This window comes from Peromyscus maniculatus, chromosome 19 (assembly GCF_049852395.1).
Source record: "Peromyscus maniculatus bairdii isolate BWxNUB_F1_BW_parent chromosome 19, HU_Pman_BW_mat_3.1, whole genome shotgun sequence".
NCBI classification, from domain to species: domain Eukaryota; kingdom Metazoa; phylum Chordata; class Mammalia; order Rodentia; family Cricetidae; genus Peromyscus; species Peromyscus maniculatus.
The window spans coordinates 48,449,247-48,521,335 of record NC_134870.1 but is presented as its reverse complement, the minus strand read 5'-3'; the positions used below and the strand labels follow the sequence as shown (position 1 = coordinate 48,521,335).

Genomic DNA, 72,089 nt, shown 5'->3' with positions numbered 1-72,089 from the left:
CAAAAGATTGGTTTTAAACCTCTAATTCTCCTGCCCCCTCCCACCCCCACATTCTTAGGGCCAGGGATACAGTTGTGTGCCACCCTGTCCATTTAGGGACTGCTCGGAGTTGAACTCAGGGCCTGGTACATGCCAGAGAAGCACTCTACCACCTGACAACATCCCCACCCCAATGTTTTCAATTTTGAGTTAGAAAATAAATTAAGAGTCAGCAATTAGAAAAAAATGCAAAATAAATAAGCAGTAATTAACTAGGGGTTTATATGGGTTTTTTCTTCCCAAAATGTAATGTCTGTGTTATAATGTTTTGTGTTCACTTGTATTTTTCATAAAATCAACAAACTACTTTGTAGCAGCTAAAGCTCAGCAATCATTTTGTAATTTTGTGTCTGTTGATACATTATTTAATGGAAAAGTTTTGAGTGCTGTTGTCTCCACAACATGAATGCATTTCCATCTTCACCAGGCATCATAGTATCAGAGCTGAGCATCTTGATCTAGGTCAAAACTTCACTGAGCGCTCTATTCATATTCCAGTGCAGTTGATAGCATTGGCTGTCTTTATCTTCTTCAGCCATTCATTCAAACTTCACTGATTCTTACTGTATGCCTGTGTCTTTGTGTATCTCTGTATTTCTGTTTCTGTACATCTCTCTCTCTCTCTCTCTCTCTCTCTCTCTCTCTCTCTCTCTCTCTCTCTCTCTCTGTGTGTGTGTGTGTGTGTGTGTGTGTGTGTGTGTGTGTGTGTGTGTGTGTGTGTACATACAATGCTTGCACAAGCATTTCTGAAGTCTTTCTGAGCATACCAAGAAAACAATGTCTGAAGATTCAGGGAGAATCGTGATATTATAAAGATGCTCACACCAGACCACTGAGCAGTGGGACGAGAGCTCAGCTTGAAGCTTGGAGTCTGAGAACAGCTGACAAGTCATATCTTTAATCCAGAGTTCATGCCCCCATCATCATCCTTAAAGTGGGTCAGGGGTTCTCAACCTTCCTAATGCTGTGATCTTTAATAGGGTTCCTCATGTTGTGGTGACCCCCAACCATAAAATTATTTTTGTTGCTATTCATAACAATAATTTTGCCATTGTTATGAATCTTAATGTAAATCTCTGTGTTTTCCAACGATCTTAGGCAATCCCTGTGGAAGGGTGGTTCAAGCCATGGGGTTGAGACCCACAGGTTGAGAACCCTTGGTCTATGTGCTACCATTTCAGGACTTAAAATGAATCTAAGGTAAGAAACGTAGAAAATATGACTGCCGGCATCTCTCACTGGAAAGAACATTTCAGCACTCAGAAAGTTTTATCCATGATGAGCCACAGCGAGTTTTCTGGCACATAATACAGAGAGCAATTTCTTTTAGAGCCTGCTCGTATCAGCCGTTATAGCCAATAAATGGGAACTACTGGAATAACTTTATTTTAAACAACTGCAAAATACTGAGAAATACTGTCTTGGTAGTTTTAATTGGGGGCTAAAATGAATTAGTGCCCCCCCATCTAACCAAAAGGAAGAGAATTTGATCTCAGGGAGGTTTAATGTGTGGCAGACTAGAAAGAAGAAAAAAGTATTTTTAAAATGGATTAACTCCAAGAGATGACGTTTGTTGGAGTCCTTAGTGTCCATTAGGCACATTCAACCTGCATCACACAGGGAAAATCTGCCCACAGCCTACTCAACTCATCGCAACCAGGGAGTCATTATTCATCCTTGCAAGCTGATGACCATTATTTTACCATTTTATAGTTCCATGATTACTATTGATCTTTATTTTATTACTCTATAAGGTTTGTGAGATGCTTACTGAATCCAAAAGCAACATAGGCGTGAAAATCTCTAGAAAATGGGAAGGTAGAGGCAGCCATCGACTTTTGATATATCACAATTGTCATTCGTCATCTACAGATGATTGCTTCGACCATCCCAACTCTCATTAGCAAAGCAAGTTACATGAATGGCAAATCCTAGTCCTGAATAGAAATTACACTTAAAGGAAAGACCATTATTCAGGCAAAGGAAAATCAAAAGTCATGATAATGTGTCCTAACAAATGTCACACATAATTAATCATCACAATGAGTTAAGCTGCCACTGAACTATTCTGGTTAACGACACACAATAACATTGGAACTAATTTTTAAATTTGGTGAGTTATGTTACATGTACCAAAAATACAGATTTTAAAGTATAAAGAATATTAGTTATAATGCCAGGGCTTATTCTGAAGCCTGTGGTCTATGTAATGGAAGTGCCATGTGTTAAATTACTCTGAATGGTGTGCAGTTTTCCCTTGAAAAGTACCCATCCTTCGAGGAACCGCCTTTCAGTGTGTGCTGCTCAAAACACATGATAAGTAAATACTTTGCAAAAAAAAAAAATACCTTCCTAGCAATAAGAAAAATATTGACAATAATAAAGACAGCTTCTCATTCTTTATGTATCAGCATCAGCTGTCCCCTTTAATCAAGAGAAAGTTCAATAAAAGGCTTTCTGAGGCTGTTCCAAGAACAAACACATCCTCATGTCAGAATGTTCCCAAAATAAGCCGTCTCATTTGGCTCCTCGCTGTGAGTGTATTGAATTTCCTCAATGATCCCGCTGTCATTCTGCACATGGCAGATGCATCAGCATGGCAACCAAACAGCCGGGCCAGTCTGTTTCTCGCTTCCACGATCAGAACTGTTTCCTTTTGACTCCTGATCCACCTAATGACATTAAAACCAACAGCAAACATCAATCTCGCATTGAGCAATCGCGGACAATGGATCCTTACAGTCCCGCCACTTGAAAAGGGGAATCAAACAAGCAGTCTCAATCAGTCCAATGTTGGCCGCACACAGATCAAAATCACAAATGTAATGGTGATGTGGGTTTTCCCAGATCATCCGCTTCCCCTTGAAGCAGTTACTTCTCCAAACAACTTACAGCTTCAGAAACTGAATGCTAACGTTTTCTAACAGTTAAACTTCATTGCCTTCAGACTGTTCATGTCTTTTGAAACTGATCTTTAAACACATGTGTAAAAGGTGGTGTGGTTTGTTTTTATTAGCACAAATATCAAATTTTGCCTGCAGGGAAACCTTTAGAGTCTATTATCCATTAGAAATTCTAAAATACACATTATTACACTCGGTTTACTTGAATACTCACTACCACATGAGACTAAACATCCAGTGGTAAACTTACTATCCTACTGGCTCATTTTAAGATGCAAATGTCTATTGACTTCCATTAGATTTTGATGGGAAATTAAGTAGTTTGTAGAAATGTCCAAAAGAGATGCTTAATGGGAAGCTGGAATTTGAAAGAGGTGTGTTCTGGGGGAAAAATCATTATGTTTGCTGGTTCTTGGGTGCAGAAAAGCATAAATTAATTTAGTCAGATGGTCTAATGTCAGATGTTATGGTCTAGCACCAATATTCATGGGACACCGGTGGCAGTTTATTCGCTGGATGTACAACTGTTAGAGACATCAGAGTTCATAAGTTTAGGTTAAAAATAATTGTAATAGAGAACACTGTGGCATCTGAATGTATTTCCAATTGCATTAAATATCAAATCCTGTATAGGCTGTGTCATTAAAATTCACCACATATAAACCCAAATATGTGTTGAAAGTAAAGTAAGGATTGGATTATTTTTCAATATTAAAATTTTCTTCATTTCATTAATTCAAAATATTTTAAGATTGATTCACTCTTTTAAAAATGAAGTTGGGAACATGTGAAGACTTGTGTATTTGGACAGAAGATAGATAAGATACTTTTCATTAGCTTGTTAAAAAAAACATGCTTCAAAACATTGAAACATTATTCTACTAGAAGGATTCTCATTTCTCTAGAGTAATGCCCACCACTCATCATCGACTAGGACTTGAGTTCCACAGACTGCTTCATTTGTCAGGAAATGTTTGACTTTTAAAGGAAAGGATTAGAAAAGTGACATCATGAAAGCAGTAGTACACACACGCAGGCGTGCACGTGCTCGCTCTCTCTCTCTCTCTCTCTCTCTCTCTCTCTCTCTCTCTCTCTCTCTCTCAATGAGCGTGAGGATAAATGGACTCTGAGCCTGGGGACCACTGTGAGGGACCTGGCTACATCCACTTCATCTATAACATAAGCTCATGGGAAACAGTGACACACACAGAGAGCTATGATCTTCTGAGCTCCAAGCAGTGCCGGCCTCGTATGCTGTTCACATTGTTTTGTTGAACGCTTATAATTCTGTTGACAACTGGTTTTGATCACTACCTCCTACAAATGGATCAGATAACTAAACCATTTCCACATGATCTTACAACTAGGAAGTAGTTGTCATCTGATATTCAGATACATGTCTTTTTGAAACTAAAATCCATACTTTTTACTGCTTTGCTATATCTGTTTCCCATCTCTTGTCATCACTCAAAACAGTACTTGACTATTTCAAGTCATAGTACTCAGGTTCACCCACTGGATCAATGGCCAGAATCTGTCCTTCTACAAAGTGTATCTTCCATCCCATGCCACATCCTCATGGCTTTCCAGAACAGGGATCAGCAGGAGCCACTCCAGCTTCATGGTTCCTCTTGTGGGTCACCTTGCATTGACCGTCAGAGGAGTGTGAAAGGGGTAGCCACTTACCCTGAAGGTAAGATTCAAGACTAGGTTTTTCTTAATGTTATTAAACTTATGTAGCAAGACTGGCCAGACATTTTGTTGTGGGTAAATGTGTATATATATATATATTAGTTGAATTTTTTCCCTTTTTACAGTTTAACTAATCTCAAGAACAAAAAGAAAACAGAAAACTTTATGCCCATTAAAAGTAACTTTCCAAGGACACAGCAGACATATAGACATACCTCGGATGTGCCCTAAAGGGATGGGATGAAGAAACATCTCTTAGCGGTACTTATCAGTCGTCAGAGCATCTGTGTTTGGACAACTATGTCATGCTGCCTCTCTCAAAATGTTCTGAAATATACACACACATATGGCAATAGAAAAAAATCACAAGTGGTAAATCATATTTTATATTTTTGATCTCAAACAGCCTCATGAGATTCTTGCAAGGCAAGGGAGGTTGAAACAGCTGTAACTGCTGCTCACACAGGTGGCAGTTCTGGGTGAAGTCCACGGGTTCAGATTACAAATTGTGTGTGTCCTCTCTCCACGATACACCTGGCCACTCCAAAATCCCAAAGAGAAAAGGCTGAGGTGAAACTCCCAAGCTGTCCCTTCTTAAGCTTTACCCACCACTCAGGGAACATCCGGGAGGTGATCTGACATTGAATTACCTTCTTCCTATCACCACTCTGTGTATGAGAAGTCGAGCTTCTCTAAGTAGGACAGCTGGCATCTTCATGGGATGCAGATTCTGTCAGTCTTCCCTGGAGATGGTGTTCCTCTTCATAGTCACAGAAGGGGATTCGTCTGCAGTAGACTGAGCCCCACAGAAGACATCTGATGCTTACTGTCGTTTGAATTGTCCAAGCTGGGAATTTATTGACCCTTAGTACTGACTTTGAGACTTCTCTTCATGAGAATGGGACAGTAAAAGTTTGTGACGGTAATGTAACAATGTTTTAAATTTCTTAAAGTTTTTCACTAACGTGCATTAAGTGCACATATTGAAGGTGTTCAGTGTGGCATGGCAATATATCGACCCAGGATGCACTGATCAAAATTCAACCTGACTTTATCTACACACGCCCTATTAGTCACTATTTTATACCAAGGTTTGCTGCTATCTGTGTGGCTTGGTCCTGGAAACCTCACTCAGGAGACCAGAGAATGAAGAAAGGGCAGACACAAGGACAGAAAGGCTGGGATCCAGGAGGTTGTCCTTATCTGATGGAGGGCACCAACATTGCAATGCAGAAACTGAGTGTGTTTATTTTATACATCTCAATCGAGGAGGAGGCCGGTTTCTGGTGCACGTCACATACATTGTACATGGGAGCAAGGAGGTGGGTTTAGCTAATCTCTCTCAGTAGTGGGTCTCTGCAGGGGAGCTGTCTCAGGCTGCAGTCATCCTGGAGGAGGAAGCTGTGGTTACTAGCTTATGTGCCTGTGCTGGTCAATTGTAAACGCCAACACTTAGACTAGATGAAGGCTTTGCCATCTCTCTGAACCTCATGGTGGGGGAGGGTTTACCCTAACATGGGTCTGAGGCATTGGGGTATTTGACATGGCCATGCTCATGTCAACAATATACATTCCCTCAGTACTTCATCCATTCCACACACAGGTGGACTTTTCTTTTCTTTTTTAATTTCCAAACATGAAGAAAACATGAATTACTTGCTTTTCTATGTCTGGCTTATTTCATTGAATATAATGCTCAACATTTCCATCCATCTTCCTACAAATGACAGGATTCTATTCTTCAATGTGGCTAACTAATATTCCATCATATATAGATACTACATTTCCTCTTGAGGTGATACTTAATCTGGGGAGGGGTGTGGGAGTCAAAGGGTTAAGATAGTAGGAGGATTGTGGGAAGGGAAGAAAGGGTTTTTTTTCTTCCCAAATTATAATTTTAGATCTTTGACCATATCATAAGCAGAGGGTCAAATCAGACATGCATTGACTTCCTTATGTCAGTAAGACTTAAATCTTTATTTACACAGAATGTTTAGAGACAAATGTTTTTATTTTAGAGTGGGCAGTGCCTCTCTAGGCAAGATAAGAAAATAATGCCTATAAGCCATTTTAATAAACTCATCTTCAAAGAGACTTTAAAATTCAGAGATGTAAAGATGCAAAATACTATATAAAAATAAATGCAAATAAGACAATGTACATTTCATGTATTTGGAAAATATCAAATATTTAAACAATTATACCTTGTCAATGGGTAAACACATGCTTTATAATCATGAGATTAGACATTTCTGAAGGCAGCCTGGCAATATCAAAATTTGTTACCCTTTGACATCCATAATACTGCTACACATTTATTTTAAGAAATTGTCACAATTTATAAAAGATGTTGTAAAAAGTTCTTTTTCATTTTTCCCTCCTTTTTCTTTCATTTTTTTTTGTCTCAAACTGTAGGATGAAGGAATGTCAGCTATTTGCCAATGAAGAAAGAAGGAGATTCATAGAAACAAAAAGCTTTAGGGCAGCATTCAAAGGCTGATATAGCAGGATGCTGACCAACATGATGTGTGTCCCGATAGAGTGACTGGGAATTATTTAGTAGTGATCTACCAGGAAAGACTGCTTAAATAAAATACATTGTGAACAACACAACAGAAGACATCTTGTAGCTCCTCAAATGATAACTCCTATTTATATTTATTGCTATGAAATACATGCCTGTGATATATTTTCAAATAAAGCAGGAAGCTACAGAACCATTTAGCATTGTTTATATAGAGCTGTATGTGTATGTGCTGGGGTGTCACTGGCTAAGTGTGCAGAAGACTGATACACAGACATCTTTCAAGTTATAGGATCATGGATTTTTTTGTTGTTGTTGTTTTCTTATGTAGGCTTCATTTTTTTAAAGCCTTGATCATTGTTATTGCTTTCTGCCAGCTCGATATAAACCTAGACATACCAAGGAAGAGGGAATCTCAACTGAGTACCTGCCTCTGTCAGATTGGCCTGTGGGGATGGCTATGGAGTATTTTGTTGGTTGCTGATTGACATGAGAGGGCTCAGTCCACTGTAGGTGGTGTCATTCCTACACAGGTGAGCTGTGTTGTGTAAGGGAGGTAGCTTGACCATCCATAGGAAACAAACCAGTAAGCAGTGTTCCTCCATGGTCTCGGCTTCAGGCTCCTACCTTGAGCTCCTGCCCTGGCTTCCCTGGATGATGGACTGTAAGCCAGAAGCCATATAAACTCTTTTCTCCAGGTTGCTTTTGGTCTGGGTGCTTATCACAGCAAGGTAAACAATCAAGACCAGGCAGATTCAAACTTCCTATTGGAAATTAATAGTGCTACTGGTGGAATAATTTTCACAACAGTCCCCTCCTCTTGCAGACACTGTTTTAAGCTCATCATAATCTGTTAATGGCAACAGCATACCACTGTATGATCTTTTCTGCTAAATGTATTAACTGCCTCTACTGATAAATGGCTATGTTCCAAGCCATCTTGGCAAATTATGCCCTAAAATTGTGCTTCTGGGTTCTATAAATACAGAGACATCATTACTCAAAAGAGAACTGGAAATTAACTGTTAGTTTTCTATCCTAACCTGCTTATTCTAGGAGAATGACTCAGAGAGACCAGCCCTGGGACTCTGATTACTGGAATGAGAAATAAGTCTTTGGCTGTTGTAGGTAACCAGTCACTCATTATTTGCTGCTCAGGCCTTCTCTTTTGAACATCCACAATGGGACAGGCATTGGGCTCAGCAGTAGAGATGCAACATAAGCCAGAATCTCTCTAAGTACCACTTATGTAGCATGGAAGAGTAAGTCAGGGCCAGTCACTACTGACAGTCTCAAGTCATAACCACAAATGCCTCAGCTCCCAGACCAGGGATCTAAGAGCCAGACTGTCACACTTTTGTCACTGCATTACAGTGGTGGCCAGAGCACTGCTCCAGTCTGTGTGACATGGTCTCACCACCCTTGCCAGGCATCACTTCCGTGATCATGTTGTATGACATTGTGTGTGTGTGTGTGTGTGTGTGTGTGTGTGTGTGTGTGTGTGTGTGTGAAAATGTGGTTAAGATTTCCAATCAGTTCATCTTTACAATAAGGGGATTTGGACAGGGAATATCATTGGTAGAGTGCTTGCCTAACAAGAGACTTGGTTTCAATCTCCAGTAATGACAAGATACAGGTATTTTGGGGATGGTCTTACCTAATCACGTGAGCTTTAAAACCAGAGATTTCTGTAGATGATAACATATGTGAAGGGGAGATTAGAAACATGAGGATTCAATGTGGAGGAAGTTCTCTGTGCTGTGATGGAGGCACCATGGGTAAGCATCTCTCTGTCCAAGAGCTGTCCCCCGATGACAGCCAGAGAGGATAGAATGGCTTTGGTCTTGCATTACATGAAACTGAACTCCACTTACAACAGGAGTGAGCTTGAGGAGGACTCTATGTTATAGAGGAGAATGCAGTGAGCTGGCATCCCAGCCTTCTTCAGAGAACTCACTTACATTGTCTCCAACCTCCAGTGCAGATATTGCAAGATGATAAATTGTGATATTTCACCTACCACTTTTTTAGTCTTCTGTTACACAGCCACAAAAAAATAATGCATATTCTTTGTCATTTGTATATCACTCCCAAGGACTGTTATCACATTACATTCTAACTGAGGCCCTTCTTACTCAGATTGGGAAATCCAAGTCCAAGTTTCTAGTCATATTAGCCCTTTTATCTGTTTTGTTTTAAGATATAATTTCTTTATATACTTGGGCATATGTGCAAGGTTATGTGTTCTTGGGTGGAGAAGCCTGCACACACATAAAAGTCAGAAGACAGCCTCAGACCCCTCCAAATTAGAGTCAGAGGCATTTGCTGGATACAGGCTTGTTAAGTGGGTGTTGGGATCTGATCCTCAGCCTGCAAGATTGTACAGCAGCCACTCTCAACTGATGAGTCATCTCTCTAGCTCCACTCCTTGTTTTTAAACTATTGAATTCATTGTTCATTTTGAAAGAATATTGAGCTCGTTTTAGAAAATGTTTGGAAATATAGTACAAGGAACATTTTTCCCTGAATCACTTGGGTGCACATGTTATAAATACAACCACCATTATCCTCAAATACTGGAGACGGTTTGCTTTAAATCAGAGCATCCCCTAACATGTATACACTACAGGCATCACATGAAGGAATTTTGCATCAATTCATCTCTCAGATTCCATTCAAGTTTTACAAAACATATCCAAATAATGTTCTTTACAGCCAAAGAGCCAGATGGAGCCCTGTCTTCAGTTACCATGTCTACTTAGTCTCCTTTGGCCTAGAACAAGTTTTTATTTCTCCACTGACTTTCATGATTCTAGACTTTTATGATCACAGGCCAGTTATTGTGGAACATGTGCTTCAGTGTCTATGGTCCTGAGTTCTCATCATGACATCTGTGCACTTTGTTAGGCCGGGTAAGGAAATGGTGTTCTGTTCTCATTGATTGCCCTACAACAATACATGATTTCAGTGTGTACTAAATACACTAGCCACATAATATTGATCACTTATGGTAGTGTCTGCCTGGGCTCTATGAACAATTATGCCCTTTGTCTTCTTAATAGCTATTTTGTAGGGAGATAATTTAAAACTACATGAATCTCTCATCTGTCAATAAGTTTCCTATTGTTTTATAAGCTGTCATTATCTCCTCTTTTCATTCTGAAACTGTCAAAATTTTGGCTAAAAGTAACTCCTTCGAGCTGGATTGGCTTCAATCTTGACACATCTCAAGCCTCTTCTTAGCCTTTTCTGCAAGCCAGGATCTGGACACGGGTTTATTCACTCAAAGCTTTCACAGGGGTGCTGCTCTTACCCACACTGACCTTGTTTTCTAACGTCTCCAAACATTGTGCTGTCTGCAGCCTCGTGACTTCTGTGCATGCTTTGCCTTTCACCCAGAATGCTTTGCCCTCCGCCTCACAGAGTAAACATTTTCTACTCATCTTGTAGACTTCAGCCTCCATTTGTTTCATCCAGGAAACTACTCTAGAGCTCTAGACTAGCCTTACCCTGATCCTACAGCTTTGCACATCTTTGGAGTGTGTCTTCCACCTCATTAGCCATGCAAACAAGTCTGCTTTGGGTCAACCCTTGCTCTGCAGTGCCTCACACAGTCCTAGAACACAGTTTGTAGAACATTTGTGGAAAGACTGAGTACGTGAGTGAGCGAAGGGATGAAAGATGAAGACCAGAATTGGAAGCCAGCATTTTCTGAGCTCTTAAGTAGACACTTGAAACTTGTAAATACTGAAATATTAAATACTGAAATAGTGTTTGCTGTATTAGTAAATGTCGGCATTATTTGATCCTTCCTGAAAAACTCAATTTTGTTCTGAATCAATTTCTACTTTTTTTTTTTAAAGAAATCTCAAACTGTCCTAGAATTCAATATGTAGCCGAGGCTGAACTTCTGAAAATCTTCCTGCCTCAGCCTCTCAAGGGTGGGAATTATCGGTTTGCACCACCCAGGCTAATCTAGAACTCAGAGAGATCCTCCTGCCTCTGCCTCCTGAATGCCACCTCTCATTTAGTCCCCTCTGTGTTAATTTTGAAGTTAGTTGTACCTGAAATGGATTCAGGAAAAAAAAAAGAGAAAGAAAAGAAGACAGAAAAGCAGGTGCCCTCTGCCAAGGTCACAGACTCTGCTGCCCTTGATTTAAGCACTTGGGTTTATTCTCCATTAGATTTGTTCCCAAGTAACTTGGGTAATTTGTTAAGAAAACAAAACACTGCAGAAGAATATTTCATTTGATTGCATAACGCTAAATCTTCACCACCTCCTGGGTCCTTAATTAAATCTTGTTGTTACACAGTGCCTTGTCCTTGAGTGCCAGCTTCTCTAAAAGTTTCAGGAAGGGAATTTATGACAGGCGAAGGAAAAAGTAGCTGGAAACGACGTAGATGTCTACAAGCCCCACCAGAGTCTCAGCAAACTAGACATAGTAATTGTCTTCTTAGCTTGTGTTTTCCCCTGGTGTTAAGCTAGACCTATGCTCAACAAAGACCCACTTACGGAGTTGGCCTCTGCTTAGTTGTAACTATGGCCTGGGAATGTTGTAGGATCTATTAGCATCATTTGAAACAACTGGTTATTGAATTCTGATGACTCACCACAAAGGAGCTGAAACAGTTTTAGGTATGAGGACAATGTTCTCAAAGCTTTGCCTCATTTGTGATTTCTGATAAACTGATAATTCTCTCGCCCTTATATATGTTATAGCAATTTATAAGTAAATATATATATATAATAAATATATATAATTTAAAATATCTCCTTCTCCTGAACTTGCAGAGTACTTTTCTTCCATTTGCAGATTTCTGGCAAAAGAGAAGATTAGGTTGAAGGAAAATTGAAATACTTCCTTAAAAAGACAAGAAAGATAGGTCAGCATTGCATGCTAGTTAGGTGTTGAGTGGCAGATGTATCAGTTGGGATTGGGCACCCACAATCACTTATTCTCTCCATCTGCTCAGTTGTGGGTCTCTGTAATGACCTCCATTTATTGCAAAAACTTCTCTGTGGGTACAAAGCTAAGTATTTAGACCACAGTTAGGGATTATATTCCTTTAGAAAAAACTGGCAGTAGTAGGTTGTCCTCTTGGGTCTGTGACCTCCCCAGCCGGGGGTAGTTGTTAAGATTTATGGTACCAGACATAAATTCTACTGAATGGGCCTTATGTCAACTCCTAAAATAGAAGTGCCACTATTACACCATTGGGTAGATCTTGGTGCTCCAGTTATTGTTATGGTTTATTGGCTTTATAGATTGTTAGGACTACTGATTGCTCCTCTCCATTGGCAGATTGCTAGTACCTTTGTATACTATTAGGGTCAGTGCTCATAGTGAAGACTTTCAGGTCAGTTCTATCTTGATTCCTTCTAGTCCCCTGTCCAAAATGTACACTGTCTTTCAGCAGTAGGGTCTTACCTGCATGTTCTGGAAGGCTACCAATGAAATAGTATTCGATCACATTGTTTGTGGAGGGAAGATCAGGGAAGAGAGGATAGAGAGGTTTTAAGAGCCAGACGTCCAGGATGCTTGCCACTAGGTATGACAGGGAAAATGTATCTGTGAAATCTTAGCAGTATAAGTTGCTCAAATAAGACTAGCATAATGACACCACCAGCTGACACACCAACATGAAAGTGGAAATTCCACATGATTCCATCCTGGATAAAGAGCTACCGGGATCAATGGCGAGAGAGAGAGAGAGAGAGAGAGAGAGAGAGAGAGAGAGAGAGAGAGAGAGAGAGAGAATTATTGTCTTTCAGGAATGAGCTCCTGCAAAGGATGTCCAATTCCAAGTGATCAGTCCTGGACACATGCACACATGTGCATTGCTAAATAGACTTTGGAAGTTATATAAATGTGTGTGTGTGTGTGTGTGTGTGTGTGTGTGTGTGTGTAACAATAGTAATGAAGAGACCATGAATTGAGAGGGTAAATGGGAAGAGTTGGAGGGGGAAAGGAGGCAATAGTAATTCATGGAGGAGTTTGAAGAGGGAAGAAGGCGTAGAAGTGATATAGATACACTGCTTATGTACGAAGACCTCAATTTTTTCTTAAGGAGAGAGCATCTCCTTTGGAAACCAGATGCATGGCTCAGTCAGTGAAATACCTGCTGGACAAGCATGGGAACTTGAGTTTGGATACCTAAGATATAGAAATAAAAGCATCGGATATGCTGCTTTAATCCCAGGGCTAAGGACATGCAGATCCCCAAGGCTCATTGGACAGCTCCAATCAAATCAATGAGCTCCAGCTTCAGTAAGACACCTTGTCCCCCAAAATAGGATGCAGAACTCTAGCCTCCACGGGTGCAGGTGCACACGGCTGTGCTTCAGACTTCTCTGAACTGAGACTTCCGTATCTTTTTATTTTCTGACAGCTCAGCAAAACTACTCGGGAGATGAAGTCTTGTGAGGGCTCAGAGCCTTATGTCTGGGAAAGTGGACACATGCAAGACTCTCTCGGGCCCTCCACAGATTTATAGAAGTATTGAACAGCTACTGGGGGAAGAGACTCACTAGCTAAGCTGCTGAGACATGTGTGGGCCTGTTGAGCTGTCTTCAAGTTGTACAGAGAGATTCAGTTGTCATCCAGATGTGGGTGGATTTTCTTTCTTTCTTTTTTTGGTGACACAGCTGCTTTTGAGTTGTCCTTATTCCTTGCAAGTAACCCCTCACCCATATTGGAGTTACCTATTAGTAACTAGTTATTTACCTATTAGTGACTCCAATAAAACTCATTGGTTCATTGAGTTGAACTTCAGGGCAATCTTTACTTTGATCTACATAGGTTCCTTTCTGGGGTGAGTAGACTTGTGCAATACGAACATGTGTATACACGCATGAACAAGTAGTACTGAGCACACACATGCATGGATGTTTGCTTTGTTCTTGAGACTTTAGTGAAAGATTCTTAGAATTCTTAGCCACACTGAAACACTCATAGTTGACTATCTTAACCCTTCCCAAGAAACAACCTAATAAGTGGTTACCAACTCAAGAAAATCCTCTATTCCTCAGGCCCCTTCCAGCAGCATATTCTCAAGAAAGTGAGTTATTGAAAGTGGTTTAGCATTCAGGTCTGACTCCTTTAATATGATTTTTAAATGAGGATTTGTTATTTTATCACATCTTAAAAATAATTGAAATGGATGCATTTCCCGGCTGCAATTAATTAGCTAGGACATTTTATCTGCAGCAGGAAAACGATAATGTGGGCTTTACTAAACAAACTAAACTATCCTGATGAAGGCCCAACAGAGTTAAAAAAAAAAAAAAAACCGAAGGCAATGAATCAAAGCAAGCTTATAAAAAAAATCCCTTTTAATGAAAAAGTTGTTTGAATATACAGTGTTCAGCTTTGATATGAAAAATTGCTTTCTGAAAAAAAGACATATTTTAATTGTTGGGTCACTTTTGAAGTTTGGAGTTATGGCCGTGCATTTACCTTCTGTCTCCAGCAAGGGAAGAAGAGTGAGGGGACTGTTTGTGTACAGAATGTCTTCATGAAAAGCTTGGAAAGTGGGAGGGCACAAGGCCTTCTCTTTCCTCTGGGACTGTAATTCATTTGTCAAAATGAACATCAGCCATCATGTCGCTTCTAATATGGACTAACTTGATCTCAGTTCCGCGGAGCCGTGCTCTGAGGCAACCATTTACAGAGCAGAGCACGTTGGCAAGATCAGGGGTGCTGGCCAAACTCGAGCCTGGTCAAATGACATTCTGACAGCAGAGAACATTGGGTGTGGTTTTGTCAGGTTAGCCAAGGAAGGATTACTATCTGGTATATTTGTCTGTACAGAGATTCTCTTTAATATCTTACTGAAAGACACTGAAAATAATAGGAAATCCTACAAGCAACATCCCAGGGAGGAATCTAGTATTTCTGTTTGCCTAGCAGAGCAGCCTCATAGGGCCATGCTGCTGTGAGAACTGCGCATGTTTCTGTCATAAATATTTATTTGCCTCGGTTTGTCAACAGATCGGTGGTTTCTCTGGCCTCCCACTTGTGGTCAGATGACATACAGAAGGGATCACTTCCCTTGGAGGCTGCTGTGTTTATCTGTCTTCTAAGTGCCGGTATTAAAACGCAACTCTCGATCCGGGCCCCATGAGTCATACGTCATTCATCATTGCCCTCCTCTTGGACAGCCTAGCATAGGTCAGTCACCTCTCAAGATGCCAATCACTTGGCTCCTTCTTTCAACATAAATCAGGAGTGCTTCCTCAGCCCCAAGTGAAAAGGCAAAGAGGAATTTAAAACTCAAATAAATTTGTCAGATGTTTGGAAAATCCAATTCTCTTTAAAATTTTCAAATGTATTTATGAAAAAAAATCATTTTTGGAAATGCTTATAAAATAGAGTCATTTTTAAGGGCTTGATATAATTGCTTACAAGGAAATCAAATCTTAAATAGAAATAGAAACCCAAATGTCTTAATTTTTTTTTAATTGTTTGTTTTGTGTGCGTGTATGTGAGACTTGGAAATGTCAGTTCTTTGCTTCCACCATGTGGGATCCAGGGACTGAGTTCATGCTGTCAGCCTTGGTGGCAAACACATTTACCCACTGAGTCATCCAGACAGCCCTAACTGTGTGGGATGTTGATGATGGAGGCCACTAGAATCTCAATGCCTAGCACATAATACGTGCCTAATAATCATTTGTTAAATGAATGAATGATGGGTGGAACAGAGCAAATCAAGGTCCCATTGGTTGATTTTAAAAAAGAAAGCAATGGAATAACAAGAAAGTCAGAGGATTCTTTAATTCTACATCAGCAGATGGAGGTAATTTTGTTTTATCCAGTGGAAAGTTTAGAGGATTTATCTTCATCCACTCACCTGATTCTGGTAAATAATTATTCTTATGGTTGGTAGTTATAGTAAATGACCCGGTTCCTCTAATCTCTGTATTCATGTTGTACTCTTGGTTCCCTTGTCATTGTTAGTGGTGGTGGTAGTGGTGGTGGTGGTGGTATTGGTGTGTGTGTGTGTGTATGTGTGTGTGTGTGTGTGTGTGTGTGTGTGTGTGTGTGTGTGTGTGTAGGCGCCTGTGTACATGTGGAAGATGAAGCAATCAGGCGCATTCCTGTATCACTCTTTGCCTGATTCCCTTAAGATAGGATCACTCACTGAATCCCCATTTCACCATTTCAGCCAGCTCCTGGGAACCACGTGTCTCCACTTGCCAATGTTGGGGTGACAGGCATGTGCATGGATGCCTAGATTGTTTTATAAGACTGCTAGGAATTCCGTCTTAGATCTTCATGTGTGCTTAGCAGCATTCTCGTCCACTGAATCATTTCTCCAACCCCGTGTACTCTTATTCTTTGTTTTTAAATTAACGCTTTACACTTGTATCACTCAAAGAGAACCCTGAAGAGGAAGAACAGCTAACTCTGAAATGGTACAGCCCACTGGGAGGCAGCAATGGCAAATACACAGAAGAAGCCCCACAGTTTACTAGGCACTCCTATTAATTCCTCATATCCGTGACCAGTATTTCATTATAAATCATGTTATAAAAATTTAGAAAACTCAACTTCACTTGTTCTTTGTTTCTCAGAATCCTTTCATGCCTCAAAACTGTTGTGAATCTTAGAAAATAATTTACAACTGTGCTTGAATTTTTCCACTTTTCAGACTGACGCAGAATACTAATGAACCACTATTCAATATCTACTATATATCAAGCACCGTGAAAATTCTCAACAGAATATAAAATGATTCTGTTATGGCCACTACAGTCAAATCACATGTTTTTCTTACAGGGAAAACATAACCAGCAATCATGAGACAATTACTTAATGACTCAAAGCAGAAAGAATTGAGTTCCGGTTATTTAGAAAAAGAAAAATGCTTGGGAACGATGTCATTAAGAGACTTTACATTCTTTGGGAAAGAGCCAGGAGAAGGGAAGGGGGAGAGGTACATGCAGTCCAGTGAGAGAGCAGAGAATAGAGTGCAGGTAGCATGAGTCTGATCCTTCAACAACTGTCAGAGTGTATCTGACCCCAGAACCATTATAAAAGGGCACCCCTGGTGCCTTTAGTAGGACTGAGAGAGGGCAGATGGTAGTTAGAAATACATTAGACACAAAAGATGCTCACTTGTCAGGGGATTGATCTGAGGTATCAGTTTGGCCTTTCTGCTTCCCATACCCACTGCACAGTGCATCTTGAGATGAAGGACTCAACCTCCTCAGCGCATCTTAGAAGAAGGATGGCTGTTCAACTATGGGACCACTTGCTTCAATGGGGCCGAAGATTAAGGACTCAAAGTTCTTGGCATCTAATTTCAAGACCACTGATGCTTGTATCATGTATGATCAAAGATATTTGAAAGAAGAATTTTTGTGAAGTACACCCTGTCCACTCTTGTCCCTTGCCCCTCCCCACAGTGGTCCCACACCTGAAGGTAGAGAAGGATACATTGAAATCCTCATTTTAATAGCCTTCAGAATTACTTCTTAGTGCTAGATGAGAGTTAATAAATGAGTGGTCTACATAGAGAAGTCCCTGATGTTCACATGACCAGAGAAGCAAGGTGTTCTGGGTGAATGCCTCTGTGGTCCACAGTGAACTATTAGCTGCTGGTCAGTGTCTTTCAGGAGAATACTTCATGGGTAAAACAATCAGGGGCAGTAAGGTTAGAGTGACAGGAACACTGTAAGCATCCCTGAATCTGAATTCCAAAGGGAAGGACAGAGGATATGAAGAAGAAGGCCAAAAGAAGCCTAGAGATTAGACAAGGGATGACGTAGAGTGTTGTAGAATATTATTTTAAGGTGTGTTACTTTCGTTTATGTTGCATTTGTTTAACTCTGTGAAACTGTGTTACTGTGCCTGATGGTCTAATAAAGATCTGAATAGCAAGGCAAGAGAAAGGATAGGTGGGGCTGGCAGGCAGAGAGAGTAGATAGAAGGAGAAATCTGGGAAGGGAGATGGAGGAATAAAGCTAGCAGCCCGAGAAGGAGCAGGACTCCAGGGGCTAGCCGCCCAGCTACACAGCAAGCCACAGAGTAAGAGTAAGAATCACAGAAGTAAGAAAATGGGAAAAGCCCAGAGGCAAAAGATAGGATAAATTTAAGTTAAGGAAAGCTGGCAAGAAACTAAGCCAAGCTAAGGCCAGGCATTGATAAATAAGAATAAGCCTCCACATGTGATTTCTTTGGGAGCATGATGGTGGCCCCCCCAAAAAAAAGACTGAAAAAAAAATAACCAAAAACAGTAGAGTGGCAGCCAGTGGCTGTGGTGACATCACTGTGGAGTGACAGCCGGAGGCTTATCTGCTTATAAGCTTGTCATGCCAGCAGACTCTGTGGGGTTGTGCATTTGTCCTGGTAAGACAACAACAAGATGTGTTTAAAAATTAAATGAAATTAGCCGGGCGGTGGTGGCACACGCCTTTAATCCCAGCACTCGGGAGGCAGAGGCAGGCGGATCTTTGTGAGTTCGAGGCCAGTCTGGGCTACCAAGTGAGTTCCAGGAAAGGCACAAAGCTACACAGAGAAACCCTGTCTCAAAAAACAAAAACAAACAAACAAACAAAAAATAAATGAAATTACCTAAAGCTCAAAGAATATCAGCATAGGATGAAATGGCATCAAAATCTGAAAGCCGTGAACGGTTCCAGCCCCAGCAGGACTGTATCTTTACCCCTTACCCCATTCCTCCAACAGATTAATACCCACCTCCAGGAGAAAGTAAAAGGGGCAAGTCAGTGAGGAAACTTCGTGCCCACATGCCTGGGCTAGAAACAAGCACTGTCTGAGAAATCATTGTACTTTAACTATTTACACCTAATAAAGCACGCTGTGCACGAACAGAAGACTCAAAGTCATAAATGTATTTTTCATGTCCATATCCTTGACATGAAATCCTGATACATTTATCTTCTGGGGCCTGTGACTCAGATTGGTTTGACCCCGTGCTGATGCTGAGGGACTGTAACCACATGAACTTCATTTCTTGAACTATAAAATAAACATGCTGGCTCCACTAACCCCCATCAGGAGAATCAAATTAATATCTCCAGATTCGGCCAAGACTCTTCAGGGTCCAAATGGAACCCTGAGATGTGTAATGTCCAGCAAACATCTAGCTGCCCATTAATCCAAGGAATGTTGACACATTGCCACAACTGTTCTTCCAACTTAAAAAAAATCTGCTTTGTTATAGTGTCTTTGTGGAGCAAGTTTATCCAAATTACCATTCTGCCTCAAGATAGCCCGACATGATCATCACCATGCTCGGGTGACAAAACCAATATGACCTTAACATACATTTCTTTACCACATGAAAATCTGTCAGGTAGATTTTAGTATACGGAAGCTAAAGATCAACAATAGTAATTTTTCTGAAGCTCACATTATGGGCAAAGGGCAGTCACCAGCTGATGACCAGGGATGGCCTCTTGACTGCAGTAATGTGGATGTGCTTTCTTCTTCAAAAGTTCACGTGCTAAAGGCTCTTGACCCTCACAGTGATGGAGCTGAGGTAATGGAAGCTTTAAGAGGTGGAGCCTACAGTGACGTAATATATCTCGAAGGCACTTCTCTAGGATGGGATTAATGCTAGTCTCAAAGGATGAATAAGTTCCCTCAGAAGTGGATTGCTACAAAGCAAGGGCACCCATGAACTTCGTCCCTTCTGCACACAGCTATTTCCTTTTCTCATTCTTCACATAATTCAGGCAAGAGAGCGAGTCTTCACTAGAGGCAAAGAGTAGGGGGCTGCTGTATCTCGGCCCCTGTCTCTACAAAACTGTGAGCTAAATTAACTTTCCTGTAAAGTAGTGAGCTGGTATTTTGTTACAACAGGAAATGAATTAATGTAGTATGCTGTACTCTACTACCCCTGCCTTTTCTTTTCATTTTTTAATTATTTGTCTCCGGGGATGAATATATTCCGTGCATCATGCCCTCTTGACTAGCTAAGTTCATTGCCAAACCAGATGGACATGTTGCTCTAAATCTTCTGCTGTATTTCCAGTTTTCAATCTGCATTGTTCAGAAATTCTTGGATGTTTGCAGACTTAACAAGACAGAAGACAAATGTATTTTTGGATATCAATCCAAACCCCAACTACAACCCTGTTTACACATTCCCTTGACAATTTAAATTGGAGAATTCTCTTTTCTGTCTCCAAACAACACTTTGCTTTGGTCTTTGATCTCTCTACCCCAGCTTAATCCTGGATTTGTAACCTCTATTACAAGATATGTTCATACTTTAAAGTGTTATCTCATTTCATGGAATACCATAGAGTTGATACTTTACTTACATATCAGCATTCCAGTGGTCAAGCTCACAGGTTATTATAGCATTTGGGAGGGGGTGCAATACGGCATAGTTACCAGCTTCTTACTTAAAAATAATAAAAACAAGTGGTCTATAAGTGACTAATTTTTTTCCCAAACTTCTGGGCATATTCATTTGGTACCTAACTGAAAGAGGTGCCTTTTACAACTTTTATTTTTACATGTATGGGAATTTTGCCTTCATGCATGACTTCATCCATGTGTGCACAGTGCCTATGGAGGCCAGAAGAGGGCGTTGAACCCCCTGGGGCTGGAGTTGTAGATGGTTGTGAGCTGCCATGTAGGTGTTGGGTCCTTTAGAAGAGCAGCCAGTGCTCTTAAATGCTGAGTCATTTTTTTAGCCTTAAGGTACCCATTTTTATCTTTATATTTCTACCTATAAAAATAAAGAAAATGAGAACATCAACATGTTCAATGTTCAACATGAACTATGTTTTACTGATCACAATAATTATAATGGGAGGACCCCACCATTGAGACAAATGGGATGGACTGTGTGACATGTTCTGTTACTTTGAGTTTTTCATGATTCCCCTGCTACAATCTACCCTTTGATCTAGGCTCTTCAACTTCACAAATACTACTGTCTGGCAATTTATTTAAGACTTTAAATTTTTTTTTAAATATTCTCACAATTATAAAAAGTTGTAAAAACAGTATCATGTTGTATCTGCATATCTTTCCCCAAACTTCTCCCAAATTACCCCAATTATAATATTACTAAGAAATCTATATATTTTATTAAGGTTTTTCTGGCATTTCCCAAATGTAGACTTTCTGGCATAGACTCAAACCCATGGACCCACAGTGCGTTCAGTCATTATTTCTCCCTTATCTGGATGGTCCTTAAGATTCCTAAGACTTCGTCTCCCACAACTATGATTCTGGAAAGTACTGGCTGGTTTTAAAGACTGTCTCTCATTTGGGGTTTTTCTCATGTTCTCACATGATTAAATTCAGTTGTGGTTTTTTGTTTTGTTTTTTACAAAAATGCCAAAGATATGATACTGCTATGGTTTGGACATAAAATGCCCCACAAATTCATGTGTTTGAGTACTTGGTCCCCAGCTCCTGGTAATGTTTTAGGAAGCCGTGAAAGCTTTGGGAAGTGGGACCCACCTAAGAAAAAATGTGGGTTAGCAGGGCTTGTCTTTTAGACTTACAGCCTTGCCCAGCTACTTAACCCTTTCTGTTTCCTGGTTTCCTGAAATATGAGCAAGCAGGCACTCACTCCCACCCCCATCAGCAGCCCTTCTCTTCCACACCCTCCACACCATGATGGACAGGTCCACTGTCAAGCCATGATCCAAAATACCTTATCCCCTTAAGTTGCTTCTCATCTGGTATTGAGCTGTATCAATGAGGAGTAATGGATACCGATACTATGACCTTGTCATTGAGTACAAAAATCCATCGTGTTCCAGGTGATACCCAACCTGATCATTTTTGCTAGGATGATATATTCTTCAGTCTACAGTTTCTGTTTTCCACCTTGTAATAAAAGTCATGTTGAAAGGAGATGCTTTGGTTCTATATAAAACATTTTGTTTTAATCATAGTTTTCAGCTAACAGTTTTAACGCCCATTATGAGTCTTGCCAAAATTTAATCGTTATGATATTTAACCAGCATTTTAAGTATACAGAATTCCTTCTACATGTATTAATTAGAACAATACTTAAATCTGATCTTTCCTTTATTTATTTATAAATGGGCTCACTGATATTTATTTTGTTCTGTGGGTTGTAGCTCATTATTATAATGCTTTTAAATTTTCTTTTAGAAACTGTTCAATATTTGGCCAGCAAACTTCTGTGCCCTCTTGACATGTCTCCATCATCTTTGGAACGTGGGAAAGGCCCCCTTGTAGAGGTTTCTCTTCTCTTATGCTTTCCACAGCCTTGGTTCCTTTTACTAGAGAACCGCATCAAAAAAGTAGAACCCAGGCACTGCATGTGTTCATGTCATTTAAGTATCATTGCTTCCGTGCCGTCTGATGTAAGGGAGTGAAAATATAAGTGTAAGCATGCAAATACCTATACCCAAACATACCTGTCTGTGTGTACTTGCCTGCACATGCCACACACTTAGCTCTGATTCGAAGTTAATGCCACAGTGTCATCCATACATCTAGCCTACTCTCATTACTTGTAATGATTTTCCCCATCAATAAAAACACTGACTCACTATTCAAAGCATGTTTGCTCACTTGCTTAAGCCTATGGTTGACATGAGGGCAATTTCAGAATTTTGAGTGCACATTCCTTTGGAAAGGAGTTCAGCTAGCCACAACATGATTGTGCACAGTGCTTTTTGCCTCCAGGCTACAGCGTGGAGTAAAAGGTACTCTATTTCAAACTTACTTAGGTTGGATCTTATTTCTAACCCATTCATTTACAACACATTTATATTCCTTTGTTATGTGCATTCCTTTTTGAGTCCCACCCCAACCCACAGACATATCCCGGTTGATATTAAATATCCAATATGAGGATATACACAGTATTGCCATGGTTCTAATTTTGCCCTCTCATTCTAACTTAGAAGTGTTTCCTTGGATGGTTCTTCCTTTGTCCACAAGCTTTTCTGACTATCTCTTATTCCAGGGGAAGATGGAGTCATCACTGCTCACCCTGTTAGTTCCCGAGACTAAGTCAGAATTCCTTCTAGAAGAGGTGAGCCTTGATTCAGCATCAGTTTAGAGTCTGGTCCAGATGACTCTGTATTTACTTCTTCTTACCCTGTGGTTAAAGTCATAAGATTCCTCTATTTTTTTCTCTAACAGAAACTGTCTTCTGCTACGTTCTTTATTATCTCAGTAAAACAAAAGACCACTTTTCCAATGGAAGCTTTATAATGTGTCAACGTGTCTAGATTTGATAACATGCCTCGGAATCACCTTTTCTGAACAGCCCTACAGTCTAGTTAGGCGAGGCTCTAAGGAGGACCCCTGTGTGAGATTCTGAAGGTGAAAGAAAGACCCGGCTGATCTGTAGCTCACACACTATCGCCACCTGTGCGGTTAATCACAGGGCAAGGCCGTGCTGCCCAGTGCATGCATCCTGGCTTGCCTGTATGTGATTTGCTCTATGATGAGGAGTCCTGGTTTTTGTAAACCACTCACGCTATCAAGATAAGGGTTAACGAGACCGAGAATGAGCACCATGTCTGTTTGTGTTTATGCCCACCTCACCCCCAGTCTCTTCCATCCTTGTCTCCAACCCAATGCCCATCAAATTCTAGTAGTCAGTACGAAGGCAACACACCTCCCACAGAACAGTGAGTGTTCACACTTGCTCAAGGTCAGACTGTGTGCATGTCCATGTGCTTCCGCATGTCTCTATACATACAACATACATTCTGCTGCCACTATGCCCATTTCAGAATTTTTCGAGCTTTAAAGTGAACGCTTCTGTAATGAGTACCTAAAAAGTGAGAGTGTCGTTGGAAATGGGGACTAGATAGAAGATGGATGACTTTTAAGTAAATGTGTATATGCCTTAAAAGTCCCAGCTCCAAGTGCAGCCCAATGGAAGGCGGGGACCCCTTCCTAAGAATGGACACACCCACACAAGACCCCTGGCCCTTCCTGGGAAACTCTCCTTCCTTTCTCGACTTACAGATGGGGAGCTTTAGCAGCCCACTTTCTGACATTTGGGGAGTCCAGCACCTCTCTCTCTTCTTTCCTGCCTGTCCTTTTGAACACCTTTGATCTCAAAGGCCTTTGCTATGACTGACTAGCTCTCTGATGCACCCCTTTGATCGTTCTGAGGATTAAGGACTGATTTTGCAATCCCCACCCCCAGCTCTGGCTCCTACGCTTCTGGTGTGGCTGTAAGCTCCGCGGCGTTCAGCTTTGAAGTCACTTCCTACCGTCCGCCATTATGGACCCCAGTAAGTCCAGCTCTGCTCGGCCTCCCGGACCTCACCTTCGTTGTTTATCTTACGTTTTCATTTTACTTTTTACAGCAAGAAGAAACCTGGAGGCAGCTTAATATTTTTGCCCGAAAATTTCATAATAGATCACCCAGTTCGATAATCACATTTCCTGCTTTTCAGGCTATGGTGAGGACAATGAGTTATCAGCCTCTACGCGCCCCACCCCTTCACACACACACACACACACACACACACACACACACACACACACACACACACACACACACACACACACACAGCATCCCTGCCTCTAATTTCACATCATATGTGTTCCATGGACCCTTCCTCCTCTCATGGGCTCTTTACAGCTTCCTTGGTTCTATAAGTACTCTAAATTAAACACAGAAATCTAAAACTTCCAAGTTAGGATCCACACGTGCCATCCATACGGCACAAAGTTTGTGTGGGTAACCAACACCTTCCGGGTTGGATATGAGGCATGCTCCATGGGAAGGAATCCATGCCTGGTACTGTTTTCTTGGTCAAAAATCCATGCCTTAGGTGATCATAGGCCCTAAGGGGAATCCTTCTACTTCTACTGTCTTCTAAATGAACGTGTTGACAAACTACCTTCTAAATATTTCTCTTTATACCCATAGGTTAGTGCTGCCCTCAGCTGGGCTAGAGAAGCTGCTTTCTGCAGGGGTCAGCAGTTAATGCACAAGACTCATAACCGGTCAAATTGCTGAGAATAAGTGACTAATGATTTTTCAGCCCTAAATGGGACATTTACATCAACTGTTCTGAATCAAGGTTTGGAGAACATTGGAGAAGACGTTGTAGGAAGAATATAAGAGCCAGAGGATGGGGAGGAAGGCTGCCAAATGCTGACTCCCGGACAGGCTCGTGAACTCACTACAGCTCCATTTACTGCATAAAGACCTGCACAGAATCAAGCCAACAAATCAGTCAATATTCCAACAAAAAGCACTGAGTGGCTTATAAAAACAAACTGAAAATAGAAGAGGACATGAAGTGGGGCGTCTTGAGGTGTGTGAGGTGAGTAGAAAGGGGGATTTGGCTACATGTAATCAAAGCACATTGCTTAGGAGGTTGGAGGGGAGGCTCAGCATTTACGAGTGCTTGCTGCTCTTCCAGAGGACCTGCATTCAACTCCAGCACCCAGTCCAGTTCCAGAGAATCCAGTACCCTCTTCTTGCCTCTGTAGGCACCTGCACACATGTGGCATGTACTCACACAGACACCTTTAAATAAAAAAAATAAAATAAAAACAAATCTTTAGAATTACATTGTTTACATGTGGGAAACTGTCAAACACTACATAAAAGATATTCTATTAAAAAAGAAAAAGAGAGAAGGTGGACATCCGCAAGCCGGAAAGAAAGATCTCCTCGATGACACCTTTATCTTGGGCCTCCAGCCTCCAGATTTATAAGAAGATAGATTTCTGTCTGTTTTGTAAACTGCTTAGCCTATGGTATTTTATTATAGCAGCCTGAGTTATCCAATTGAAGTCAAAGGAGAGGGCCAATAATTCTGGAAAAATATCAATAAATCTCCAAAAATAACTAAGAAACATTCAACGTTTACAAACAGATTTCAGAAGTACTAGGGATTAAATACTTTTTAACCACCCCTCACCTTTCACATCCTCACTCTCTGACAAGAAACATGTACAGTGCTTCTCCTGTGTCCATTCCACCATTGCATGTTGACACATGAGAAGACATGAACCAGCATTCCGAGTTCCCTGGGTCCACATCTTGAGAGATACTACACACACACCTGAGCTCAAGGATCTACACACCTCTGACTCAGATGCTGAGATTCTGTTCTTAAAGCTAATACAATGATGGAATGAGACTTTGGGGGACTTTAGGGGGTGATGGATCCACTTGGGATGTGAGCGGGAGGTAGATTATCAAGGCTCAGAGAGCAAACTGTGGTAGGCAGCCAATGATTCCCTGATCCTGAGAGTCTTGAGTTTGCATAACCTTCTCCTTGGGTGGCCGGGATTATTGACATACTGCTGATAAATTGCATGTGGATAAATCTGGCCTTTACCCGAAATGAAGTGACAAGAAGAGCATGGCTCCCATCTTGAACTTTCCCTCAGTGACACTAAGGTAGCCTCTTCCATGTGGTGGAGTCAAGTACTGGAAAAAAGCATGTGGAGTAGCTGATGTCTCCAGTTAATAGCCATTGAGGATCGGAGCCCTGCCAACCACTACATCCATGGATTTGGAGGCAGACATTCAGTGGCCCAAGCCTTGAGATGATCTGAGCCCCGGCCAACACCTTCATTGCAGCATTATGAAATATCTTGATCCAGAAAAATCCACCGGACTTCACCTGGATTTTTGACTCATGACTTTGGGATAATAAATGTTTGGTGTGTGTGTGTGGCCACCAAGCGCTGGTATAATTTCTTGTGCTCCAGAAAATAACTCAGGCATTTTCCATTACTGTATCTCTTCTTTAAAATATCTCCAATGTGCCCTTGAGTTCTTTTAACTAATATTTACTTCTCCATATTTTAGTCAACTCACCTCTTACATGAGTTAAAAGTAAATGTATCTATGATTTATAAAATTACTAATTGTATAATGTTATAATCTATATTAACTATTTGTATGCCATATACATCAAAGAGAAAATTAGCATATTATATTGTTTTGGGTATATAAAAGTAGAGTGGAAAATGTAAGTGCCCCATGTACCCCATCACTCAGCTTTAATACTCATGGTAAAGACTGACATCACAACCTTTGGTCAATGTTGCTTCATCTCTACCTCTCTCTACCCTTCTCCAGATGTGTGTGTGTGTGTGTGTGTGTGTGTGTGTGTGTGTGTGTGTGTGTTTACTCACCATTGGTGCATCAACACCAAGTGACTTTTAATAGCAAGCTGCCCAACAGTGATGGTTAGAGGACATCCAATGTGCTGTGTATTTTATGTAATTCTCCTTCAGGTCCCCAAGTCCTTTAGGAAACTCTGCTAGGGAGGAAAGAATTTGAACAGCATAAAACACAGTGAAATAGTGCAGAAAAAATGGCCTGACAGATAGGAAGTGAAAGCAGAGAAGAACCTGAGAATTCAATAGAGCAAGAACGAGAAGCCAGATTTCATCAAAATGGAAGTGACATCCTCCCCACCCCCAGGAGGAATCGATGGAACCATTGGTAAAAATGCCAGGCTTCCAACAATATGTGAGAAGAGGGGTCAACAGACTTTTCTGCTTAAATATGCAAGGAAAGGCAACTCTAGAAATCCACAGTATGTATGATGATATTCGTGAAGGGAAGGATACTCCAAGAGACTGTTTGTTGATGCATCCAGACCCACAGACTCATATGTGGACACACCTGTGATGATTTGAATATGGTCTAAGTGTGACCTCCCCCTGGAAAGTTTCTGTGTCATATTCTGGGTCCAAATGTGACAATGTGAAGAAGTGATGAACCTTTTAAGAGGTAGAGTCTAGTGAGGACTCTTCTGGTAATTAGGGTTGTGCCCTCAAAAGGGATTGACAGAGTGGTCTTGTGACCTCATCCTCCCGCCCACTTTTACTAGTGATGTCATCCACCTTGGATGTCACTCGAGCAGAGCTGGTGCTGGTGCCACGCCATGGAAGCCTTATTTATGTAGTGTGTAGACTCAATTATTTCATTATAGTACCAGAAAGCAGATTAATCCATACCTGCTGTGCTAGGATCAAGGACAATACAACTAGTAATGCCTGTTAGAAAGATCTATAAGATTGTGATGATATTTGTAGAGGCAAGGAGGGGAATATAAACTTCAGACCTGGCTTTACTGTATTAGTGAACCCTCCAATATGATGGTGCCTATTTTATGTATTGGCAGAATATAGCTGTGGTTATTTATCCACAAATTGCTTGTGGAAAACTATTAACAATACAATAATGGACCAAGAATAGTGCATTCAGTTGGCATGGGAAGAAGAGTGTTGGTCTCAGCTTGTGGATTTCCGAAGTTTCCAGCTAAGTGAGAGTTGTAATAAAGTAGTACAACTTCAGCAAGTTACAAAACCCCGTAATAAATACACCCAACTTACAATGACTCAAATTATTTTAAAGCCCAGGAACTTTGTTTCCTTTATTTATACAACCAAAGCTGCAGAGGATAATGCTGTTTTACGTACAAGTTCTGTATCAATGGTTTAAGAAACCTGGCTTTTCTCATAACAGCACTCATGATTCAGAACTACACCTTCTGCTTATGAAACTGGGAATTTTCACTTCAATCACTAGCTCACTACACTGAAGGAATACTTTATTTTTTCTTAGATTTTATTGCCAACTGCAGAGGGACAATATTACAGAGCAATTTCCTCTCTGTTTCCCACAGCAAAGATAAACCAAAAGTACAGACAAGTAAGAGTAACGTAGTATCGGTCCAAAAAAAAAAAAAAAACCAGTCAACTTTACAATCTATAGAATTCCTTTCTCTAATAAAAGTAATATATCTTCCTGGAATAATTATTAACCTATTCTTGGTTTCCAGAATCAGGGTATTTCAGTGGGTCTTGTCCTAAGTCAGCCAATACCATGTTCCCACATAAATTAGTAATTGCAGATTGAAAAGTTATGAATCATCTACTCCCAGCTGCCAAATCATTTTTAATCTAACAGAAACAACTTAATATTGGTGTAAGATAAACACTATTTAGAAGTAAATATATGACATATAGTTATATGTGTACAGTCACAAATGTGTGTGCACATGCATGAGTGTAGGATATAGAAATATGTGTGTATAAAGGGCAGAGAAGGACAGAGCAAGAGAGAAGGAAGAGCCAGAGAGACAGAATGAAGGCCACAATGGTCACACAGAGGGTGTTCATCTCCTCTTCGAGCTTTGGACATCCTCATCTTGGCCATATTAACTAGAAAATCTCCATTTTCCCACTTCTTATCTATTTTCTTCCTAACATTTAAGATCCTTTCTAATTCTTCTTGACTCTACTAGCCCTCGGCATTCTCCTTGTTCCCTGTGTCCTTCTGGAGTGTAATTTAATGCACCACATGACTTAGCATTTAACTGCTCATTTTTGTTGCTCTCTGAGTGTTCCACCTGTCAGTTTTGTCTCTCCAAACTAAATGATACAAGGGCAAGGACTCTCAATTATCCTTATGCATTGCCATGTCTTCCTTTGCTATTTCTCTCGTGGATGCAGATTGAAATAACACAGTGTGGTGGTCTAAATGAGAGTACCCCCCCCCCCAAAAAAAAAGCTAATATATTTGAATACTTGGTCACCAGTTGTTGTAACTGTTTGGAAGGAGAAGATTAAGAAATGTGCCTTTGTTGAAGGAAATCTGTCACCGGAAGCGAGCTATGAGGTTTCAAAAAAAATCATGCCACCACACACCACACACATTGTTGTACCAAAGTAGGAGCCCTCAGCTGCTCTAGCCAACGTGCCTGCTGCTGGCTTCCATGCTCCCCACCATGATGGACTCTTTCCTTTCTGAAACGGTAAGCCCAATTAAGCACTTTCTTTCCTAAGTTGCCTTGGTCATGGTGTTTTATCACAACAATAGAAAAGTAACTAAGACACAGCATTTTCAAAAAAAAAGTGAAACCACTTTGAGTAAGAAATTCTAACTCCGTCCTAAAATCGTAGCCTAAAATTCTTAGAACGTTTCTGTACCTTCCAGACACCCATGCTCTCTGTGTGAAATATAGCACAGCTTAGTTGGTTGATGCCACAGTTTCTGAATTCCAGACCCCCAGTTCTCTAGTCGTGATATCTTGAACAGATATCCTTTGCCTAGATTTATTAGCTACCAAATAAGGACAATTGTGACATCTCATGCACAGATTGCTGTGATAATTAAATGGACTGGATTAGTGACTATTGTATCCAATACATGGAAATCAGGTTACAGATGATGACTGTTTTGATATGAATAGAAATCATAGCTTAGATGACCAGGGTGACATCTCACACAGAAAGTTGGCTAGCATTGGTTTAAAGAGACCAAAGTTCTTTTAAGGTCAGCTTCTAGAAGTCATGCAATCTGTCTGAGGTAACTGGGAAGCAAGGCCTGAACTTAGAGGAACAAGGTTTATTCTGAACAGAGAGCAAAGGTGATTAAGGTTAGTCTATACCAAAAGATTAATATGTAATATCCTTTCCAAATTCTAAACTTACCTTTTTTTTAGATACTAACTGTAAAAATTTTTATCAGATTAACAAGGTCCAGTTGATTGTAGGAGCATTTCCCCCGAAATCTAAACCAGTGTTCTGGAGTTAATCTGCCTAATAGCCTAAAACAGTATGTTGTCAAGCTGACTGAAGTGCACCTTATACTGGGAAACATATATAGTAAGCCTATATGTGTACATTTATATTCAGTGCATAATTTTGTATATTAATATAGTCATAAATTTATTGATCTATAAAGGGTAAAATATCTGCATGCATATTCAAACTTTGGGATAAAAGAACAAAAATAAAAACCAGGCCATGATGTGGAAGTACTAATATTCTTTTGAAGACAGTGCAGCATTACATTATGATTATTCTCCAAATTTTGTGATCAGGGATCTAGGACCAAACCAGTTTGCTTTGCTGAAATGGAGTGATTATGAAGAATGGAGTGTAACCAACATATTATGGGTTTTTTTTGTTTGTTTGTTTTTTTTTTTTTTTTTTTTTTTTGGTTTTTCGAGACAGGGTTTCTCTGTGTAGCTTTGCGCATTTTCCTGGAACTCACTTGGTAGCCCAGGCTGGCCTTGAACTCACAGAGATCCGCCTGCCTCTGCCTCCCGAGTGCTGGGATTAAAGGTGTGCGCCACCACCGCCCAGCTCATATTATGGGTTTTTAAACTCTAAAGACATTAGTACAGCTTCCACTTTCTAATAAAATATTTTCAGGAACAAGTTCCTTGTGAAGGAATGAGTTTGTTCATCTCTTAAGAGGCTTAAGAATCACAAAAGCCTATTTTGAAGGTGAATTCTGACACCATGAACTCATTTTGTTCCCATTCAAGCAGTCTTCCCCAGAGAAAGAACAGAAAGGCTCACGATCCCCAGGCTTTCAATTAGAACCTTGAATTGGGGTTCCAGGACAGAGACCCTAGTAATGCAAAGGACAATATCTGCTATTTCCCATGTCCCCTATACATCTGTTGACCTCTTGAGAGCCTCATTAGGAGACATGGTATTTACAGCCAGTTACAAATATACCTCATAGCTGTCATAATTTAATACCCTACGTTAATAAAATCCCTGCAGTATATTTTAGAAAGGTTACTTAGCACGTATCTGATATACAAGAGCAAGCATGTATTAACTTGTTGTATTATTAATGGCATGTATTAACTTCACCTGTTATCACTCTATATAAATAAACACTGATTGGCCAGACACAAAGTATAGGTGGGACTAACAGAGAGGAGAATTGAGGAAGGAGAAAGGATAAGGGAGATTGCCTGGAGCCGCTGCCAGGACAAGGAAGATGTAAGGTACCGGTAAGCCATGAGCCATGTGGCAAAGTAAAGATTAATAGAAATGGGCTAAATATAAGAGTAAGAGCTAGACAATGATAGGCTTAAGCTAATGGCCAAGCAGTTTAAATAATGTAAGAGTCTGTGTATTTATTTTATAAGTGGGCTCTGGGACTGGCGGGACTTGGCAGCGGGAGCTGGAGAGAAATTCTCCAGCAACAACCTGTGTTAGCTTTACAATTACAAAATGAAGACTCAAAATCAGGAAGCCATTTCTCTAAAGCGTATTTAGTTAACGGCAAAATGAAACAAATGTGAACCATCCAGCTATCCATTTCTGGTTTTCATTATTAATTGAACAAGATAATGGGATTCATTATGACATTTTATGGATATATTTTTTGTATTTCACACATGTGCCCTCTCCATCACCCTCTCTTGCTCCCTTTCTCCTCCTGTTAGAACTCTTTCTTGAATTAGTTCCTGTCTGTTTTCATGCTTTGATTTTTATTTTTAAATCTAGATTCTTTATATAAGATAAAACATGCAATAGTTGTGTTTCTGAGTCTGCTTGATTTTATTGAGCCTGACAAGCTTCAGTTCTACACATTATTCCACAGTCAACACAATTTCATTTTTCAGGGCTGAGTAGTAGTCTACTGAGTGTTATTACTCTCTCTCTATATATATATATATATATATATGTGTGTGTGTGTGTGTGTGTGTGTGTGTGTGTGTGTGTGTGTGTGTATGTATGTATGTCATACTTTGTCCACTCATCTGGTGATGTGCACTGAAGCTGATGCTATTACTTGGCTATTGTGAACTACCCATTCATTCCTGTATTTTTTTTCTTCTTGTGCTTCTATATCCCTTCTTTTTTGTGTGTCTTGTGAATCCTGGGGCAGTAGCAGCTCAGTGGTCTCCCACTTAATGCTGCAAGGCCTGGTTCTCTGTCTCCTCCCTGATCGTGACACTCTGTTTCTTACTCTAAGGTGGCAGTGTTGTGTGTGTCTTTCTCTGCCCTGGTCCCCTGAACTCCTCAAATATCTCCACTGAACCTTTTCTGCTGGAGAGCCAGCTCCCCAGGTTGTGTCTCCGTTCTCAGCTCTGTCATGCCAAACTTAACTCTCCCCTTACAACTCCCTGCCCCATATTCACAATAGCTATTTTACTGGCATCTTTAAGTCAAATGGATGGAATCGTTTGAAAGTTTTAAGTTAAAAAAAAAAAAGGAAATCATTTGGGGAGCTTCAGGTGTAGCTCAGTAACAAAGTACTTGCCTGGCATGCACTGGGCCCTGGATTTGATCTTCAGTACTGAAAAAATAAAACTTTCCAATCAAGCCACTAGCCACTCAAAAATAAAATAAATTACTTCTCTCTGCTTATGAAAAAGAAGTCCAGACTGTTTCAGTCCCTGGCTATTTTCTCCTTTACATATTATCCATAATGCTTTAAGGATAGCAGAAAAAAAAATGAAAGCAAGATGAAGTTCTGTTGGGTGGGAAAGTCTTTTTCCTGTTTTTCAGTGTGTGTGCATGTATGTGCTTGTGTGTGGGTGTGTGCACATATGCTGGTGTGTGTATGTGTGTGTGTGTGTGTGTGTGTGTGTGTGTGTGTGTGTGTGTGTGTGTGGTGAAGGCATCACACACCAAGCCCCAGTGGTTTTTGACTTGATCCAGTCTGACTCTGAGAAAGTTGCTCTTCACAGTGATTTCACAAACCAAAAGAATCTTCTTCGGTGCCTTTTCAACCTATTAAAGAATGAAATAAGAGCAACAACAGATATAACCACAACAGGGACGTAGCTGGTCCTGATGCTGCTGAAGGGCCTTGGCTCTCCCACTAAGAGGCCAAGACAGATTGCATAATTTCTTAAAGATCCACATAGTGTTCCTTTAATTCTCCATCAAGACTTGTTTTTTTCTAAGCGAACAGTCTGTAAGTCACCAGATGTTCCTGGTGAAGCTTCCTGGAGCAACTGGAAATGCAAGAGGATGAGAAACAGTTCCTTGCACACACCCAGCTATTCGGAAACATCTCCTGAACCTTGGACAATGTATAGAGCAAACAACACGTTTTGCTCTTCCAACTCAATTTGAATAATATGTTGCTATTAGACCTTGCTAGGCTTCTTAATATCTCTCATGGCGTAATTTACTAGGCTTGATGTGCAGCACCAAATCCTGCTGTTTCTTTCCATGTGCACCCTACACCCCTTCCCCTTGGCTACTGCTCACTCTGGGACCATTACTCCTTCCATGCCTTAGGCCAGGCTAGTGCGATTGCACATGGAAATACTAATCACAGAGGTGCAGAGCTAAGAGGAAACTTGGACACCATTTACCCTGACACCTCCCTATATAGGTGAGACCTTGAGATCGGGAGCTTATGAAGCTAATTTCTGAAAATGAACAGAATGCAGATCCACTTACTCTCCACTAATTTGCTTGTTTTTCTTTGTCCCCCTGATTTTGCATATTGAAAATTCTTCCCAGTTATCAAGATCTAATATAAATAGTACCTTCTCTATGATACCCAAACAGCAACAACTTACAGCTCAGGCTGGCAGCTTGCCAGGGCTCAGCCTGTAACCTGTTGAGCAGGCTAAGGGTAACAAAGCCCTAGCAGCGTGGTCCAGGAAATGTTCTTCCAAATAGGAAGCCGTCTGTACCTCAGTGTAAGGTAACAGACCACACTAAAGAAAAGATGAAACAATCTGTGGAGAGCAGATGAAGTCCTAAGTGAATATATTATTATTAACATGGCCATGGTCATGTCAAGTACCCCAATGCCTCAAATCCATGGTAATGGCAAGACCTTCCCTGCTCAGGCTCAGAGGCATGGCAAAGGCTTCCGCAGGATAAGTATAGGTGTTGATATTGGCCTTCAGGTAAAACCAGTATATACAGAAAGTATCAACCTGAGCTTTCTTTCTCCTCCAATGACTGCACCATGAACCAGCTCCCCTACAGAGTCCGCCTATGGAGGTTAACTGGTCCATCTCTTGCTGGGTTTTCTGGCTGCTGGTGTGTCTCTATCAGAGCCTCCTACCCACCCAAGCCCAGCTTTTCTGTATGTGTTTCTCCATTGCCTGTTGTCCTAGTTAGGCAGGTGGCAGCAGCAACCTGAAATCCTTCATCATTAAATCCACAATACTCAAAGGCAGCTGTCTAAAAGCACTAAAAAAGCATCATCCACAATGCAAAGCATTCTGATATTGAACAAAATGCCTCTGTGTAGATTTTAAGATTTACTTTAAAAAAAAATCCATTTCACCTCTCCTTTCAAAATCTTTCCATTAAGAACATGAACTTTTTGAGTCACAATAGAGACCAATCAACTAGGGTTTAAATGATTGAGTTTGTGACCCCATGTATCTCTTTAAAATACAAGCACCCATACAGTTGAGTTCAGAAAGGCTTCTGGTCATGGAGAGCTAGTGAGTTAAACTGAAAAAGAGTTTGCCAGTCTTTGTTAGTGAATGTTTAAATGTGAAACAATCCATCACGGCAATTCTTCTGTTTGGATATGCTTACTGAGTAAATGTTTATTATACTAAATTCCACTTCAAATTGAAGGGGAAGAAAAGAGAAGGGTGTGACTCTGGAAAAGCAAGAATTTCGAGTATCTCTCATATATGGGATTATGTAAAAAGGGACAAAAACCTTTCCATTTTAAGTATATTTATATATGTATCAACGGATGATTAAAACGTAAAGTTTAGTCCGAAGGAAAGAAAAAAATAACCCAAAGAAAATTCCTCTACAGAGAACCACTAGCAATTTTTAAAATGAGAAAGGATAGGTAAAAAGAAAGAAAGGCACAGTTAAAGGGATCTTCGGATATGACTCCAGATAGAGTCTGCTGATCACTTGTGAGTGTGAGGCCCTGAGCTCAAGTCCCAACACCACACAGAATGTGGGAGTGAGTAAACACGCTTGTAACCCCAGCACTGTGGGTGGTAAGAACAGGGGGGCTGGGACTTGCTGCCTGGTTGTATGTACAGTGACAGAGAGATTTGACAAAGTGACCTCCTCTGTGTTTCATGAACATGTGTGCATACTTCACACACACACACACACACACACGCACGCACGCACGCACGCATCTCCACCATACACCCACATATCTCTCTACCTCCCAAATATTATAATTAAAAAAAGATGGTAGTGAGCCCCCCATTTCTTAGCATACAGTCTCACAACCTGAATGTTTACCATAGCCAGTGTTTCATGGCCTTGGGGATAAGTGGATATTTAGACATCTTACTGAAGTCAGTTCATTGGTGCTGTGTAAAACGTAGCTATTAAATATTTGACATGTAGAAGGGAATTAAAGCTGTTTACAGATAGTTCCTGTCCTCTACATGAGCATAAGTTCAGGCAGTGTAGACGGTTCCTGGTAGGTTCCCAGACCCGGCTCCTCCATAGGGAAGATGAGGTCTGGATCACCAAGACCACTTTCCTTTTATCATACTACTTCTTTATTTTTCTAAAACTTATGGTTTTTAATTTGGCCTGAATGTATGGATTTTCTTTAAATTCATTTTCAAGACATTACATGAAATGAAACTTTGGGTAGTTCAAGAATCTGGCTGCCTCGCTCACAATGTTGGCACATTTCAATCACATTTATTCAAAATTATGCTTACCACAAAACTAGCCAAACAAAAACTAATGTTTCTAGAAGGTCAGTTGAACCCCAGGACAAATTTGAAGGCATCTCAGGCAAATTTTTATCAGGAATGTTCACTTCTCCAAAAGTTATTAGTAGCAACTAGCTGGCATTTGAACTTCTTTAGCATCCAACTGAAATGCAAACCGGAGAGGAAGAGGAGAGTTTATATATTGGTAAAGTTAACAGGGCCTGCTATGGTGCCTGGTACGCAGTAGGTGTTCATTATGCATGCTGATGAATGAATGAGTGAAGAAGTGAAGGAGAACCGTGTCCTCACCCTATGGAAATTTCTATCTGTTAAATGGTCCACAAAGCTAGGGAATGACTCAGTAATGTCGAATCCAAGGGGAATGGGCTGAGGGGAAAGCATGCGATTGGCAGGTCTGAAGGGGGAAGCATTGCCGGGAAGGTGTGCCATGGTTTGGATCTTAAATGTCCTAGGAAGCTAATGAGAGGAAGTGGGGCTTACATGGAGGAAGTTGGATATCGGAATGCACACTCTCACCTCTTTCTGTCTGTGTCTTTGCTTTCTGGCTACAGGTCTCTTTTGTCACATGTACCTCACTGTACTATACTGACTGCCATAACCCTGAAGGAACACAGCCAAATGACGATTTACAAAAAATTCCAGAATCACGAGCCAAAATATATCCTTTCTCTTCATAAATTTGTATTCTCAGGCATTTCATCACAGCAATGGAAAGCTAACACTGAGGAGCAGTTGCCCGTAAGGCTATCCCATTAAAACCCAGGTGATATCTTATGGGATGCTGCCATCGTAGGCATCTCCTCAAATGCACATCCTGCGTGGAAACCTCACCACTAAAAGCTGTTGGCCAATAACTTGACACCAGAGAAATCTGTCCAATGTACCAAGCGGTGCTATCTGATTCCAAAGAGTCAACGGGATTTATTGCCAAAGATTCCTTTGCAAAAGTTAGAGGACATGTCATTCTCATAGCTTGCCCTCCTTGGTGAGAGGTTTAGATAAACACAAAGTTCCAGTCCTGGACTCACTGGCTCGGAATTCTTTGAGACTCCAGTTACAAATCAGTCACAAGAGTGGTGTGACCTCCATGAAAGCCCAGGCTTGAAACTCTTTGAGGAGGGTAATCTCAAGATGAATATTTTCCCTATTTAAAACAGATTTCCTCTAAAAATAGCAGCAACTGCCTCTACTTATCCTAGAGCTAGAGGCTATAAAGGGCCAGGATTAAACCACAAAAACACAGTCACCATATGGCCTGTGGGGTTGCCATGGAAGGTGTGGACTACAGAGGCTAAGTTTGTTACTTGGACAGCACGTCTCATTTTAGCAATAAAAGGTGTAATTACTTTGACTCTTCTGGAGCAACAAACAGAAGTTTACTACTTTCAAGTATTCATATTCTGGCATTTAATACTTTTGAAAGGCTTAAAGCACTCAGAAGGTCACCTATTCATGTGCTGAAAAGTCCCGTTTATTGTTCACATTTTGTGGGGGAAATGGAGGGATTTAATTGATATTACCAAGGTCATCCACAAAGCAGCAAGGAGCCTCCGAGTGAATCCTTTCTGCTTCCAAGTGTTTTAAAAGTTGGCGCATGTAAGAGGAAAAAAAAAGTATGATGAAAGATAGCTTTGGGGATGAAAAAGAGAAGCCTTGTCTTTCAATGCCTAGAGGTTTGTGTGAGCTCCAAAGATGAAGATTTTATTTTAGACGTAGAGCTTAAAGTATAATCTGCACTTTTTCCTAGTTACAGTCTGAACTTGGAGAATTACATGGGGCAACCACAAAAGCACAATTTTATAACATTTACCTCTCTGAGTCTAATGTGTTAAAGGGAGCTTCGTGATTTGACAGCATATTTGAATAGTGGTGTTTCTGTGATGGATATATGTGTAGAGGCATCTTCTGCACCACAACACTTCCTGAGCCAATATTTACTAAAAGCTCGTTAGATGCTAGGTTCATCACATTTAATCCTTATAAATCACTGTAGCAGAAGATGCTATTGGTATTAGGTCCAGTTTATTTACTTCATGTGTATATGTATGTATGTGTATGTGGTGTACACACACAAGTCTGGGCAGCATGCATGCTTATGCACATATGAAAAGGTCTAGAGATGATACTGGGTATCCTGCTCTATCATGCTTTGTTTTATTCCTCTAAGACAGGCTCTCACTGAACCTGATACTTGTCTGGCAGCCAGCAAGTCCCAGCAACCTTTCTGCCCCTTACCCCACAGGCAGGGGTTACAGGTGAATCTGAGGGCAAACCTAAACCTAGCTTTCTACATGAATGTGGGGATCACAACGATGGGCCTCCCATTTGAGGAACAAAGGCTCTTAACTGCTGGATTATCTGCATAGCCCCCATTTATGCCCGTTTCAGGATGAAGAATTTAGATATAAAAATGTTAATTGATTTCCCAAGGTCACAAAATAAATAGTGAGGGTTAGAAACTAAATGCAAACAAGCTGGGCGTTTGTGCAAAAGAAGATACAACAGACAAGCATGCTAATCAACCCCCCCACGATCCTTGTCAAAAGCTGCTTTTCAGTCTTAAAAAAACAACAACTCTCTCTCTCTCAGGTGGTTTATTGATCGTAACAATGATGAAAATGGCTGTAACAGAATGTTGATTCAATTCCGTGTTAGATTTTATTTCCTGAGTTTTCCTTGTTTCTGCGGCCTCCTCCACTGGCCTCATCTCTGGGCCTGTTCCACAGCTCGGGAAGCACAGGCAGCAAAGTGAGTTCAAATCCTCGTGCGACTCCACACAGGATGTGATGAGGGCACATGGGGAATTCTTCAAGCCCCTCTCACACTGCATTCAGTAAATGGTCCCCAAAGTCCTCGCTATGAATGTTTCCTCGGAAAGTAAAAGGAATTTGAAAACTAACCCAGACTTCTCAATTTACAACTTACCAAAGTGAGCCTGGGAGAAACTGATTGTTTTTCTCTCCAGATTGAGCTCAGGGTCTTGCTGAACAGCACACCCCAGGTCCTGAAATGAATTTAAGAAGCCTGCCACCTAGTTCCACATAGAATGCTGATCAACCTAGTGAACTCAGGATGCGGGAGTCCCTGGCGTCTCCTCAGTCTCTGCCTGAGCTATCTCGAGCTGATTCACACATGACTGATAGCCCCTGCCATCAGATTTCCCCCACATTTTACAAGAATTACAGGGAGACACAGTGGTGTATGAGGCCAAGCTAATGTGGGCAGAGTCCCTAGGTGTTGTCTGTGCTATCTATCCCACTGTCCAGTTTGAATCCATGACGTGTTACCTGAGCTCTGAAAGGTGCGTGTGGTTGTTAGAATGTCACTGGCACCCATAATCTCATAGGGAGCAGCACTATTAGGAGGGTTGGCTTTATTGGAGTGATTTGGCCTCGTTGGAGGAAGTGTGTCACTGTGGGGCCAGACTTGGAGGTTTCCTATGCTCAGGATACTGCCCAGTGTCTCAATCAACTTCCTGTTCCATGAAAGATGTAGGACTCTCAGGTCCTACTCCAACACCATGTCTGCCTGCATGCCACCATGCTCCCCACCATGATGATAATGGACTGAACCTCTCAACTGTAAGTGAGCCCCCTCAATTAAATGTTTTCTTTATAAGAGTTGCCATGGTCATGGTGTCTCTTTACAGCAATAAAAACCCTCACTAGGACAGTACATAAATGTTGCTTAGGTGGCTTCCTTGTCTTCTGTGTGCTGAAAGTTTTAGGTAAGTCTTCATGTTCCTTAGGGCTCCCTCTGTGAGCATCTCCTTGGAGTTTCTCACAGGGTGAGTCTCTATCTATCTATCTATCTATCTATCTATCTATCTATCTCACTTTCTCTCTCCTTCTTTCCACCTCCCCTCCCCTATCCCTCCCCTTCTTTCAGGATTTAATCATTAATGTGAATGGTATATAGATGGCTTGCTGAGCCAAACCTGGAGCAGATACATAGATAAGGGCACAATGAATACCAGGGTAAATCAAGTTATGAGGAGGTTCAGACAATGGAGCAAGAGGGATATAATTGAATTTGGGAAGAAGAAATTCAGTTCTTGCACTGGGATGCACAACTCCACCCAGCAATAGTATGGAGTTATTGAATAGGGATGGGTATTGAGTGGGGTGAGGGTGCAATCTTGTGTGTTGGGGGCATAAATGTCTACTTCAGAGAAGGAGAAAAGCTTAACGGCTTATGGTATTCTATGTGGTGATATATTATGTCCCCCAATATATTGTGCATCCTAATAAACTTATCTGGGGTCAGAGAACAGAACAGCCACTAGACAGACATAGAGGCCAGAAAATGGCGGCACACGCACCTTTAATTCTAGCATTCTGGAGGCAGAGATCCATCCAGATCTCTGTGAGCTCAAAGCCACACTGGAAACAGCCAGGCATGGTGACACACGAATTTAATCCCAGGAAGTGAGGGCAGGAAGCAGAAAGGTATATAAGGCACGAGGACTTATGCTTTTAAGTCTGTTAAGCTTTTAGGCTTCTAGCAGGAGTTCAGCTGAGATCCATTTGGATGAGGACTCAGAAGCTTTCAGTTTGAGGAAACAAGATCAGCTGAGGAATTGGCAAGGTGAGGTTAGCTGTGGCTGGTTCTGTCTCTCTGATCTTTCAACGTTCACCACAATATCTGGCCCTGGGTTTGTTTTTATTAATAAGACCTTTTAAGATTCATGCTACAGTTCTATGTAAGACAGCTGATATGTGGCTGGCCAAAGGACCCTTTAATCTTGGGCAACTGTACAAGTGGTTTTCAGAATAACAACAACAACAAAAAAAATGTGGCAGTGGGCTGCAGAGGAGCATGCACTACACATGTGTATGAAATTGTCAAAGAACAAATTAACTTTTAAAAGATTTTCACTTTATTGAGAAAGAGACACAGTTCAGCTTACCAGTGATAATAACGCAAAGACTTCAAACTCAAAAGACCCAAACAGAACTGTAATAGAGTTGGACACTAGTTTAACAGCCACTTTTGGGGAAGTTATCTTTTCCTGTAATATCTTGACTATGTTTTTTTTTTAGAGGTTTGTTAGAATAGATGCCAGATGACATCATCCTCATGAACTCTCACTTCTCCAATTAGAAAAAAAAATAATAAATAAAATAAAGTTCTGTCTGTTTTGGTTCAACTAGTTCTAACTAATTATGTATGACTTTTCTTTTCCTTTCTGGATACTAGAGTCAGCATGGATCTGAGGGTGTCCAAAGTTTGATAAGAACAAGAGACAGCTTGAAAATACTTGACAACATGAAGCATTATTGAAGAAACCAGATGTATTTGTTCTAGGGAGCCAGAACCAGAACTTCCAGCAATTGCAGACTCCTCAGTCAGCCTGGCGTGGTTTCGTACATGTGAACATGCTGTCACTCCTGGATCAGACACAAAAGACATGCAATAGCAGTAGCTTCCCGACCCGTGCCCAGTTCCTACAGGACAACCTCATGACGTCTGGAACTGTGCACGTACACACAGTGGGTTGCTTGATGATAAGAGAGAGATCTCGAATTTGGGAAATACCAGTCTCTTATAACGGGCTGCAGGCCACCCCGCTCAATCGTTTTCCTTGGAGGAATAGATACCATCTCAAAGCGAACCTCTTCACAGAGAAAATCATCTTCCCCTCCCCTTGCCAGAAAACACTCAGAAATACAGGCCTGCAGAGTGTAGAATTTCAGGAGTGACTGCATCTTGAGAGCAGTCACGGGAAAACATAATAGAAACCTCTGTCGTTCCAGATGCAGAGCAACATCCACTGATGGACAGCACAGGAAGAGACAGACCAGCTGATGAGGGTGCACTTTATACAAGGCAGATCAAGAAAAGAAATGCAATGGATGCCTTAAGAAGTCAGGTGAGGTCAGGAAGAAGCCAGCCTGTCCTTTGTCACTGGTCATTAAGGGGGGAAAATGCATGTAATAGAGAAATTTTAATAGTTTTGTAGGCTTCTTCCTGCACTCAAATTAGCAGAGGAGAGAGGGGAGCAAAGTACAGTAATACCCCCATATTGAAGAAAGACCCCCCGCAATAGAAGCTTAAAGCCCCAGGTAGTCCTAAATCCCACACAGACTGAAGTTTTTTCCTGTGCTTGCACGCCCGTGATAAATTCTAATTTATAAATTAGGGCCATTAAAGGGCCAAGAATGATAGAATAATTATAGCGACATATGACTTTTTAAAAAATGATACGAAGGTTATCTCTCTGTTTACTTCTGGAATTTTCCATGTAATATTTTCAGACTGCAGTTGCTCACGCGCCACTCGACTGCTGAAAGCAAACTTCAGCTGAGGTGGCCGGGGGAGGGATGGCTGCAGCCAAGAAAAAAAAAAAAAAGGCAGAACAGAGAAGGATAAAGTCTGCTTTCAAACTCGAGCTACTTCTGGACGGTACGTGTTCTGAAGCTCTGGCTTGGTCCCCAGAGCACCCAGGTTTCCCTTTGATGACCCAAGGACGGGGCAGTAGTAGCCACAGGCTCTGTGAACACTGCTGGAGTCTTCCTTGTCTGTCCTGCCCCTTCCGCTAAGAAAAACAGCTCAGAAGTCTCTTTGGATTAAAGAAACCTTGAAGCCTTATCCTAGATTGATTAGCCTGTATTTTAAGGCAGCATCTTTCTAAAGAATCTCTTGAAATCTAACTGGAAATGATGCTGACACCTAAGCTTCAGGATATTTAAAAATAATACCTCAGCTAAGGGATTTCTTTTTCCAAAACAAGCGTTTCCGTGCTGGGGAAAGAAACTAAAATTGTAACGTTCTGGTCAATCAGCAAAGGGATATTTCTACTCATGGGTTTATTAGCTGGTCCTTTTGTCTGGATAGCTCTGGGTAACACACAGACTAAGTGACGTGTCGCTAAGCAGTAGAGAATGATAGAACCAGACCCACGAGCAAAAGTGAAAGACAGGAAGCTGGAGATAAGGGTGAACTTTATATCCTGTGCCTGTGGTCCTGCCATGGGACCCCTGCCTTTTTATGTGTAAAGCGGGACTCCCGGGATGGGCAACAACCATCTTTCTTTGTGGTTTCCAAGAACCCCTGAAAATTTGCTTCCTTCAAAACAGGAATAAGCTGGGCATTCTGGGGTTGATGTCAGGGCTTGGGAGAGAAGGGGAACTCTCTCTTGAAACAAGCTTTAAATGAAAGTCTTCCACCTCTAACCAGTATATTTACAGGATCATCAATCTGGATATTGTGAAAGCCTGTGGGATAGCGGATCTTAGAGGATTTTGTGACTCTTTGGGATGTGGCATGAGTATTCATTTGTAGCAGGAAACTGGAACAAATTTCTGCCCTACAATAAATCCAGCAGGGCACTCTAATACTAAAAACAAACACACAAAGAACAACAAAAAGCACCTTGGAAGGGGCCCCAGACCTGCTGGGTCCTGGTTCTTACAGCCAGAGAGACTGTGGCATAGGAAGGGCTCATGTCTACAGAGTGGACGCTTGCCTGGAAATTTCACTGCTCCTTGTTCAGAAACAAGATGTACAGACAAAGCTTAGAGGACTGTTTTTCAGGCAAATAATCCCTTGAGGCACAGGCCAGTTTGACCCTGGATTGTGTGTGCCCAGTGTCTTGGGCACCATTTCTGGAAACGGCATTATAAATCAATAAATGAAACATCTACCTCTCACTTTACCCAGTGCTTTGGGGCTTACAGTACTTCTCTAAAATAATCAAGTTTCCATATATTTTATACATCAATTCTGAAAATTGACGTTCTAAAACTACAAGGTTCGTGTTTTAATTATTTATGGAATTTTTTTTCACCATAGCAAATGCATCAATATACTTAAAATCTGAAGGTGTTTGAGTATCACACCATGCAGTGAGGACAATAAAAAGGAAATTTGTGTAGATTTTTTTTCTACATATATAAATATCTGCAGAATCTAGCTTCTGCCTCCTGAAATTTTGTATCTTCCCACAGCTTTAACCCTTGAAAATAGAATTCCCCATACTGGTAAGCTTATGAATCCACCAGCAGGGATTGAGTTCATCTCCTTCATATTTTAAGTTAAACATGTTTTATGCCTGTCTACACTTTAAGAGGGTTCTTGGAGGAAGAGATGCTGATCTGAAACTTGAGGTGTCAGAAAGGACATAAACCATGGCTTTGTAATTTAGAGCTCAGACTACAAATGGCATTGCTGTGTTTCTTTCTGAATCAAAAAGCAAATCTGGAGTGACCTTGGAAAACATTTTTCCCCGTTCTGAGATGCAGAGCTACATGATAAAGGTCATCTCATTATAAATATCTTGTTAGATAGGCAATGCTGCCCTGTAACTCCTGTAACCGGAAAGGCAGGGGTGGGGTGGGGAGAGAGGCTTGCCTGACATTTGCATCTGACCCCAGGGAGCTGAGAGTAATTATGAGTGAGCATGTCTCAGAGATCAATTTACTCTGAAGAGCCCAAAGCTTTTTTTTTAAATCACTTGTGGTACCCTTGCCATGGTCAGAGGATGGGGATGGGAACTCAGTGAGGGCAATAGAATAAGGAGTTGTAATCTAATGGAAAAAATAGAGTGGGTAAGAAAGGGAGAAAGGCTAGAAGAGCAGGCTTGGGGAGACCCAGTGGGCTCACAGGCAATGCCTGGGCTCAGAGGCATCAAAGAGGGTGGGTGGGTATTTCTATTTCCCTTATAGAAATAGAAGTTGGGGTTGCCCCAAGGAAGGGAGCAGAAACTAGGATTATCACAAGGGGCTTCATGTCATTTTCCTTATTATGAATCTGCGGTGACTCTCACTGTGACCAGTGTCTTTCACAAGGATAACTGCCTCTCCACTGTCTACTCCAGCCAGACCTCCCAGCCCAAACTTCCTCACTCAGACCATCATCTCCTTATTCTACAGCCTGTTCTCCTCCCCTTCTTTGAACACATCCACGACACCTCTGTCCTCATAGGTCAAGTTCTAGATTCTGTCAAAACAATAACTTACACTGCATAAGGCTTGGTACCAACAGCCCAGATGTGAATTACCACACTGGAGTAATTACCAGACTGGAGTCTCTTGGAACGCTGTCTTCCCTGACTGTTTCAGCTCATATCCATCACTACCCATGTTTTATCTTCTGAATCATTGTTCATTAACTCAAATCTATAGACTCAAGCCCTGGGAGGGAAGACTGCAGTTTCTCCAGAAGAGAAACTGAGGTGTTAGGAGAATCTCAGGTAGACTGTTGAGAGTTACTCATTTTATTTGTTTATTTATTTCATATAGGGTATCATGTAGTTCAGGCTGGCTTCAAACTTACTATGTTCCCGAGACTGCTATAACTTCTTATATTCTTCCATATTGTTTGACAGATTCTTACCATGTGGGACATTTATAATACAAATCAGGATATATATTAAGTTCCCCCCAGATGATTCTGAGGTGTCATTTCAACAATGGGTCACAGACTTTTCCCACTTAACTATCTCTCTAGGCTTGTGACATTTTCATGCATGCACATTGAGAGTATTAATCTCCCTCTCTTGGAACCCCTGCTCCTTCCTGGATCCCCCCTTTTTTTCTCCTACATCTCCCTTTCGAATAGGCTGAATCATGCTGGGTAATCTGTAGGCACCCTTCAAAGGAAGTGGGGTGAATGAGATGACATTTCCTGCTCTCTCTTCTCCTTTGGGAGGATGTTACCCATTCAGTACCACACACCAGCAGCAGCACATTTATCTCAGCAAAATGAGAGGATAGCTTGCTGCATTTTGAAAACTTTTATTTGATAACCATATACAGATATAAACACATACGCCTCTTATAACCATAGTCTTCTCGCTAAGCAATCAACTTCCTTTAAAAACAAAACCTTGAAGTTGCACTTGTAACCCTTTAGTTTCATCAGAAATGTAAAGACAATAAATTCAAACTATACATCAGTGCATCTACATGTGTTAGACATAGGAATACAGAGACTGAATTAGGCCTAGTCATTTCAAAACTCTGTAGACTTTTGAGTTTAATATTATTTCCCAATGATAACATTCTCATCCAGAGTTACCAAGTAAATAACTATCTTTCCTAAGCCTACCATTGCTTCTTAGTGCTCCCAGTGCTTAGCACTACCCGATTGTGGTTGTCTCTGCACTGGCTTCTTCACTGCCCAGGACCTAAATGTGCATGAAATAAAAATGAGACACGGGATTTGAGCAAGGTGATCTCTTCTCTGCTTGATCCTGACTCCGATCAGAGTTTCTATTATTGTTTGTTCTCTGTTCTGATCACAGATTGCTTCGGTTGATGGCAAAGTCTAGTTTCGGTGCTCTTGGTTTTCCAATCACATCTTCAACAACAATCGTTCATTGAGTAAACACAAATGTCTGTTCCTTCCTACTTGGGGGTCGGTAATGTAAACTTTTCATTATCCTCAAATGAGACACAATAGCATGGCTATGAAATAATGGATCATTGCCTTAGGACCAGAGATGGTTAAAATTTGATTTGTTGAGAACATTAATGAAAAGGAAGCTTCGCTCAGACCTAAAGCACTTTGCCTCCTTAGGAGGGCAGCCTACTCTGTCCCTGCTAAGCAAGGGCATGATCAAACTGCCCTTTCTCTAGGCCTTCAAGACCATCAGCCCAGGTTGAGGTTGGCATGCTCCGATATGGGTCTAGAAGAATCCGGAAGCACCTGACGATGAGGATGCCCAAAAAGATAAACAACAAAATCACAAAAACAAATGTTGTTTTCTGTTCCAGAGACATGCTAGAATCTGATGCGTTCCCAAAGGGTACCAGGGGTGAAGGGATGGGCTGTCCTCCATCCATCATTCAGAGACTCCAGAGCACAGAATTTCCCGGTTCCCCTCTCTTCCATCATCAGTTTGCAGAGATCATGGTGGCTGCTCCCTGGAGAGGCTGTGTTATCTTCAGGGAGAAAGAAAGGAAAGAAGAGGCAGTAACTATCAGAATGGAACCTCCTTCTCTTGAGTCCCAGCCTTTCTTCTCAGGTGCAGTCTATAAGCCAACTTCCCTTTACACCAGAGAGACTTACTTCTGTATAATTCCAGAGAATAATGTAGCCCCTTTGCATAAAATTACCAGATCGTCCTTAGGATGGCCCCCTGGGACCAGGAAGGATGAGCAGAGAATGCAAACACAACAAGGAAGATACACATGCAATACAATGTTGTCTTCAACTTGGGCCCTTAGCTTAATGTGCAGCCTCTCTGCCCAGGACGCTTTCAGTTTCACACAGTAATGCTATTCTCACACCATTATGACAATGTTGCCAATCAGTGGTTGAGCAACACCTGTGTACCAGCACTGTGATCCTCTTGACATCCATGAGTCACAAAAGCAGGGACCTCTACAACCCCAGTGGGAAAAAAACTGAGACCGGAAAAGGTGTTTAATACAGAAACTCTCAAGAGAAACATTGGACTCTGGGCTTCAGATTCTGGTTTCCTCTCTGCTGTTGAATGTGGGACCTTAGAGAGGTCAGTGAGTTGTGAAAATGCATTCAGAATTGCCTGCATATCTCTCAGTACTGTGATAAAGATGAACGCCTGTGAAAACCATTTGAAAAGTATACAAAGAAGAAGAAGAAACAAAGTGTTGCTTCACTTCAGACAGGACTAAGAGACTCGGCTTTCTGCTACCTGAGCTGAGGGAAAAGGGGTACTGTAGACTCCTAAACCATCAAGGACAGTGTTTTATCTTTGTTCTTCAAAACACAAAGACCAGGTTCAATACTTGACCCTGGGGAGGACCTGGAGAATTGAGCAAGGGAGATGAATTTGATCTACTACAACTAAAAGGACGGCTTTCTCAACGGTGGCTTCCTATCACTTAACACCATTCCAGAGAGAGAGAGAGAGAGAGAGAGAGAGAGAGAGAGAGAGAGAGAGAGAGAGGGCTATTACATTTCACTGTTAAAAATTGAGGCATTTAAATATTGCTATTTGCTTTTAAATGCAAATAGCAGAATACAGAAAGGTAATTAAAATCTGCAGGTACTACACTAAATCAACTTAAGTTTTGTAAAGAAAAGCATGCATACTAGACAAAATCATATTGAAAATGATATGACATACTGCTTATTAGTTTTTCTGTAAGATAAAATATGTAACAGAGGGGATAGCTATAGAAATGAATATGACTCCACAGAAATTATCCTCAATGAAAGTAAGCAACCAAATAAAAAGAGAAATTATTTCTAAAGGATCAGCACAATGCTTCTTCAGTTCACTTCCAATCATCACCTTTAGTACACCATTAGTCATCAGAAGAGCAGAGTACATGGAATTTGACACATCAACAAATATGAAATAAAATCCCTACTTAAAAATAGGTTTATAAAGGGGATAACTATCATTGTCTGGGAGGATGAAGTTACCAGTTTGGGGGTAATGGACCCTTTTTAGCTCTAACACTTTCATTTTCTTTTCTTGAATGCTGGAATCGTTGCGAGTCTCATTCATGATTCATGCTTCCTTTGAAGAAAGGTTGAGATAAAACTTAACTGTGTTTTAAAAAGAAATAAGCCCTTTAGAAATACAGGGGATATTGATGGACTGGGTTTGGCTTGAATTCGCTTGTTTTTAAAGCATCCTCCTGGCCTTAGAGTTAATTCTCACTGGGTCTCGGGAAGAAGAGGGCAGGGCAGTAGCTAAAGCCTCCGATGCAATTTCCTTATCATAACAGACTAGGGTCATCTCTAGCCACAGAAAAAAATATCCACATTGGACTTAATCACTGCAAATATAAAATTATCCAAGGACAAACAGGAGGGAGAGCCATACGATGGCAGATGAGCGCATGTCTCCACTGTCCCTGGCATGTTCGTTCTCGCCTTTTCCTGTCTTATGGGCCCCCTTCCCTGTGGCCCCTGCTGTCCTTGCTATTCCCTAGAATCTCATTCTGTGTCTCGTTTTCCTCTGGCCCCAATGAAATCAGCATCTTTTCCTTTATTCTCAACAGAGCAGAGTATACATTTCATGGATTTATTTTATGAAAACAATGCACAATCCAAAAAGTAAGTGCAGGAAAAGAAAAGAGAGCTAATTATATAAATTTGTAAAATTAAGGATATCTGGGATCTGTGATGTCAAAAAAAAAAAATCAGGGGAGAACCAGAGAGAGAACCTGCAGGCCTGGGAGGTGAAGCCTGAGCTACAAGCTGGCTAACCAGAGCAGCAAAGCCTTCTTCAGGCTCCATCCCTTTTCCCACTGCTGGTGTCTGAGAAATGGGGAGCCATCTTGATCTATTTTCTTTGACCTTCTTCAAATGGGGCAAATGGCAATCACTTTTCCCTGGATCAGTGTTTCATGTTTCTTAGGCTCTACCCATCACTCAAGACCACGAACAGGTGTGCTGTTCATTCAGTGTCTGCCGCAATGAACAGCCCTACAGGAACCCCCAGGACGTAGCCTCACTCCTCCTCAGATTGCCTGCCCCTCATCCCCCTCAGTCTCCTTGGGAAAGACCCTTGATGCTTCACTTCTTCACAACCTAACTATTGTGGTGGCTTAATAGTCAGTTTTAATTTGTGGTTTTGCTACCCTTTGCTGGCTACAAGGCAAAAGGCGGTTGGGGATGTAGTTCAGTGGCAGATCACCTAGTCAGGCCCTGTCTATCCCTAGAACCTCAGCCTCCCACCCTGCAAGAAGAAAGAGGGTGGGAGCAGGAAGGAAGGGAGGGGGAAGGGAGGAGGGAGGAAGAGGAAAAAAGGGAAGGAAGAAATAGGCAAGAGGCAAAAATCTGGTTAATCCTCGTTTAAAGCCTGACACCTTAGAGAAGGCTGCATATAGGTAGACAACGATGATAGACAGATAGACTGACACCAATTCAATAAGAAAATGCAAGTGAAAGAATTTTGAAAACTTAGTAACACATTGTGAATTGCAATACCACCGAGAGCAAGTTCTTACTAAAATAACCTATGTGGGTCAAATAACCAAATCTTCTTACCAAGTTAATATTTCAGAAAGAAAAGAAATGATACGTGAACCCCATGAGCAGTCGTTTTCCTATGAGACTTGTCCCCACTAGAACGAGGAAGAGATGCAAGAGACAGGGTGTAAAGAAATGCAGAGGATGGGCCAAGATCCCTAAGGGGCGATGTGGACACGGAAGAGCAGGGGGGGGGGGGGCGCGGCGGCGCCGTGGCAGATGGGTAAATGGTGGGTGGGGAAGAGATGGTTACAAAGGGATCAGGGGCCAGAGAGATCCAGAAACAAATGCCAACTACTTCACAAGTTCACTTAGAGTCCATTGAACTCTCTCAAAGAGGATGCTTAATTTGAAGCCTGCAATCAGCTAATTAGTAATTTATAGATTTCAAATGTTCAACAGCATGTTTAAATTGAAGGAAACACCGGACAGAAGACAGAGAATGAAGAATTAAACTTCATCACTTAACAAACCCAACTCCCAAATATCCAGACACATAATTGTTAAAAGCCCGTCTTAAAGTAAAATGCCCCCGTTTCAGTAAAAATTATTCTTACAGAACGTTCAGTATTATTTTTAACTAAATAATGAAATCTTTCTTTTATGAACAGAAATAATGAAACCTTTTTTTTTTCTTTAAATGAACTGAGACATCTGGGGAAACAAATCATTCCAGAAGAGTTTGGCAGGACCACTGTAAGGCTTACTAACAGCACATGGCAGTTATTTTAAGGAGGAAGAAGAACCACGGTTACTCACAACAGTGTCTGGTGGGCTTTCCTCATCATTTGGAGCATCTGTGTCTTCTCTCTGCCAGGTCCAATGGTGTATGCTCAAGAAATAAAGTCTAATTTTAATACTGATGCAATAAAACCTCAACTCAAAGATGCCACGGGAAATTACATAACACGCCCCTTTTCTCAAGTCAATCTCCATGGAGTCCCGGAAACGGACCAAGTAGGAAGTACCCTGAATTCCTCTGGCACACTGCGGAAGCAGCCCATCTGAATCAAGCCCGTTCTCACGGTCAGCCACTCTCTCATCTTAGTAATGGCAAAGAGTCCTTCCCTTTGTTTATCTGTCCTTCTTATGCACTGCGTTCTGTTCATCCCAAATCTAACCCCACCCCCATCTCCCAGAGACTCAGGTACCCTAGTGCCTACAGGCCATGGACTCCCAGGGGATGGGATGTTCTGATGTTTCCTGGACCACAGGGCGGTAAATGTTACAGCAATGGAGTCTTCTGTGATACTGATTTATTTCCCTGTTTGAAATGGAGCAAACATCAAATCACATTTGACTTCAAGTAAAATGGCCAACACACTGGTCAAAGTTAAGTCCCCGGTGATGGAGTCTAGGGACACCTGGGGACAATGTTCTGATTTTGCTTGCTCACCTAGAACAGCTCCTAGAACAACCCCAACATCCCCGGGTTCTGTTCACAGTGCACACTCCCCCCTCTTTGCATAAGGGTATTTTCTCTCTGTTCTCAGAGTCTTCATCAGCTAAGTCCACACAGCTCTTCTTTACCAAAGATGGTGTCTCCTGCTCTGCCTCCAGACACTTCCCGGGACAAGTTCCCACGGTGTGTGCCTCCTTCCCTAGTATGCAACAGGAGCCTGAGGAATTCCTTGTCAATCTGGGGGTCACTGCCTGTTTGAGTATAGATTGGCTCAAATTTCTGGCCCCTTTATAGTCCAGGAAACTGAATTCAAAATGCAAGGTTCCAGCTAACTGAGTCAATGGAGGGGGGGGGATAAAAAACACATGTCATTCCGCTGAGCTGAGATATGAGATCACCGCGTTAAAAACAGGTCTTGCTTCAAAGAATCACAGACAGTTCAAGTCACCATGACACATTAATAGTCGTAGATCTTACTATTTGAAAAGCTGTTAGTTACTTGGCTCTTCGGTTTTTCTTGGCTTCATTGCTGATGGGTGGGGTCCAAAATACAATAAAACAATCATCCAGGCATAAGCAACTACCCTGCTACTGAAGAGATCATTCTTACATAATCTGCCTCTTGAAGAATTTCAGCCTGTTACAATATACCGAATCCTAATGTCTTACATGGAGACTATTAATGTCAACAGGCACCCTTCTAAGGCTAGAAGCCCTTGGACATTTTATCTAATTTGCATCTCATTATGCAATTTCACCAAAAGGGAAAAATACTTTTTTTTATGAGCAAAGTATATCTTAGAGCCACAACACATTTCTTATTTCTAAAGGGGCAGAGACACACTCCGCCAAGTGCATTTGTTACCTTGCTCTGCAGAAATGTATACTGACCCTTGATTTTAGAGCCTCACACTTAGGGCTCAAATGCCTACCCTCCTGGAATGTACTGTGGTGGTGGTGGGTGCGACAGCTGTAGTCCATTGGCAGCTCTTCCTGGCACGTTCTGGGTGCTCAATAAATAAGCAGTAGGGAAATTGTGTTTTCTCTCTTTGCCATTTTTGTGCAAAGTGAGATTTATTTCTAGTTTCTGTTATGTAAATATAGCACACAAAGGCACGGCGAGTTATGAATAAACTGTCCAGTTTCCCACAGAGCAGCATCCCCCCTTCCTCCCCGATGCTGTGTTAGGATGAGTTGAAAGTCTCATCCCTCCGCTGTTAATGGTCTCATAGTTGAGCAATGCCATCTCTGTTTTAGGCACTCCTAAACCGCATAATTGCCGTGCCCAGCTTTTAAAACATCTAGGCCAGAAGTCTAATTTCGCGAGTTGACATGTTTTTAAAACTAGCTGTAAACACAGCCCATCCATCGAACAAGAGCAATCACGGGCTTGTCCAGTTTGCAGGGACAGGACACTCAGTCCTATGAAAAGATCCTATGTACTCCATTTATATTTACCTGGCAGAGCAGGGAGACGGCTGTTTAGACAAACAGGAAGGGAGCTGGCCAGGTAGGCAGGGCTGAATTTGCAGGGTCTGGCAGAGACAAACTTACCTAAAGTGTTGCAATATTCTGCAATAGCCCAAGAACAGACAGCTGAAACAGGACCATGATTTGCAAGGACTCGGGTAACACATAACCTGAGGTAACCCAATCTCTCCTTTTTGTGCTAAAGTCTCAGGCACATTCTTCCTCACAGAGTTGAAGTTTCTCCCACATGCCTCTCTCTGACACACTCGTCTACTCCAGGTATGTGAACCTCCCAGGCGAGTGTACTGTCCATCACCTCCTACAACGGTGAGTGAGCCTTCTATATGGGCCTCCTCATTAACTCAGTAAGACCAACAACTACAGCTTTTTGAGAAATGAGATCTGTAACTACCAGAGTGTCCTTGTGACCCAGTCACTGTCGTGTGGCTCTTTCAGAAACCCTGCATATTATCCCAGGGAACAGTATACACATACTTGTGTATACACAAAACGATGCAAAATGTTTCATAGAAATTCAAGTCATTCATGGTCCAGGTGATCTTCCAAGAGCTCCAGGTAAACATATCCTGGGACTTCTGAGTGCTTCATACATTTTAAATCCCTCCATGCCACCTTTACTTTTGGTTGACATAAATACATGGCAACATTTTTTTTTCTAAATATAACCCTCCTGCTCCAGCACAATCCCCACCAGCTTCAAAATTCACAGGACAGCTGAGGGTGAATATTATTTTATACTCTTGAAAAATATACTCAAGGCTACTAGAAAGCTCGCGAGCAATATTTTTAAAAACACGCAAAGCTGGTCAGCTCCAAATGTCAACAGGCAGCTTCTGCAGAGTGCCTTTCCAGCTGCTCCCCTGAAAGGCTTCTTCTCTGCTCGTCCCTGCAAAGTCAATCTGCAGACACGGCTGTTTGGATTTGGGAGTGGACCCTGTCACTACTGCTTGTCACCTCTGGGTCATCAGGGGACATGGCTCTTTAGCCAGAGCCCCAGTCTCCTCTGTAGTTCTTTTTGGACATCATCTTCCTCCTAACACCTGCTGAGAGAGTTTTCAAGAGACTACAAGGCAAGGTTGCAGCCCAGCCGAGAACATCGGAGAGCGACCATGCGGTCACCCAGACCATAACCGGGCAATCGGAAGGCACCATTAGCCAAGTGGGGCTGTGAACTTCAAGTCACGAGCCTCCCATTCTTGGTTTTCTGCCTTTTTCCTTGTGTGTCTCTCATACCTCTCGGTTGTCTGCCTCTTTCCCTGTGTGTTTTGTAGTAGAAAAGAAGTATGCAGGGATACCTCAAAAGGCTGCCTGGGGGCAGTCAGCACTGAGTACGTATTACTAAGTTATACTCTCTTGTAAACAAAATATTCTTGTTACCTTTCAGAAGGTTGGGCATTTCAAATGAAGGGGAAATATATTGTAATGAGCAAATATAGTTTTCAAGAATAATTTACTGCAGCTTAGGAAAGGGGGGAAATCCTGTTTTCCTACTTTTTTATGCAATATCAGAACCATGATAAACTTAAGCATGTTTTTTTTTAAGAAAGTCACTGTTACATTTTTACCCTCTTGGACTAACTTTCCCTAGCTACTGATTAAATAGACTAAACAGTTCAATTAAATTCAGAACTTAGACTCAAAAGGTATCTGTGATTGTTGCTCATGCATAAATTACAAAGTTACAGAAAAAATCATCTAATTAGCTCGAAGACACCGTTAGGATCAAGTACCTGGATCTGGCTGGGCAAACTGCTTGATCCATCTCCTGGTGAAGCAGTTACAGGTAGTTAGAAGCCTGTCTCCATTCCATTCTTCCCAGCCCGGCTGAGTTCAAGCAGGAGACAGAGGTAGCTGCGAGGAGCAGCCGCCGATGGCACACCCCAGCTCCAAAGCTGTTGTCTCAGGCTCAGAAACTTCCCATTAAAACCCCCGAGTTAAAGGGGCATCTTCCTCCCGCGCGAGGCATCGTTAACGGCCACTACAGCTGCTTCTTGGAGGCAAAGCCATGATTTCAGTTCTGCCTCAGCAACTCTTCAGAGGATTCTGCTTCAGTGAGTAGAGGCAGTATCCTCGCAGTGAGTCTGAAATCATCCTCAAGAAAACATTAACATTCAAAAGCAGTGCAGGGAAGAGCATCACTGGGTATTCCTGCACCCTTTCAAAATCAAAGCCATAAATCTACCTATGCCGTGTCTCCTTTATTGATTGTTGACACTGTTCCTCTTAGGGGATGTCAATTAGCACCTTGCAGCAACCAGCCCTCCTCGTATTGATTATGGTTTATGACCTTCAGGCCAACTCAGTTAATGGGAAGACTTTTTAGGCAAGGGCATCACATAGCACTTAAGAGAATAAGATCCCCTTCCCTAAAGAAAATAAAATGACTTACAGAAAACAGCATTTGTGGGAGAGAGAGAGAAAAGGAAAACTTAAAAAGAACCAAATCATATATTTTTTTACCATCTCTGTAAATTGGCTAGTCTGGAGGTAGCCAGGGATCACATCTCTTTGGCCAACCAGGACAACTGTGGCTTTGGCAAGCCCACCTCCACCTGAAACAGGCCACCTGAGACCACTTGGTGAAGTAAACCGGGTGAACCAAATCAAATAGAAAGCTATTGTCAGATTTAGATTCTAGCTGCACGGCACAATCTTCAAGTTATTTTCCTTCGTATTTTAGGATGAAATTCTTGTTTTTAAAGTGAAAAACAAAACAAAAAAACAAACAAACAAACCCAAATCTCTTCTCTGGCAATACTTCGGCATAATCCTTAAGGAGGCACATCCTTTGGTTTTGTTTGGTTTGGGGGTGGGGCGGGGTTGGCAACTCACCACTTTCTGCATTGAAGTCCAGGCACAGTCAGCAACACCAGGCTGGAGGGAGGACCACCGAGGGATGGCTGCAGGATAGCAAAGCCACCCCTGTGCCAGTCTGCTTGGCTGCCTCACCCCTGGGGAGACAACTCCATTACTAAGCAGCCCCGGGTGACTGAGGTGGAGCTTCTGCCTGGGAAAACAGCCTTATCTGTGTGCATCAGGCAATGACCTGAGGATGCCCCGGGACCCCAAGGCTCTCCGAATCCCAGGCTGCATTTTAGGGCCCGATACTAGAATCAATGTGTGGGGTGAGTGTCACCTCAAGAAAATATGAAGGCTTCTCCCCCTGATTTTAAATTCTTTTCCTTTTCAAATAGTTGCAGGTACCCCCTTTTCCAGATCTCTCTCTCTCTCTCTCTCTCTCTCTCTCTCTCTCTCTCTCTCTCTCTCTCTCTCTCTCTCTCTCTTCTCTCCTTCCCTCCCTCTCTCCTTCCCTTCCCCCTTCACTATAAAACAATAGGATAGATAAAATCTGACAGAGAGCTACAATTCGATACGGACAGTTTCTCTTTTGCTTCAGCCCACTGACCCTGGCCAGTGAGGGTGTGGCCTGTCCTGGCAGAGCCAACAGCACAGTTCAGGGAACATTCTGACCCACCCTTCCCTCATGTACTTATCATTCCATGTGGTCAGAGAGTAATGGGTCAGAAACAGCCTGCCTTGCTGTGGCTCGCCCTGCAGAAGAGGCCTCGTCTTCAGATACTGTGACAACCTACAGACAGAGAGGTGGAATCTGAAAGGACTCGTGGCTGTCCTTTAGCGGCTCCACAGGCTGAAACCCTCTCTGTTCCTTAGAGAGATGAGCCTTGGCCTATGTTTTCCACTCTCCAGGGAAGTGAATTCCCACCCCTGGGGACAGTCTCTGGGTAAGCCAACTCCTTCACCACTTACCTAGACTAAATGGGTTGATATATTTCTTTTCCCTCTGTTCTTGCTACAAAAAGTCAGGCATTAGCCAATGAACACCCACGTGCTCAAGCTCTGGGCTTCTACTTAGAGCCAAGTTCCGCTGTTTTTTTGGGAAGACAAGCACAATTTGAATGATCAGAATCAGCTCTTCCTTTCTCCATGTAGCTATTTTTACAGGAATCATCATGAATGCTGAAACAATAAGAGCTTATCCGATGCCATTGAAATAGTTCACAGTCGGCCCTATGTCTTTAATAATCGCTAAGCTCTTCTCTGAATTCTTTCTATATTTCTTAGTATAGTTTTTAAATAGGGACCTCAGAACACTGTACAACCTCATGGGATTGCGATGTGATAGCTGATTTCCTGATACACCAATTGTTGTATCTGTTATACTTCCATTTAACCACTGGAACTTCAAGGCTTCCACCTGAGATTTGAATTCAGTCCCTCAATAACCACAACCATCTTGGGCTCCTGTTAGTTAAAAAAAAATCTACTTTAAGGACATGGCCTACATCCTAATTTCAAGCATCATCCTTGAGGGTCTTCGATCTGCAGTCCTCTTTTCTCCGTCCTATGAAATATTTTTCCATAAAGATATAGACAGTGGGTGTGGAAAAAAGGCTTCATAAGCCATCAGGGGCACACTCATATACATTGGTTATTATTGTGCTTCTTCCTGACTCTGATTACGTTTTTAAAACAAAATTAAGTAAATTGTTGCTCTTTCTTCAAAATCTTCCAAACATAATCATTTGTTCTTATTATTGGATTCTGTATTGGAAAAAAAAAAATGTGTGAACAGCCAAGTGTGATGGTACATGTGTGTCATCACTGATCTCAGGATGCAGAGGCAATATGGGTTCTAGGTTCCTGCCGAAGCTTATTAAAACTGTACACTAGACGGCTCTGGGAGGCTAACTAATCAGAGCCCGAGGAAGCCAATGTCTAGCGATGGTCGCCGAGCTCCCCGACTGACAAGCCCACTTCCACTAAGTTCCATTTTCTAACCTCGCCTTCAGTGCTGATCCCACAGACACTGGCATTCTGTCCTCACGTCTCTGCTGATCCCGATTTCACAGGATCGCAAGGCTCCTCACTGCCTCAAGCAGATGAACTCCGTTAGGGTTCGTTTTCTTTGCTCAAGGCGGCTTTGGACGTGGCTGACCACTCATTTTGGAATACATGGGCTAAAGTGACTGGCAGGATCCGATGCCTGGCCCCTGGGGGGTTCTCTTTTGGTGATCTCTCTATTCATAGCCTCTCTTTTGCCTTCTGGTACTCAAGCCAAGTGTGCCTCACACAACTCCCAGTAAATGAGGCGTGGAGAGGGCAAAGCAAGCAGTCTGGGACATAGGCTCACCACTCTGCATTCTTCCATCCACACAAGAGAAACAGGCCAGTTTATGGATGATAGTTTTCATTTCTCTGTCTCCTTGGTTAAAAATGACCAAATAAGTAAGTATACTGTGTGGTATAAACAATTTTATTTTTAAAAAGCTAGCTTGGTGTAGTTTCTAATACCTGTTCGATTTGCTCAAGTTGAAATGTGAGTTTACATAGCCGCTCACCTATCCTCACAACTCTGTGAGCATTCAAAGTACAAGCACAACATCTTAAGACTTAGGGCCCATATTTGAGCTTTGGTAAAAGCAAGCAGCTCACACTGGCAGCCTCATGGTGGGATGTATTCTTGACTGCGGTTCTGGGCACACCACCTCTGTATTACACGCAAGCTCGTTAGTAGCTGATGCATCCACCGCTGAGAAGGAGTCTCAGTGAAGATGAGCATCAGCCAACACTGTAACTCAGTGGAAATGAACCAGATAGAAATAAAGCACCGATTAAACGCCCGGGGGTGTTCCGTTTGTTCTTCCTTTTCCTATATAAATCAAATTAAGAACACACATGGAAAAGGTACTGCAACACACTAATGAAAAAGCGGTCCTGCTACCCTAAGGAACAACTTCAAAAACACACAGCAATAGTTCCATTTACAGACAATATCCGCAACATTCTGGGTATTAAGGCTACCACTATGGACGATTCACTGTTCAAATGTCTTACAGTTAACAGCATTGTGGGTAATTTTAATTTTTTAAATGACTTTTAAGATAATAACAATCCTGTTAATGGCTTTGAAATACCTAATGCCTTCAAAATGTCATATAAAGTGCCAATTAAAGTTTTATCCCAACTCCCCGGCTGTATTTCCGTGCCATCATTTTGGACCTGTGCTTGCCTTCTGGCTCACAGCTGTGTTTTGGAACAGAAGTGCTACCGTTAGAACAGTGAACGCACTGAGAAGTCTAGGGCATGACTGAGAAAGTGAAACACCATGACCTCGGGAGTAACTCACCGACTAGCCTGCCTTTAATGCCTGACCAAAAAAAAAAAAAATCTAGAAGTGAAAGTCGTTTCACTGAACAAATCAATTTCAAAATACCCAGAGGGGAAAATATCAGCTGGAGCACTTAAAAAAAAATCCTTGTTAAAAAGAAATTGTGAAAAACCAATCTCCGCTTCTGATACTTCAACTTGTGGAAATGGTAGGAGAGAAGGCCGAGGAAGCGTGATAAACAGAAGCATGATGGATGGTCCCTGATGTAAATTTCACCTGCTTGGGTGCTGGAGCATATAGTGGATGTGCTTAGGGACTGTCTGAAAAATACCGAATTTACAAGTGCCTCGCTATTACAGGAGGAACAGCAATGAGTTTTGGTTATGGAACACACTTTAAAACAGTACCTTTCCCTTTCGCTCTGCTTTACAGATGTGGGCAGAATGCCCACAAGTATAATTTTTGCCAGTAAATAACACCAATTATGTATTTATGGATAGGACATACAAATATTATAAGTAATATACATGTGACATAACATATTAAATTAACTCATAAAGTTTTTAGGCCCGAATATTTGGGAAAGTCTAGGTCCAGGTGACTTAATTCAGTGAGGCCAAGAATCTGTGGCTCGAGGAAGTCACCCACATGATGGTTGATGTAGGGCATGCCAAAGAAGCACTTGGAATGACGAAGTCCCTGAATTTTTCCCATTCTTGAATATCTGGTCATAGTAGAGGTTTTAACTCTCTGAGAAACCGCCTCCGGCTTAACGTTTGGGATATCACAGGCTTTGAAACACTGATTCAATCCATGAACCTGTAATTAGGCAGAATCTATACGTCCTACACCGTGGCCCTCTGCCTGGAATGCCATCCAAAGCACACACCATCGTCCTCCCTCCCTCTCCTCTACCATTTATTACGTGGGTACTGTCCAACACAGGAACCCGAGCTCAGAAAGACAAACGCTGCACATTTTCTCTCACAGGCAAAGTCTAGATTTAAACGTCTATCCACACATGTGAGCAGATAGCCTGACAGAAGAGAGACAGAGAAGAGAGGGTGTTGAGGAAGGGCGTCAATTACATTTTTTTCTTCACTTGAATGAATCCTGGATTCAACTATACCTGCAAATACATATATATGGGGGAGACACAATCAGGAGAATGGTTGCATGCTGAACAATGAATGACAGGGACATGGGGCAGGGAAAGGAGGATGTCAGGGTAAGCTAATACAGTGCTTCATACATGTAAAAATTTAAATTTTCAATTAAAGAAGACCACTGTGCATCCCTGATGTATCTGCTTATGTGAATACAATCCCTTGCATCTTGAAAAATCAAAACAAAAGCAAGAACTTCCTTTTTCTCCTCAGCCCAGAACCGCAATGTTCCCCAAGCCATCTGTTTGATCAAAATAACGAATTGCCTTTCCCTCTTCAAGGATTATCCTTTCAGAACCTACCTGGCTGAGGAAACAAAGCGTGAACAAGAAGAATGAAGCACAGTTTTGCAACTCCAATAAACAACTCCTCTTTTTATAGCTTTCTCATATACAAACAGCGGTCTAATAATTATCATAATAACAAAGCCCACAGAACACTGTTTTCTCAGACTTTGAGCTCTTACATGATTTATTCAGCAAAGGTATGTGTGGGCTACATTTGTTCTGACCTCCAGTTTGGCTATAAAAATGAATGAGAATAAAAGACTTGGGTCTCCTATTAATTTATTTTTTCACTTCACTGGTAATGGTTTTAGGAGAGGTAGCGAACGTATCAGCAGACTCCACTCTCTGTTATAAATTCTCCTAAATGAACCCTGTAATTGGATTTCCTCCCATTTTTTCCCCTCTTGCAACATCATTGTCATACTTTGCCTGTCATAGTAAAGTAAGTCTGGGGAGGCATAACTGTTAATTATTAACTTCTAACCAGCAATCTTTATCTGTATCAAACAAGATAAGCTACACAATTCTGTGATTTTTTTTAAAAAAAAAATAGCAAATTTTAGTGGCAGGAAATAGAGTTTATTTCTTGCTTTGTGTTTCTTGAAGGCCATTTGGAGATGCTGCTCCTGTGTCCTCACCATCCTCATTTTCGATCATATCCAGACCAAGAGGCTAGATGCCACCAGATCCAGATCCAGATAGAAATGAGAAGACGTCTCAAGTAGTTCAGACTGTATCCGACAGAACAAGGCTTGAGACCTTACCTGAGTGTTAAAGAGACAATGATCACTCTTCCCTAGAAAAAAGGGACATCAAATGCTGCCAACTAGCCATGCAGTCTACCACTGCATTTGACAAGAGTTTTACTTACTACAGAGTGCCCATGTCTAAACAATGTCTCTTATAATATTTCTTTAGTATCACCCCCATCTCAGCATCCTTGAACTTCCTCCTGTCCACCATGAAGCCTTTGCTTCATCTCTTCCCTCTCTTGGCTGGATCTCCTGCCTCAGGCTCCCCAGTCTCTCCTCCGCTTGTCACTTCATCTTGGTTGTTGATCTTTTGATTCACTTCATTTCTTTAGCACTAGTCCAGTAGGTCGTCCTTTGGAGTATATCTCCCTACCTTTGTAGCTCAGCAGAAAGCAACTACTGGTTAGCCTGTTGACCTTTTGACATTGCCCCCAGAACCCCAGGCTTTTCTTACTGGGAGGAAGCACAGTTGTACATTTCTGGATGCACTTCCAAAGCTTGGATCCAACCATAATAAGTAAGCTATCGTATCCAGTATCTCACAGAAGACATACCACACTAGAACTCATAATATTATTATTTCAACTTTATAATCACATAGACAAGGTTTGGAGAGGTCAAGTTATTTGCTTAGGAACACAATGATCACATTCAAAACACTTCTGTCCATTTCTCACTGCTCTGCAGGGTTTAAGATAATAAGCATAGCAGGATGTCCAAAAAAATGCTTGATAAGGCCCTCTGGAAGAGAATGTGACTGCCAATACTACAAGGGACCACATCAGATGTGGAGTTGGAGCACTGATCCTCTAGTCTGCCTGACCATCTTGCTCTAGTAGGTGATCAAAGTGTGAAGTCTGAGAGCTGGGAAGTGAGTGGGTGGCTGGAATGGAGCTGGGCCTCCACAATGAGGCAACCAACCACTCCTCTCATGTGAGAGCTTAGAGAATAGAAGAGTCATGGGCACCTCCTCCTGCTCTCTCTGACCTGCCTGCAAGGACTGGGGAGTAAGCTGTGTCTTGATTGGATTATTTCTATTTGTTTTTTTGCCTATTCTCTCTTGCCATTTTTTTATTGTTTTTCTACCTTGTTAGTTTGATATGACAGTGACTCTGAACTCTTCTTCTGTCACGACCTTAGCCAGCTCCCTTGGACACATGTAAAAGTCAGATATTTAAAAAGCATCATTTCTAATAAGATGCCAGTGATAATTTAGACTCCTGGGTGATCTGAGAGACATAAACATTGTTAGATTTCTCCTCCTTCATGGTCCTCTGAGAACATATGCTAAAGTTTTCCTTGGGGCAGAGAGGAAAAACATATCTACACCAAAGAAAATAAAAATAAATAAAAAGAGCAAACCCCTGTTCCAAATCAGAACAGGACCAGCCTCCTCTTGGTGCTACAAGGACTTAAGAATCTTAAGGTTATTTTCTATCTTGAGGTGACCCCCATTGGCTAAATCACTAACACCACAATGGACAACTATCTGTCCTTGGCCCCTCACTACCCACCCATTACAATATGATAAGTGAAGTTTCTCTTGAGTAGAAGTGTTGCACCAGCAGTGTCTAGATCATTCTTCGTTGAGCCTAATGCTGGGTCAGTGGTTGCTTGGGAAATATGTTGTCGAACTTTCAAGTCCACAAAAATCAATGCAACTTGAAAGGAGAGAATTCCATCAATATTCTTCATGTTCATGTTTTCCATTATAAAATCACTTCTCTGGACTGTACTCTAATTAGTGTGGAACCTGGAGAGCTTTACACCCCCACTCTGTGATGTTGAACTGTAGGGGGCATTAATAAACAAGGCAATCAGTGTTTTGCTACTTGAAAAATATGAGTTCCTTTATTTCAGGGAGATTTTGGAGTCTCTAGTTATAACTGGAAGGCATGCTAGCTACAATCTGGAGGAAATACAAAGTTTAGCACATAACTCATTTGGAGCAGTGACTTACTAAGAGGATTGAGAGTAACAAGTATCTCTAGGACATTGGGAATATACTCTATGGGAACCAAAGTGACAAGAGGATCTTACAGAACTGAATTCTCCCACTGGTAGTGAGACAACTCCATCCTAAGAGAGCTGGCTTTGAGGACCCTCTGTCCCCACCTGTTAACACAAGGAAGCCCTGAATAAATCTAAAATTCTATAGAGTATGCCAACAACAACAACAACAAAAATCACTCATCGCTACCCTTGCTTGAATAAGTTTTCCAAAATGCTCACCAGGTCTATCAGGATAATGAGAGGGAACCCACACCCCCTAAGAACTCTACCTTGTCGGGTTAGAATGTTCCAGGAGTACTTCCAGAGGAAAATGAGAAGACTGTTCTCTTGTGTTCACTTGGAAATATTTCAGAAAATGTTTTGCAATACAGTCTGTTTCTCTCCCAGAGGAAAGGAGGTGAATCTGACTGCATCATTATTTCCCCGACCTTACCCTCAGAGACTGCCTCAGCTCTGGACAACGGAGGCATGAAGACTCTGCAGTCTGGTGAGCACCAGGAAGCCTCCTGTTCTTGTTGGAACTTCCAACTGGTGAGCAGCAGGAAGCATCCTTTCCTTGTTGGAACTTCTGCTTAGCTCTAATGTGTGTGCTTTCCACTCAAACCGAAGGAAGAAGCAGGACTGTGGACAAAACATGATAGGAATTTCCTTACACAATCCTATCTTTCATCTCTCAAACTGAAAACCATCAACTGCCCAGAAATACTTTCCACCATCCATGTATCAAAATAGCTCCACGTTGTTTGTACGCCTCTCATGGGAAATTACATCGTTATCCTAAAATACTTGAGCATCTTCATGATGATGAATGATAGAAAAGAAAAACACAATCCTACAGTCATATTTTCATAAATACACACACAGACACATACACACACAAATCAAGCACAAATGCAGATCCACTGTGATCTGAGCAATTGGTTTTATTCAAACACAGTGGCTGGTAATAGAACTGGTTATTTTCCTTATTTGAAAATAAATTTGATATGTTTCGAGGCATACACGAAGATCTAAACAAGGAGTCATTTCAGGAGTAATTACAAACCACATAATGTTCCTGGGGACTTCCAACAGAAAGTTCCTCGCCATGTTTCACTGCGCAAGTTTTTGCCATCAGGGTTTCACCAGACAAGAGCTGACTAAAGGCCTGGATATTCAGCATTTGGATTTTGTTCATATTCGATGATAATGTAATTTCTAAAGCATGCGTATTGTCAGCAACTGTCATTTGTGATGGCTAGTTCACTGACCCCACTCTTACTACATCCAGAAACCACGCAGCCACTGTAGCCCATTCCTCAACCAGCTTGGCCCTGTCCCAGAACGACCCTCCGTGGAATACGCAATCAGCAAAAACTTCATATAAATAATTCATATAAGAAAACTTGTTTTAAAATGAAGTGACTAGCTTATAAACATATAAAAGGATGAGATTTAATGGAAGGACAGGAGTCCATAATTACCATCAACATAAGGCATAAAGCGATGTAGAAAACTGCATCCCTTTTTTCTCTCCCTAGTGTCTCACTGTCTGTAGTCTTGCGTATGTGAAATGAGACTGAGGACCATAATGGTGTTTGCTGATGCCCTAGGGCTGGTGTAAGGATTTAGTTAAATTCCTATGGACATCTTAGATATATTCCTTTTATATCAAATTATATATGTTACTTTAAAACCATGCATACTACTTTTATCTTTTTATTCTGATGGTACCAACAATCATTCCATAATTTTCTGTGATTAAGAGAATTATACTTTCTGAATTCTGCATAAATCCAACCAAATTTCCAGAGAAAATAGAATTTTAATATTTGTATTAATATAGATATGATTAAGAGAACTCTTTGAATTCTGCATAAATGCAACAAAAATCTAGAGAAAACAGAATTTTAATAGTTGTGTTGATATATAACTGTCATACAGTGTCGGGTTTCTTACAGACAATTTATTTCAAGTACACCATCAACTTTGAATATATCCGCCATCTCCTATTCCCTCCCTTTAATTTCCTTTTGCCCCCAGGGCCACTAGTCTCTTCCCTCCCCCTGTCTCCCCTCTGTTTCTATGTCATATATACATACATGAATGCATGTAATATAGATTCATATAAAATATACATATATACACACATGGAGGTTTATGTATCTATAAAGAACTTTAGGACCTATAAATGAGAGAAAGCATGTGGCATTTATCTTTCTGTGTTTGACACAGAAAGTCTGTATACTGTGATGATCTCCAGCTGTACACATCTCCAGCAAGTGGAATAATTTCATTCTTTGAGAGTGGATGCCCCACTGTGTGTATTTCATCCTTTGAGCATGAATGGCCAACTGTGCCTCTATTTCATCCTTTGAGAGTGGAAGCCCCACTGTGTGTATTTCATTCTTTGAGGGTGGATGCCTCACTATATGCATATACCATGGTTTCTGTGTCTGTTCGCCTGCTGATGGACACCCCAGTCTGATTTCATGACTTGACGGTTGTGACTAGTGATACAGTGAGCACACCCCACATCCTCACCAGAATTCATTGTTGTTTGTGGAGAAAATATAATTCTGAAGTCCACTGCCTCTGCTAGAATTAGGATTGGAGCCATGAACAAATGCCTGTTTTGGATCATGCACTTTTGTGTTATCACAACATTCACTGAACTTCTATTTATATTCCAAAATCCCTTATGAGATTTTACATACAATTTGAATAATTCTCATAAATATATTAAATACTATTTTCATAATGTTGTAACTGAGACAAAGTTTGGTTACAAAACTTTCCCAAGGCCAGTGGCATACACCTTTAATCTGGCATTCCTGAGGCAGAGGCACATGGATCTGTTGTGAATTCGAGGCAAGCCTGGTTTACATGGCTACACAGAGAGACAAAACACAAAAATGAAATGAAGCAAAGAACCCTCTCCTGGTATCACACAGGTAGAAAGTGGTGAATGAAGAACTGAGATGGGAGAGGCTGAACCCAGAGACCATTTGTTTACTCTCCATGTTATTCTACCATACAGACAGAACATATACCATGTTGAAATTCTTGAGGGGCAGCTGCCATTTTTCAATAATGAACAAGTCACTATTAATTTCTTGCCATCCCTGACTCAGAAAAACCACCCAAGTTTAGATTATTTATAAAGGGCGTGTTTTTGTTCAATAAATAACCTTCCACATAACATTATGCTCCTGTTCCATCGTCCTAATTATATTTTAACCTCTTGTGCCAGTCAAAAAGTCCACAACTGATTATGGCCTGCAGAAAGTTTTCGTAAGTGCTTGGATGTATGCAACACTGTCCTGATGGATGATAAGCATCACAGGATTCGGGTGGATGAGATTTTGTTTCACTCTGACCTAACACTTGTTTTTTCTCTGTTTCAACATCTCTCTGCCCCACACATTTGAACAAGTCTTCCCTGAGTTAGCTGAAGCACCCCACCTGGCCAAGTTTTGTCCGCCATCTTCTAAGAGCCATCTCTCTTACCTTCATCATCTGCATCTTACCATCAAAAGCCATCTCTCACTTTTTACATAAACACAGGAATCTCCAGACAATTTCAGATCAAGAATCAAAGTCAGGGTACAAGATGATGTGAACTTGCAAGGAGCCCTTGTGTGGGTGATGTGGGTCACATTAGAGTCTCAGGGCACTTCCTTGCTGGGACACAGTGCAACAAGTTTAATGTATTAAAACAAGTCAACCTAGATCAAAACATTGTAGGTGGAGTTTTCATCAAGACCACTGGCCTGCTCCAAATAAGCACATAGAGGCTTAATATTAATTATAAATGCTCAGCCAATAGCTTAGGCTTTTTATTAACTAGAATTAGTTAACTAAATTAACCCATATTTCTTATCTAAGTTCTACCATGTGGCTCATGGGTTATTTCCTCATTCTCTACATGTCTTGCTTCCTCTGTGTCTGACTCTATCCGACTTTGCCCTTCTTTTTCCTATGGTCATCTTAGTCTGGCTCTCCCGCCTAATCTCTTCTTACCCAGCTATAGGCCAGTCAGCTCTTTATTAACAAATGAAAGTAACACATATTTACAGTGTACAAAGATTGTTCTACAGAAAAACATGAAGCCTGTATTACATTCTACAGAACAGAGGCAACTGAAAAGCCCAGGATTTCTACGAAATAGTGAAATTCCAATGTTGTTATATTTTACATTCTATAAACTTGAATTTCTGTAATTCTCTGTGAAACTTCATATGTTTGTATATAAAATGAAGGTAATTGTGCTATCCCTCTTCCCACACCTGCTATACCTGTGTGTGTATCTTTCTTTCTTTCTTCCTTCCTTTCTCTCTCTCTCTCTCTCTCTCTCTCTCTCTCTCTCTCTCTCTTTCTTTCTTTCTTTTTCTATTCCAGGAAGTTCTTTAACACTTCCAAATTTCTCTTAAAAAACACACAGCAGTGTGAGGAAAGAATGGAGAATCAGAGTGCTACAATGAAAAATGACATTTCTCTGCATTTCCCCTCATTTTGAGAGGCTGGATATTTGGGAACTCTACAAAGAAATAGATCATGGAACATTCTCATCTAAAATCATGTAATCCTGCTAGAGGAACAAGACCCTGTCAATGAAAATAACACAATAGGAATAATAGTAATAATGAACAGTCTCCTCAGTCTCAGAGGTGAGGTAGGCTTGGACTCTAGGTGAGGCAGCTTTGACTCTAGGTAAGGCTTGTGCTCTAGATGGCTGAAGTGGCAGAGGGGAAGACTGAACATTTGGAAGCTTGCCACATGGAGGAGTCTTGGGGAAGTATTTTCTCCCTGCTCATTGTTCTTTCATAGGTGGGAGCTCTATGCCCAGGCTCTTCCTTCTCATAGACTTTCCAAGATCCCCCATACCCAAGGAGCCATTTTTCCTAGTCTATTTGCGAAGTGTCTATAACCACTGAAACTTGGAAAAGGGCTTTAGATATAAAGCATTTTTTTCCCTCTTCAGTGGATTCTGTTTTCTTCTTTAGCCTTGTTCACTATGGGAGGAGCAAATTCCATCTGACTCACTATAATTGTGGAATAATCTTAGCTTGCTCTGGTTGTGATGGTTAAACGCCAGCAACAGAAAAAGAACTCTACCAATATGAGATATCTTCACATTATTAAGTATTACTAATAGATTATATAAAATGTCACTGCCCCAGGCAGTAAATCAGGATGATTCTTTCTCCGCATCTACATTTAAAAATGTATGATTCTAATTCAGAGATCAATAAATATTTCCTGTAAAAGGCTTCATGGCTAAGTAACCGTGGTAGTCTACTCAGCTTTGTTATGGCATGAAAGTCATAAATAATACATAAGCAAATGGAGAAGCTTGTGTTTGTCTTCCAGTGAAGCTTTATCTATGGACACTAATAGATAATATAAGAGGATTTGAGGGGACAAGATAGCCCAGGTTGGCCTTGAACTTATAATTCTCCCACCTTCACCTCTCAACCTGAGAGGTTTCAGCCTTGTGCCAACACAGCCTGCTTAGATTTCATATGAAATATGCATTTTTGTGTATTACTCAACAATTCCTTATTTTTTTCTTCTATTTTAAAAGGCAAAACATCTACTGATGACAGACCATATGAATAGAGGAAGGGCGAGGGTGCCTCATAGGTCATAAGCCTCTCTATTTGCTTTCATCCATCTATAAGATCTTTGAGGAGAAGCATATTTGCTCATAAAAAAAATTAGTACTAACTGGACACTTTCCACATCAGTAAATTATGTGAGTTCTCAAGTTCATGGAGATGTGGGATCATAGATAAGTAGAAGAAAGGAGAAAGGGAGGAAGAATAAAGATGTAACTAACATGTCGTGTTCTCAGGATTTTCTGAAATTGAATTGTACTATCTGCAAAAAAAAAAAAAGAAAAAAAAACATTTCTTGGTAAGCTATTTGGAAACATTGCCTGTAATTTCACTTTTACAGTTTGGGTCACAGTTGAGTACGGATTGATGGCTCAGCAATGCTTCAAGAGGATGCTGGGTTTTTTTCTGAGATTAGCATCAGGACCAAGAGCATGAGACGTGAGTCATGAGTGTTAAATGGAAGTAACTGCTTCCTTCTGTTGTCGTTCTGCATGGCAAACAGAGAGAAGAATCCAAAGAGAAAGAGATCTCATGTCTTCTATGGTTTTAATGCAAACCTTAGCGATGGGGAGCATTTTCAGAGTCATTCATGGAAAGCTGCGTCTTTTGTAACCTAGGAAACACTTTGGAAGGAAGGCCCGGTTGCACAACTCTAACCACAAGCAGTTATGTGCTAATAATCACTGCTGAGTTTCTCTGATGCCCAAGGGAGAAAGAGTCTCAGCGGCAGGTCTGAGAGTTTCCAAGGTTACATGTTACATCATCCATGATCACCACAGTCACCGTCTTTTCAAATAGTGAAATCCCTGGAAAAGCTAATGCAAAACATAAATCCAGTCATCTCACTTTCAGAGCACAGCAGGAAGAAGGTATTAAGAAAAATGAGTGTCTATTTGCAATTCTCCAGGCCTCCAGATCTTGAGCAACACACACAAAAAAGGTATAAACTGTGAAGTAGTTTTTCATTCCAGTGGGGACAGGGATCTTAGAAACACCATGTTGGGATAACCTGGCATCCTACGGTAGTGGAGACAAAATCTCAGATCCTAGTACATGTGGTCCTTCCCCACCACATCGCATCTTGGTATCTAATCTACATCTTGGGAGGCTGTTGGCCTGTTATCCATTTCTATTTTTCAGGAACCCCACTGATGATTATGCCAGTTTACAATTCCAATAGCTGAGGGACTGTGGAAATGTTGGTGTGTTTGTAGAAATTGTGTACCTTCTGCTCTGGCGATTTCCAAAAGGCTGGGGGAAGGGGCGTGCTAAGGAAAGCCATGGAGATGACTCATAAAGAGCCAATCAGAAAGCCTGGTCCCGAGACATCCCTTTAATCTACACATCAAAAGGCAAAACAAATTCGGTATGCTTGATGTCATTTTGTACCTCCAGCGTTTGGCCCATCACAGCTCATGTTCATCCTCTTACAAAGACAGCTCTTATTTTCCCATCCCTAAACCAAATAACTCTATTTCCTCCTTCCCGGCAAACAACCCCTTTAAGAGGACACCTGCTCTGTATAGTTTTACCTGCTGTTTGTGAAATAATGGTGGGTGGGTGGGTGGGGCTGCCTGCTCTGAAGGAGCTTTCTCCTGATCTTTAGTTTACTCCCAGCAGCAGGCAGGTATCTGCTGAAGTAGGTACATTAGCTCACATCTGTTGATAAATGTGAACCATTCGTTTTATAGAAGCACTAAATGTGTTTATCTGGATAGAGTTTTTATATCTTAGATAGAAATGTCGTGTAAGGCAGGGCTTGCATTTAATTTATTTTATGTCCCTGAGTGTCCTTAGGTGCTGTCCTCGGGGATGACCCTTCCAAAGGAAAAAAATCTATATTTCTCTGCAACAAAATGTAGCAACTTAAATACCATTCCTTCCAAACTCAGTTCAGAAAGAGGCATGGTTGAGTTCAGTAACATTAACGAGCATTAATGACAAAAACCACCTTCTCTGGAATACTGTACTTTAATCAAGATAGTAGGAAAAAAACAGAATATCCAGGAATTAATTCATATCAGGGCTAGAATTTCAAGCTTTAGATTTTTTTGACCTGACAGCTATACCAAGACTCAAAGAATTCCCTCCCACCAAAGTTATCCCAAATAGCACAGCCAAAAGAGCTACTTAATATAGAACTTGACAGTATATACCCATTATACATACTGATCATGAATGTCAAAGCGAGTAGATAGCAAAATGTTTAGGATCATGATTAAAAAGGACTTACATCATGATGATAGATAATCAGAAATCTACAATCCACATGGGATTTATTCAAATAATATCATGGTTAAATTTCATCATCATGTTTAGTAACATGATTAGTCAACTTGTGAATTGTAGCCTATTTATCCAGCCAATATCAAAACAATTTAAGATAAATTTCTTACCCCAACAGCTCAGCCTTAATTATGCAACTAGATAGAATGAGAAAAGAAAAGAAATGTTTGCAATTCCAGTAGCTGATCTTTCACCAATAGGTTTCTGCCCTTGATCTTCAATAAAAGCAGAAACAAATGTTTTTAAACATGTGCTGCAGCTTAAAAAGCCAGGAGCAAGGACCCTACAAGGGAAAAGCAGCCAGTAATTCATAAATCAGTGTCCAGTGTGTCTTTCTGTGGTTAAAAAAGTGAATAATGTTCAGGTTAATGAAACCATTTGCTTTCATTATAGGAATAAGTATTTCAGAGTATTAACCTTCCTTGGGTCGCTACTATTAAATAACCATGAGCATTCAAGACTTAAAGAAAGCATAATATCTTAATAAATTCATTAAATAAACAAATG

At 41.3% G+C, this 72,089-nt stretch overlaps 1 protein-coding gene across 8 annotated transcripts; it reads right to left on the bottom strand.

Annotated features, from left to right (window-relative positions):
• Positions 1–36,318: 36,318 nt before the first annotated feature.
• Ctxn3 (cortexin 3) lies at positions 36,319–56,954 on the bottom strand. Of its 8 annotated transcripts, none has more exons than XM_042264053.2 (4): positions 56,181–56,949; positions 55,079–55,440; positions 51,215–51,287; positions 46,263–47,427 (listed from the first exon to the last, which is right to left on the bottom strand). In XM_042264053.2, the coding sequence occupies exon 4, from the start codon at positions 47,329–47,331 to the stop codon at positions 47,086–47,088; it is 246 nt and encodes an 81-aa protein (XP_042119987.1). In that variant the 5' UTR covers positions 47,332–47,427; positions 51,215–51,287; positions 55,079–55,440; positions 56,181–56,949; the 3' UTR covers positions 46,263–47,085. The 8 variants fall into 8 exon arrangements, 7 of the variants coding, with proteins under 7 accessions (XP_042119987.1, XP_042119986.1, XP_006983086.1 ...); XM_042264052.2 differs by having other exon boundaries at positions 55,079–55,429; XM_006983024.4 differs by having other exon boundaries at positions 55,079–55,113.
• Positions 56,955–72,089: the final 15,135 nt, after the last annotated feature.

Coding starts and splice junctions, on each gene's coding strand:
- Ctxn3 (XM_076555287.1), bottom strand. CDS start 47,331: ATGATGGATGGAGGACAGCCCATCCCTTCACCCCTGGTACCCTTTGGG.